Source organism: Acinonyx jubatus, chromosome C2, assembly GCF_027475565.1.
Source record: "Acinonyx jubatus isolate Ajub_Pintada_27869175 chromosome C2, VMU_Ajub_asm_v1.0, whole genome shotgun sequence".
Classification (NCBI taxonomy): Eukaryota; Metazoa; Chordata; class Mammalia; order Carnivora; family Felidae; genus Acinonyx; species Acinonyx jubatus.
Window position 1 is genome coordinate 84830226 of NC_069384.1, and position 72089 is coordinate 84902314.

Consider the following 72089-nt stretch of genomic DNA (forward strand, 5'->3'; position numbering starts at 1 on the left):
ATTTCCTAGAATGTGGTTATTCTGAACAACTGCTTGTACAATACCCACTTTCTAAGATGGTTTTAGGTTACTTTCTCAGTGAAACAATTTTTATGGCAGAAGAATCTTAGTGAATCTACTCTACATGGAAGAAAATGAAAAATCATTTTTTTCTTTACACCGTATTTACCACTTTGGGGATTAATGAAAATTCTCTTAACTTGTAATTAATCTGTAACCCTGTTACTCTAGACAAGAATTAAAAAGCCAACAGTTTTACTTCTTTCTTTTGATGGTTAAAAAAGACATCTGTGGGTTAAGTTTTTTTTAAAACTCAGGATATGATTTGATACTGTTATTCAAAATCCAAGGATTGCACTATTCATACCACACCTTACTTATAAATTCTATTATTAGGATTTTAGGGAAATGCAGTTAATGCCATCACATGTTAACCTCAGTGATAATAAACGTGAGGTCTAGGGTTATATGTACACTGATCTGACAATTATTACATTTTTAGCAATACCTTGAAATGTCTTTCAGCCATTATAAATTAACTAAAACCACTTAACAGTTTTATGCACATAACAAATTAACACAAATTATGCACATAAAAAACACTTTCAAACATCAAGTGACAGAAAGGGCTGTCTTTCTTGCTCAGTGGTCTATATATACTATAGAAAAAAATCCTCCAGTAAATCCACAATTATCTGATATGACCTCACAATTTTATCTGCATAATTATATTATTACTCTTTGAAACACTTTATGTGAAGTCTTCATCTTCCTAAAATTAAGTAATGTGGCTAAAATATATACAAAAAATACAATCATTAGTTTGACAATCTTCAAAATTATTTCCTTGAGAATCAAAAACCAAGCTCATGGTCTACTTCTTAAAAACTGCTCACCATTCTGATTTATAAAAATATTTTTTAGTAAATTATCAAAGGCCAAAGTAAAATTCTGCATTTTATCCCACTGCCTTCCAAAAGTTGCCTTTGAGTAGATTATAAAACTTTTCCTAATTATTAAATGTATGACCAATTCCCTAAGCCAATCTATTCTAACAGACTAAATTTTAAGCTTTCAGAGGTTTCATTACAAAATAATTAACTCATCAATTAATATTTTTATACTATTTATGAGCAAGTAATGCTTTTTTAAAAGCAATTAGGATAACTATTCTAGGCCTATTACTAGTTCCAACTACTATGCTATAAAAAGTATACTGGTATAAAAAGTAGAAAGTTAAAAATCAGCAAATGGAAGATCAAAGTTTATTTACTACCTGCATACAAAAACATATTGCACATCAAACAACCAAAATCAAAAAAAAAAAAAAAAAAAAAGAAAAAGAAAAAAGAAAAAAAGGAAAAGAAAAAAAGGAAAAGATACTCTATTGAAGACTAACATGTACTTTTATACAGAATAAACCTGGAAATTGATCTTTTCAGTAGTTCAGGTTATCTCTGAAATGGACATGACTAATTCAGCTTAGTGTTTTAACTAAAGCTATGTTTGATTTTTAAATACTGTACACTTTAATAAATAAACCAAACAAAGCCTCAATGTAGAACAGTCACTGCCAATATCACCCAGTGTCCCTGCAGATGAGAGTTTAACAAATGTATTCCAGTGGTCTGCAGATTTTCCTCAACATACAGCATTTAAAAAACACATTAAAACAGACCAGTTTCCAGACTACACTAATGAAGAATTACAATTCAGTGCAAAATATTTTAGACTGCATTTCATTCTAGTTTTCCTCAGGTGAAGAAGTGGTTGCATATTATTAAAAATGTAACAAAAGCAGCTAATGCTTTCATAAAGAATATTACGTTAGGGATCCCACCCCACCCTCCTCCCCCCATCTCTGCCATATTTTGAAAACAAAATAACATTTCCTATAGCCAGCAACTTTTTTTAATGTTACATATACTATTCTCAAGGCACATCTGATGATATATTTTATAACACAGTAGGTGTCAAAGTATGTTTAACATATGATTTCTTCAGGATCCCTCCCCTTTCTGAATTCCAAATGGAGGAACTGAAAGTGCGATGTAAAGACTGGCGATCCATATTCTATCTTTGGCAAGCTTGTACAAGCACTATTGTAAAATGTAATGTAAAAGAACTGTAAACTAGGAACTTCTTCAGTTTATGAAACACCATTCAGGACTGCTGCTTCTTGAGTGTTTTCTTCTTTTAAGGTATTAATCTTTTCTTCTCCTGGAGTACGCTGTAGCTTAGAAATTTCATCGCCAGAAGCACTAGTTGGGCCATTTATTGCCTTTTCTGAAGGACCATGCTCTTCAATCACATCTTTTGCCTGCCAAAGGGAGACAACTTTTTCAACTTCTTTATAAATGAAATCTATAGCTGAGGAGGAAAACAGCTATATAAACATTAGCTAATAAATCATTTCAGTTTCACATACGACATTGGATCAAAGAATTAAAATGTTCTTAAAAGTTTCAAAGCATATACCAATGTATTCCACCTCTACTGGTCTTTCAACTCTATCTTTAGTACCTAGCAGTCCTTAACAACAGGAAGAATCTGAACTTGTTTACTGAAAACTTGAACCTAATTTAATTTTAACCACTGGAAAGCTCACCATGTAAAAGATATAAGGTTAATACCCTAAGCAAATAATGCCTATTTTACTCACCTTTACATTTCACATCTGTTAAAGCATTTAAAAGACTTGACACTTAAAGAGGTCTATAGCTATCACTGAGAAGAGATATATATAGCCTACTGCTCCCCAAATTAAGCCAATAGTCTCTGTCCAATATCTTTGGATAGACTGAATTTTACAAATGCTATTTGGAATTCTAAATGAAAAGTATTCCAGGCTCAAGCATGCATATCTTCAGTTACCTGGGGCCAAGAACAAAACAAAGAGTAGTCTTTAAAATATTATTTGTCTAGTTGGGGAAACAAGTGATCATACAATAAGATAAGAAGTAAACATAAAGCTAAACCATACCAACAAAAATAATAAAAAAATAAAATAATAAAAAACAAAAACAAAAAAAAAAAACAGAAACGAAAACCAAACCAACAAAACCTACAGGTTAAATTCTCCTTACCATTTCTTTCTTGTTTTTAGCCAAAGTTTCCCTTGGGATGTTTCTTTGTCTGCTCTGAGACTCAGCTCTAGAAATATAATCTGCAACTGTGACTGTTGAAGATGAGAAAAAAATTACAGGTGTTGAAAAAATATTTCTAAAGTTTATTTATGGATAAAGAGTAATTTTACTTTTAAAATAAACTGACGGTGGGTAACCCAATTTCAAAATTTTAAGCTGGGTACCACCTCCAACCAAAAACAAAGCTTGAAAAATGTGCCTGTGATTTAGTGCTGACAATAGAAAATTCCAAGCTGGAGATCAAGGAAGCCTAGATTTAAGTCAGCTTTCTTAAGAATCCAGCCATTGCTTCTGGTTGACTCCACGGTTGGGATAAAATTTGATATAGAAATCCACAACCAAGAATAGGAAATGCAGCATTCTCAGCCCAGTGTTTGCAATTCTCAGTGGGGAAAAAATGGGGCACATTTGGTGCAAATCACGGTGTGCTATACTTCACCAGAGATATAAAAGATGTACTCATATATTAGTTGTTTTTGTTTGTTTTTTTTTAAGTACAAGATATCCAAGTGTGGTATTTTACAGTCCTTCTTTTAACATTTCACACTAGAAACCATTGTGAGTGATCTAAAATAAATAACTACAAGCAAACTAAAGATGGCAGACCATCACCCTAAAAACGTGGACATTAATTCTGGTGGGGAAAAGGGCCACCATTAATTCTGTAACAATCCCTTCCCTGCTTCAATAATCTTTCAAGGGACTAACTGAAGTGTTATGTGTGTTTTGCAAGAAGTGGATGGCAATAGTGACAAAAGAAAAAGACTAACACAAGCTAACACCCTTCTGCCAACCCAAGTGGAAAAAAATGATCTCTGTTCTACAGGTACTCTGGCCTCACTTTACACCTCAATCCTTTCTCTTTAGGACTTTATAGCTTAGAATTTACTGATTTGAAGAAATGTCAAAATGATTGCTCTCTTTCAAAGAATTATTTTCTCCCAGAAACTGGTGAAGAAAATCTCTGATTATGTGAAATACAAGGTATTTTAAATTACAGGATGAGAGCAGGTTTATGTAAAGAATGAAAACTTCAAGTAAATTTTAAATTATTTATTTAAAGTCACTAGGGGAGAAATGGTCAGTCCATTAGTTTCAAATTATATGAAAATAAATCATTTTGATAAAATAAGAAAGCTGGATGGTATTTACAAATCACTTTTTTGTGATCACAAATTAACATAATCCTTTTATAAGATCCAAGAATGTTCTGAAACTACTGATCTTTTTAAATCTCAAAAAACCACTTAATTCAGAATGCAAATCATTTATTAGAAACAGCACTAAATAAAAGATGTTTCCTGTCTAAAACTGCCTCTTGTCTTCCAAATTGTAAGAAACTCACTGTGCTCATTTTGAAGCTTTTAAAATCATTTAAATCCACTGTTAATTTATAAAAACATTTAGTAATAGTTTCCACAATTAAGAAGAGGAATACTATCAAGTCCATTTCATTATTATGTACACATATATGGTGGCAAAAACATTCTAGAAATGATTCTAGTTTGTGTAACACCTTCATGAATTCATTCTGTTTCCATAGTTCAACCCTTAGTGACACCCAGAAGAATTCAGTTACTTGGAAACCCTTCTGCATAGACAGACATATTGCTAACTTTGAGTATGTGACAATTGTTAGAACCCTTCATCCACTATGCACACACACAGAATAATATACTTTTTTGATATGGGTATCAACATTAGAGGCACATAGCTGGAAAGGTAAAAACTTACCAGTGCCCCTCCCCCATAAAGGGAGGTACAACTAAAAACAAACTCAATTGACTCAAAACCTGTTTATAGCTAGTCCTTACAATACTAGCCACTTAAAAGGTCAATGAAGATTAATTAATAATTAGAAAAAAAGATAAGCAATTTGTGCAGCATAATTTGGACTGTAGAATTTCCTAAGTGGTCTAAGTAAACCAACTTGACACAAGTGTTATAATCACATTCTTATTAGTAAGGAATATTCACTGCTTAATTTATACTAAAAACAAGAAATCTTGAGCAAATGAGAATAAATTAAATTATATAAGGGAATGTTGACATTTTAGGAGGCTACTTTCCTAGAAGCACTGCCAGGGGCAAGGAGAAAATGATGTGCCTGTTCCATTAATCCTATCTTGGGGGGCTGGAGAGGGGGCTTTTAACAGGTTTTTAGGGGGAGGCGGTGGAAAGGCAGGCTAGGGAACAAGAATTTCTAGGAAAAGTGGCAATCCAAAGATCAGAGTAAAATAGGAATAAATGCACTATAGAACACAAACCATATTACTGGACACCCCAAACTACTCAATTTTCAATTAATATCACACAGAAAAATCTGCCTCTTCTTTAACACCACTATGTTTTTGACGTCCACTGACTTAATAAACCACCATCTAGTTAAAAAATTATGTTATATGTTAAACCCACAATGTAGCTTGAATTTTCTTATTTATAAACTATGGCCAGAAAGTACTGTATTCACCACTGTGCCAACTTTAAAGAACCAAATAAATATGATCGCTTGATCTAAAGAATATTTCTAACACTACAGAGAGAAGAAGAGAAAGGAAAACAATAAAAAAAACTTGGTGGAAACTTTCTATTTTTGACAATATTAAATTCCTTTTAAATTTACAACTACCTTTAAAACACGGACTTTTCTTCAAGAATGGAACTAACACCTTTAAAACCAGTTTTCCCAAATGTCTCTGCAACCACTAAACCTAAAATATTAAAGATACTTGAATTTACATTCTGTATTTGGGGAATACACACCCAAAAATTTGCTTTTGTAAAGAATGCAGAAAATGATTAGTTCAAAAGGGGTTTATTTTTGGTGCACACATTTTCTTCATTGTGAATATACACGTGATTCTCTGTACACAGGAAACGGAATTATGTTCAAAATAATATAGACACAGCAAACAAGTTTCTTTGAAGTTACTAAAAATTATGTCTACTTAAATTAACATTCTAAAACGAAGTAAGTACTATTAATTTGAATAGTTAGTAGGTGTAAGGGAAAAGGCATCACACTACAGTAAACAAAACATAACATGCATTCCTATTAGAAAAAAGACACTTTCAAGTATTTTTCTCATTTATGCTTTTTTTTTTAACTGTGGGTATTTACAATTCCCACAAAAATGAGGTGCTGAATCCAGATATAGTGAGCAGCACCATGCAAAAGTTGCCCAGTTTTGCCAATCAACCTCAACCACAATCTACAACATAGTCCCTGGGATGGCAGGCCCCAATTCAAGTATGAAGAATCTGCCACGTGGACAAAATAATGGTCTTCTCAAAGTATTTCCATGTAAAAAAATTAAAACACAACATTAGTTCAATTAGACAGGTTACTAAACATTTACGAAGTGAAGGAAGAATGCATTTTAGTAGTCTTATTAGTTGAGAAAACAATTTATGTAATGCACATCTTGAATGTATATGCACACATGTGTACATGTAAGTATAATATATTTAGAAAGCAGACACATGACATTTTTTTCATGCTTGGGACCTGGTGTTGTCAACAGGTCCACTCAAAAGTTACCTGGCTGTCTATCTTCTGCCTGACCCCTGAAACGACGCCTGCGGCTACGATTGCGTCGCTGGGGTTTTTTTTCACTATCATCTGTAATTGCAAAGTTTACCATGAACTATTCTGACAAAAACAAAAAACAAAATAAAAAAAAACTTCTTTCCTTCAAAGATTTAAGAAATGCGAGAGAGAACCTTTTAATTAAACAGGGAAGATAAAACGACATACATTACTGACAGGAAAATAATTTTGTAGTTTTAACCATTTCAAATAGATTAAAAATGGAATTACCATCTGGAAAGTAAGAGGGTTTTAACTCTTAATTGAACAAACTGAAAGACTTAATTTAAATTACCATGATTCAGGAATAAAGTCTTCCTTTCCAATACAATTTAGTTTTTAGCAAAGTTAATAACATTTTAGCCCTTTGAAAGTTAATGCCTACTCAATATACATACCTTCACTAATGTCATCATAATAATTTCTAAAGAAGCAAGCTGAAAGCCCAATTTTGGTTTATGAACAGTAGGAGTATTAAGTGCCTTGCAGTTTGAATATTTATACTGATTTAATGGCATCAAAGGGCACTTTTAATAAACACTTTCAAGTTTCAAATAATTTGGTTATATAAATCCGAAAACCAGACATTTCAGACAGATACAAAGCTATCTACCTTGTTTGAATTGAAGTAAACACTAAGAAAACTTCAGTATGTGAATTGCATTAAGTTTGGGTTTTGTTTTGTTTTTGTCTTTTGAAAAAAGCATCATACATTAACAATAGACAATAATATATCTTTTCCCTAAGTGCTTACATACCTAGCCCATTTTCGTTAACTGAAGCTGTATCAGATTCAGTCATCCCATCCATCAGAACAGCATCTTCATCAGTCCTTCGTCTACGAGACCGCCTACGACGGTTAGTACTGTGATGAGATTCGCTGGCATCAGTGTCTGCAGTCTGATCAGATTCTGTATTATCAAGTAAGCTGTATGGATTGCTGTCTGGATCTTTGAGCACTATATGCATGTCAGAGGCAAGAAATATTCGTTTAAGAGAGCTGCAGTCATTAGAAATGCTTTGATCTATATTGAACTACATCTACAATTCTCCCCCTCTATTCCATATTCAAAAAAAATGTTTCCTGTATGACTATTTTTCCTGGAAAGTAATATGAAGAACTTTAAATGGCAATGAAAAAGCAGAAGATGAGCAAACACCCTCACCTTCCTACCACTTCTCTTTGACTTGTTTTGAACATGTATTAGAAAACAGTATATTATTACTTGCTATTTTTGACATTCACATCCTTAGCTAGTCCTACCCAGAAGCTAGAGAAATGAAAAGTGGAGAGACATAAATACACAATTTTGTCCCCTTTACCAAGTTCAAGGTGTCAGCTGCTTCTTTGTGCTAATGTTAATGTGCTATACCCAAGTAAATCACAACACCTGCATTCCATGGCATAATAGAAATGTTACTAAACTGAAGCAATCAAAACAAGTCTATACAAAAAAAAAATCAAACTAAGAAGGTTCAAATTCTAACTGGTTATTGGAAAATATAAAGTTGACTAGTACTCCCATCTCCAGAAACAAAGAATGAAGGTGGGGTAAAGTAGGGTGAGGGTGAGAAAGGGAAAGTTTTAAGATATAATCATAAGGAAAAAAATACCCATCTTACCTATGTGCATTTATTGCCTCCACCAATCAAATTATAGAAGAAATTCACCTAATCACGATTTTTCCTTTCTAAGTTTCCGTAACAGCTAGCAAGCTAGCATCTTTGCAAAAGACACTAAGTTTATCCATTAATCATAAGCACTAGGTAAAGTACATTTATTGTGCAATTCAGCATACTACAATTTTACAAACCTTGGTAATAGTGAGCAATGTAGTAAAATATAAAAGTATTTCCCTAAAAGCCTGTAAAATAAACTTAGGGCTCAAAGAAGATCACTGGAACCAGAGTACCTTTTAAAAATTGTGTGATTTGTTCCAGTTTTTTGTAGTTTGTAAGCAAGTCTGGTATATATTTAATTATATATACGTATGTTCTATAACATTTAAAATACCGTATAAACTTTCACGAGGTATATATATACATTAAGAAAACATGGTTTTCTTAAAGTGGTATACAATAAAGATACGTTAAGGCTGTATCTATGACATAATCTAGTTCACACATCTCTAATGATTCTGTCCCCCAGCCCATTAAACTAAGCAAAAACATTCTCACAACTCCTACCAAAAAAAAAAAAAAAGGGAAGGAAGAAAAAGACAAAGTTGCTCATGCATCTCAGTTCTCAGTCTTCTATACAGCTCAATTCCTCAAACAACACAAAAATTTTTAAATTTCACAATTCTTCCCTGTTCCCAAAATCGTACATAGTACAGCAAAAGTTCTCAGTTGATTTTCAACATTAAGAATATTTAGTATTACATAACTTAGATCTCTCTTTGCATTAGAATTTTCTGGGTCTGGCAAACAGAAATATAGAACCCAAAAATTCTAGCGGGAAAAAAAAACATTCTAATTAATTATGTAAGCCCCCCAAAACTAGAGAAATCTTTGACCACTGAAACAGAATCAGCCAACCAAAATTTCTGACTGGAAAATTCTAGCTAAACCTTCACTGAGAAACACTCTCCAAGGTTTCTCCTTATCATATGCTCCACTACCTTCCTCAGCGAGAAGACACTTGGGGAATGAATTAACTTGTACAAGGTTATACTGTTTACAAAATAAGGATGCTGACATAGTATATAAAAGACTACCAGAACTGATGGAGGATTTGCCACCACGTGGTCCACCACGACCTCGACCCCCTGAAACACTTCTCCCTCTTCCTCCTGGGCGTCTCCTACTGTCACGCTGATGTCGGCTCTCTCGATCGTCTTCTCCTGCCAATGACCAATCACTCAGCTCGTCTTTACGCTCAGATTCTGTTTCAGAGGGGTTAGACAGCTCAGAGTTTGTACCTTGGGAAAGAGAACATAAGCCAATTAGATTCTTGATTTTTTTAAAAAAGGGAAAATAAGGAGTGAAACTTTCCAAAATTATTTCCTACAAATTATTTTAATCACCCTATTAATCACCCTATTAATTGGCTGATTCAAAGGAAGCTAAATTAAAATTAATGTGAAATTTACTAAGTAATAATCAAATATAATATTGTACTAATAATATAGGATCTACTAGTGGGAGATTAAAAATTGGTTTAGATATACTATAACTTGGTAATTATACTTAGCAGAGATTTGTTTCCATGAATACAGAAAATAAATATTAAAACAAGCAAAAAAAAAAAAAAAAAAAACTGGTTTAGATGTGCAGAAATACAGCCAATATAGTATTACAGCAAAGACACAAAACATTACATAGATAATGCAAATGCAGTTAGTATCTGGAAATAGTCAAAAAAAAAAAAAAAACTTGCTCACTTTTAGGTTTTAGTATAATGAAATAACCGCTATTATATTTTAAAGCAAATTTAATCATATTCAGAAAAACAAATAGTTTAATTGTACAGTGTATTCTATCATTATTTTATTGATTCTGGGAAGCACACTATTTCACACTTTAACATCTCTGAAATCACAGTGTTTCTCATAATTGATAGTGTCTTATAAATTGTGAGTGTATCTTTAGTGGTTGTACATAAAACAATTACATTTTACGAACAGTGGCTTAAATTAGAATACACTATTTGAAATTACAGAATAAATTTTAAGAATGTTACTGAGAAGATGACTTTAACCTGACAAAAATTTATCATGACTCTAAGAGTTTACAGACCATTTCTAAGGTTCCAGTGACCTATTTTAATAGTAATCTTTTAAAAATTTAAACATTGCAAAGATTCTATAAAAGCCTGCAATATCATTATCATTATATCACAATTATGTGTTAGATTTAGATGACTCAATCACTACAATACGCATTTCCACTTCTATTCTTTGTTAATTCTGGGATGCCACTTTTATCCCTCCCTTTTATATCAAATATCCAAATAGATCTCTCCTTGAGAGCCCAGTTCAATTTGTAGTTTCAGACCAATTTAACTGAAAAGACTCCTCCCCTCCTCTTATTTCCTTAAAAGTAACATGTATCTATCATGCAATGCTGTCATGTGTAGTTTTCTATTTTTTTCCCTTTGGATTTACATCTCCCTTGGCCTATGGTAGAGCTTTCTTCTACCTCTAAATGCCCCCCCACACCTAACAATGTGCACAACAATTCTCTGTTAAAGCAATCTGCTGCATGACTTTGATATTCATTTGCTCATCTCCCAAATAAAAGTGATTCCATGATAAACCACAAGTTCCCTAGAGTTAAACCCCAGTCATTTGATGATGGAAGTAAAACGTAAGAATTCTTCAGATGCACAACAGTAAGGTACCCACAATAAAACTTAACAAATGAAGAGGCCTAACAATTTCCTTTCTCCTTTAAAGAAAATTCTTCAACATTCATCTCTTTTTCTCCACTTGACATTAAATATGGATGTAACCAGTCAATGATATAAGAATGACTTAGTTGGAACTTTTATAAAAAATACAGCAAGTTTCTAGTATTTACACTCAAGTGTGTTTATTAGGAACGAGAATCTCACAAAAGAGAATGTCTCTCCCAAACACTTATTTATCCAAATGACAAAAAAGAATTTATTAACTGATGTCACGGTTTTGTTGGAGTAAGGGCAATTTATCATTTCATGAGTAGTGAAAACATCCTTTGGAATGTATCTGAATTTATTGACAAACCTATGCACTGCCTGAAAACATTACCAAAATCTGAAGATAAGTAATCTCATTTTTTAAATTTTTACAAAGTCCCTATTGAATTCTCTCTAAAAATACAGTGTATTTAACTCAATGTCACAAGCAAAAGTTTAACCTAAATCTAATATTCACAGGAGTGCTGATACATAGGGGCACATGTATCCCAATGTTTACAGCAGCACTTTCAACAATAGCTAAATTATGGAAGGAGCCTAAATGTCCATCAACTGATGAATGGATAAAGAAGATGTAGTTTATATATACAATGGAATACTACTTGGAAATGAGAAAGAATGAAATCTGGCCATTTGCAGCAACATGGATAGAACTGGAGGGTATTATGCTAAGTGAAACAAGTCAGAGGACAGATACATGTTTTCACTTATATACGGATCTTGAGAAACTTAACAGAAGTCCATGGGGAGAGGGAAGGGGGGAAAATAGTTACAGAGAGGGAGGGCAGCAAACCACAAGAGACTCTTAAATACAGAGAACTGAAGGTGGATGGGGGTGGGGGGGTGGGGAAGAGGGGAAAAAGAGTGCTGGGCACTGAGGAGGGCACTTGTTAGGATGAGCACTGGGTGTTGTATAAAAGCCAATTTGACAATAAATTATATTAATAAAAAATATAGTATTCAAAAGACTTAAGGGGGAGTGGTCTAAATCATAAATACATTTCAGTAGATAAGACAGATACTGAAGTCAAAAACAAAAATGACTAATGAATTGGCTAGTGCTTTTGCTTTATTCATATTAAATAAAGCTTAAACGTTTCTGGGATGGCAAAAAGAACTTTGCAGATGTGATAAGGTTAAGGATACTGAGGTGGGGAGATTATCCAGGTGAGGCCAAACTAATCGAGTGGATCTCAGCTACAGAGAACCAGAGACAGAGCAGCAGAACTCTACAGTCACTGGCTTTACAAAACAGACAAAGAGGGGGTCAGAAGCTGGAAATATCAAGGGAACAGATTCTAACCTGGAGCCTCAAGAAAGGACGAACATACAGTCCTGCTGACAATTTTAGCCCACTGAGATTCATGTCTGACTTCTGACCTAGAAAACTCTTAATACATCAGTGTTAAAGCCTTTAAATTTGAAATGTGTTAAAGCATCAACAGAAAACTGCAACCATTGTTTTAATTTTGTAAAATAGAAGTTAATGAATCAAAAAAAAATGATTTACACTGGGCTTTAAAAATGATTCAAAGTAATCCATTTTTTCATGACTCCAAATACTTATTTTTAACAGAACTTTACATTGTATTTTCCCCTCTCCAAAACTTCTAAAAGCTCTTATGAAGATGCTTTACATCCTTTTCAATGATCATGACTGCTTAACAGCAAAAGTACCATGTTTTATCAACTCCAATATGCCATCCATTCACTGAAAGACATATTTTGTGTGCCACTAAAGAAAATGTTTCCAATTGCATTTTTAAAACATCATCCATTCTAAGGTATATACCAACTTCAGTGCTACTAGAAAAAGTTTCTTACATGACTCACACACACACACACACACACACACACACACACACACACGTATATGTGTGTGTATATATATTATCACCTAAAAATCCTGGTATTAAGTAGACAAGAGAACATCTATAACCAAATTCAAATGGTTTTCTCTCAAGCCCACTAAAATTCAATAGCTATTTCAACAAACGCAATGATACTACTAGTCTGCAAAGTCTCAGAGGTAAGAGTGCCATCTACTGAACAACTTGCATAACTTTCTTCAATACAGAGGATATTCCCTCTACCACTCATAAAAACTTATTATCTAATCATAAAAACTTATTATCACTTTCAACAAAGGTATTTTGCAAAAGACTGGCCTCAGTAAGTTGACTTCCCAAGGGCTTATAAAAGTCTTCAATGAATTCACCATCCTCATCATCCAAAAAAAAGCCAAATCTAATTATCTGTACTAGTAATTTGTGGCTCTAGAATCATTCAATATACTTATTTTCTCTTTAATCACTCATTATCTGTCTTCTGTATTAAATGTATTTTCAAGAATACAGTAGTACTTCACAATTCTCAGATCTTCACATGCTAAAACATGTTCCTGGAATTTTGGTTTTCAGCTCTCAATACAGAGTTAACTTTAAATAATAAAAAATATCAAGAAATTAGAACATGGAAATATATGAAAGGAAAGGGATAATTAACCTTTCAAGTCTACAACAAATCAAAGTACAGATTTAATATAATGTTGGCATTAGAGGAGTCTTCAAACATGAAATCAGATGTGGAATCTGCACACTGTAAGCTTTTATGTATTCCCACTTTCTCTAAATGCCTTCTATTTTGGAAAAGGCTTATGAAATATTTTCCTAAAGCAGTTAGGATGAACAGAGGAATGGAGAAAAGAGAAGGAAAAGAGAAAGGGAAGAAAACAAGGGAAGACAAATCAGGTCACTGCTAAGATCCAAGTCCAAATGCAGAAAAATGGAACTCCGAAGCTGAAGAAGAATAAGTGAAAATTTAGGATTAGAAAATTGTTGACCACCACCATCCACTGGCCCCTTCATACATCGGTTAGGGCCCCATCCTCACAATGAAATACATTTTAGAAAAATGTTCATCTATAAAGTATTGATTTGGTTCTGGCTTTTAAAAAGCCCTCATTTTAGTGAAATGTTCTTTGGACAAAATATTGGCAGATGTGAGAGATTTATATTCAAAACTGCCAACAGAGCTATTAAGTATATTTTAAAAAGCTAGTACAGATGTGCTACATACAACCTTAGCACACTAATTAGCATAGTATTTCATTTTTACTTCTCCTGGAGGGTAGGCAAAAGAGGATTAAAAAAAAAAAAAAAAATGATTCCTAGCAGTATCATCACCATTAGTAGGTTTGATATGTTTACATTCTATATATAAATATGTGTACAACAATTCCATATATATTTAGAATAAACATGATCATGAACTGCCAACCTAACAAAAAACATGTTTGATCTCATTACATAGCTCCTTGAATATCATATACCTTTTACAGTCATTACTATAAAGACATATGACTTGGAACACTCTCCTGCCCTCCATGCCAAAACAGAGTGAAGAACTAACTAAATCAAAAAGTTTAAAAAAAAAAAAAAATTGTTTTTTTTACCATAACCGGAGGTGTAATTAGGGCCCCGACGACCTCTGCCTCTTCCACTATAAGACCTAGAACCTTGTACAGAAGAGACGGTACTTTCATCAGTGGCATATCCTTTTTCCTTTTCAGGCCCTCTGGTGGAAGAAGGTCTGAAACCCATACCAATCTGTCGTAGCTGTTCATCAATCTGTAGGCGTTCCATTCTTAGCTGTTCTACTTCCTATGAGTAAAGCAAAAAAGGTAAATATTCTTCTATGTTGTATCATTTTTACCATCTTAAAAAAAAAAAAAATGAAGCTATACTACTCCCTACCAATGAAAGAAACTATGGTCGTGACCAATTATTTGGTAAAATACAACTGTGTACTTAATAAATACAATTCACAAGGTCATTTGCTGACTCAATTCATTAAACATTTATTAAATACCTTACTGAGCACCAACTACGCTAAGTGTTACAGGCATACAATATTAAAAAAGACAACGGACAAGCATTAAACTATTTGTTGGTGGTTACAAGGCAGAATAAATGTTTCTTATGCTAGGGCAGTATTCTCACTGGGAGTTTTAGTTCCTGTATGTAATAATGTATGTATGCATAAACTGTTAAATAGCTAATAATTACACCATATTACCAGACTCACCCCTCAAGAAATTAAAACTCTGCTAAGTGGGATATAGGTGCCATGTATAAGAGGGACTATTAACCTACTTTTCCATCAAAACAATGACACCCAAGTTGTGGCCTAGAGGTACCAGGAGACTTGGTCATTCAGAAACTAAGATGTGAAGGTAAGGTAACTTGACAAAGCTCTTGACTAAAAGGTAGTAGAGTACTAGAAGATAAAGCATGAACATAAAATGCCAGACTGAACTAAGATTTCTAGAGATGAGTTTCAAAAGAATGGTATCAGATGTGCTTTCAAAATATTAACATAGCAGCAATGATATGAGTGACTAAAAGAAAAACCCACTACTAGAGACAGAGCTGTTGAAGGTTTTACAAGAGAAACTTAGTAATAAAAGTAAAAAAAAAAAACAATTGTAACTTTTAGTAACTTATGGGGCATTTTCCTAAAACCCTTGCTATTTATCAACTCAAATAGATTATATTAGAAACAATGTTTAAGATCAAATGAGGTCTACAGGGTAGTGCATCTGATTCAGAGAACACCAAAGTTACCAAAAAAGCACACTTTCACTCCCAGTTCTCTGCCCTATTTGCACCTAAAACATCAAGGTAAAATAAAATGGTTTCAGTATAGCACAGGTAGATACATAAAGTGATGACAGTCACATTATAGGAACACAAGCATGATCATTTCCTAAAGAGTAAGGAAAAAAATATAACAGTTCAGAAAAAAGAGAAACAACGTGCATAAAGTCCATCATTTTATTATGGGACTTTAAATTTTTAAAATTTTTTAAGGACTTTTTACTTTTAAATTCTCATGTAGAAAAACAGGGTAAATCTGAAGCTTGATTAAATTATTTTAAAATAAAGAATTGAAATTTAACATGAATATAAAATTGATGTAACCTTTAGTTTAACATGTGAAGCAACAATGACATGAATGTGAAACAGCATACAAACCTTTAGATAAGCAATATGGTACTCTAAAAGAACTTGCACATTTCCGATGCTTTCTTTAGTGCCAACAAATACAAATGGAACCATGCCCTGTAAGAAAACACAATGTCTTCAGTATTTAATATTTTAACAAAGTTCTAGTATAAATGTGACATACCAATGTATAATTTGGAAAACTTTTCTAAAACAGCGATTTAAAAATTTTAAATTTTTACTTTTAAAATACCAGTTTATATCAGATTTTCTAATTTCTAATTCAATCTTTCTCTGTATACAAACCACCTTTTAAAGACATTTTCCTTGAACTGGTATGAATTTACAGACTAGATATCTCACCTTGGTGGTGATGGCTTTAAAATGGTAAAGTACATCACCTAGATTATCCCTGACAAGGGCACATAACAAAACCGTTAACGTCTGTGTATTGGAGGGAGTGCTTCCTGACCATTAACACAAGTGTCACCTAAGGAATACAAACATTTACACAATATAAAGGAATTACTAATATGAGCATTTAGTCACCACTATTAAAGCAAATCACAGGATTAACTTTGCTGAATTTATGAAGTAGTACACTTCCAGCTTCTTAATGGCTAAGGAAAATAAGTAAAGCCTAAATACACTCACCCAATCAGTTTCAGTGCCTTGCCTTATTTTGATTCTACAAATTAGTTCCTAACAGCTATTTAAACAGATTGGCTTAGAGAGCCTGAAAAAAAGGGAATATAACAAGCTTAGGAAGTACGGAAGTCTTGACCCTGTCCTCTGGAATTCACAAGCAGATATAAGAGAGTGCAAAGTGAATTAATAAGGGGGGGGGGGGCAGGGGGAGGGGTGGACTCTAAAACATTTTAAGCACATACTATATTTCTGGGAGTATATTATTTATTCTACATCTGTATCTTAATATTCATTAAAAAGTAACTTTAATACTCCAATTAAAAAAAATAGTCCACTTTTACAGTTGAGAAAGCAATTTGCCCGAAGTCATGTAATTAGCAAATCAGTCAGCCAATTTCATATCCGGTCACCTAACTCCAAATAACAACTACATGTTACTTGCCAGAATCTACACTAAGGAAAATGGACAAATAAAACAAAGTCCCTATTCTAAAGGCAATCACAATCTCAGAAAAGATACTAAACATTTCTGCAATAATCTTATTATGTAATATTAGTGATATCAATAAAAAACACAAGAATATTAAAGTAGAATATGGACTATGCCACCACCCCAGATATGGAAACTTTGGGAATTCCTAAGATATTATTAAAGTAAATGTTAAAAACAAATAGAATTTACCAAGTAAGTAAAGAAGAGAAAGTCATTCCAGACAGATGATCTGGAAGGAATTAAGAGAAATACAATGCCTTGACCCTGAAGATGAGATGCTATCACCAGTTAGCTACCTCCAAAGAACAGGCAGAAACACAACCTTAAAGGCACATATACTACAAAATATTTTAATGACTACTATAAAGCCACAATAAAAAATCTGAAGAGTAAATGATTATTACTAAATACACAGATTTCTAAGAGTTTTTTCAGTGAAATTTCTTGATTTTTTAAAAATACTAGTAACTGATCACTTATATTTAATAGATGGCACTGAGACTACCAACTAGCACATGGGAAAAATAAAGCAGGATCCCTGTTCCTAATACACACACACACACACACACACACACACACACACACACACACAAATCCACTGGAGTGAAAAATTTACATACTTAAAAAAACCCCGCAAATGAAATACAAATGAATTTCTGAATTACCTACATGTAGGAAAGACCTTGCCAAGCATGGCAAAATCAAATGTCTTAAGTCATAAAACAAAAGTCTTAAAAAATCCCAACAGCATAAAAAATTTATGGGGGGGGGGGGGCATATCAAGGAGAAAGAAAGAATATTTACTACAAATATGAAAAGACAAAAGACTAGCTTCCTTAAAACACAAAAGCTCTAGGGGTGCCTGGGTGTCTCAGCGGACTCTTGGGCTCCACGCTGAGCTTGGAGACCACATTTATAAAACAAACAAACAAACAAACTGGTGGCAAGTATGTGGAAAATAGACATAATTCCTACACTGGTAGAAGGAATGTGTGGTGTGTGGGAAACTAAGAAGATCTAAAAATTTAAATATCTTTTACCCTTTGATCTAAGAAATCCACTTCCAGGAATTTACTCTCCAGTTGTAAAGGATGTTTGCTGCAGCACTGTTTTTAGTAGCAAAACAAAGACATAAAAAAGGCAACCAACAACCATCTAAAATCTATTAGACACAATGGAGAGAGGAGAGATATGGACAGAACATAGACACTCATTTGTTTTTCACACTATACCCTCTGTGCTAGTCTAACTTGTATATAAATATTATTTATTTTTCAGTGAAAAACTCAAATCCACCAACATGGGGCTTCAACTCAGGACCCTGAGATCAAGAGTCACATGCTCTACTGACTGAGCCAGCCAGGCACCCCTCAAACCCAATGTTAAAAATTGATATAAAATATTTATCAAGCACCTAACCCTATACAATTCATTGGGCTAGAGTAGAGAATATGAGAATTCAGATTTCATTTCTTGATTCAGAGTCCATAATGTGGCTTGGTGAGGTTAAGATAATAAACAGAAGATTGAGAGAAAAACCATTAAATACTCAATTATACAGATAATAATTGCTATGATAGAGATAGAAAAAGACCCTCTAAGGCTAAAGGTGGGTCACCAAGGACTTCAGAGTAAACAAGCTATAAACAGAGTTGGCCACGGGATTTAGCTTATGAAATGGTAGCCCCAAGTAAGTGAATGCCAACATTCAGATTTGACTTAAAATGCGATGTTTTGAAAATTTTTAAATTTTACACATTATAGGTTTCTAGCTTCTCTTAATACCAAAGATATAGCAACACATAACACATACATTCCCACATGGCAACCAGATAAAAGCTAAGCAGCATCTGTTTCTTCTATAGAAATGGACCGTGTACTCCCCTATCCCTGGTCTTGTATAACCCAACCTGCTTCATCATTTAATAATCTGCTTGGTTTCTGTAAGCATATAAGTTTCTTAACCCTGGCACAGAAATAGGGGTGACACTGACCAAAACTACAAACAGTATATAGTACGGTGAAGTTCTTATTTATGAAGAAAGACCTAAAAGAGTCAGCCTGCAACAAGATTTGTCTTTTTTTTTTTTTTTTTTTTTTTAAGTAGGCTCCACACCCAACATGCGGCTTGGACTCTTGACCCTGAGATTAAGAGTTGCTTGATGTATCGACTGAGCCAGTCAGGTGCCCCACAAGAAAATGTTAAATACTAGAAAGCAACTAGAGGTAAGTCAAGCTAAGAGAAGAACAGATAAGTAAGTAGATAAAACTAAGAAATTTACACTGGAGTCCTATAATGGCCCTAACCAATACACATCTTGATAGTCAAACCAATTTTTAGGCAGTGGTTGTATGCCAAATGGATTATTTTATACATTAAATATAAAGGGGAAAAGTGCAAATTCCAATACTATGACACCTTGATTTTAATCCCCCTCGCAAAGGCAATGGGAGGTAGGGTTGCTTAAAAAGTAAAATTTACTTGAAATTTAAAGCAAGTTTGGAAGCAGTGTAGGCATGAAACCAATTTGAGCCACCAACTACTCATTTCTCTAAGTCATGTGTTTTTCTTTTTCTTTTTTTTTGCCTCTACATTCTAATTAAAGGGAATAAAGGAAATGGCTCTTCAGTAGGCATCTTTACAACATCCAACACATAAGGACTCCTTTGACTACAGTTGTTTTTGTTTTTTTAAAGAGGTGGTTTTTCCCAACAGGCTAACAAACTCTTCAAGCAATAATCTATTCTGCAAAACTAAAGCTGCTTTCTAGGAGATAATTTGGAAGAAAATGCTTGCCTTATATTCACAAGCATACAAAGTTTAAGACACTGGAGCCACCCAGTTAAGAGATCCTTAAAGGGATGGATGAGAAGTAAGGAAGTGCAGTACAGACAAAACATTAACATGTGAGAAGGGACTGAACAAGAAATTTCAGAAAGTTGTTGTCAGAATAGCAACACAGGGGCACCTGGGTGGCTAAATTGATTGAGCATCTGACTTCAGCTCAGGTCATGATCTCAGGGTTCGTGGATTTGAGCCCCATGTCAGGCTCTTTGCTAACAGCTCAGAGCCTGAAGCCTGCTTCAGAGTCTGTTTCTCCCTCTCTGTCTCTGCCCCTCCTCCACTCATACTCTGTCTCTGTCTCAAAAATAAACATTAAAAAATAAAAAAAATTTTTTTTGAAAAGAATAGCAACATAAAACCTTAAAGATTTCAATTAAGAAATAATCAGGGCTTTCAGATTCCAAAAAGGGTCAAGTACACAGTTATTTACTAAGAATTCCTTTAAAACAAACTTTTGTCAGAGTATCAAATTTTACAGCTCTATCCTCTTGTTAAGTACAAAAAATAACTGTTGAAATTATCAAATTGAAGTCTTTTTATCAAAAATGGGTTTTTTTACTGAAGTACTAAGAAACCAAATGAGATCCCAAAGCCCACGTTGAAAGATGACTTATTTTCTAAGTATGTAAAGCAATACAGTAAGGGACAAAAATTTTTTAAAAGAAAAAAACCCACTGTTATCAGAGTGGAAGTACATCACTACATACAACTCACCAAAATGATTTCCAAAATATAAAATAACATCGTAAGTTAGCCAAGAACAGAACATGGTGAAAGAAACAAGAAAGGAAAGAAGGGGGGGGGGAGGGAGGGAGAGAGAAAGGAAAGAAAGAAAGGAAAGAAAGAAAGAAAGAAAGAAAAACAGGCAAAGCTCAAACCAAATTACATTTTGAATACTTACATCTTCTCTAGGTAGTTTATTTTCATTGTCTCCTTCAATTCTCACCCGAACCACACCAGATTTGTCCACTATTTCCTGAATAACTTTGCCATTTTTTCCAATTACTTTTCCTTTAATAAGACAAAAAAGATAGCAATAAGTTAAAAATCAGTACTGCTATCCTTCCAACACTATCTCCCAAATAATTTGACTTGCTATCAAATTTTTAAAAACCAAGCATAGTTCCATCTTCTTAATCTCAATATATTCATCCTGAAAACTACTGAGAAATTTTTATCCTTGGTCTGAAACTTCCCTTCTCTTTAGAATTCCTAAGGCTATAGTTAACTAGGATTGACAATACTGCTCACATGTTAAGATATTTTCAAAGACTAAACATGTTCTATGTCATTTTTCAATATTTTTAAAATATCAATGCAACCCATTCCAAAAGCTTAGATATACAAATAAAGGCAAAAGAAACACTTTTATTTTGGCATTAATCATAACAATTTGTTTATTATATATTATTTTTAACAAATTCAATCTTGCTTTCATATTCAAGTTGCTACTCATCCAAAACACGCCTATAATTTGAACATACTTTTAAAATGAATATTCTCTTCAATGAAATGTCTGTAACATTTTTCACCAAGTTTTTAAGTATTTCACAGCTATACAAATACACATAGCATGTACATGGTATGCTATCTTCCTAGGTATGAAATACTGTATACAGACACAAATTCCAAATTATTTACCTTCTCCACACTTAACATGTAATGTGTCAAACAGCAGTTATTGAGTATCCAATAACGAAAACAGAAACTAAAAAGGGGGGAAGGAAGATTCTCTTCCCCTTAGGAAATTGCTAGTTACAAAGACAGCAAAGTCAAAATACCAAAGCAATACTGGACAGTGTTACCTGGTAACAGAAGTAAATATTCAGGTAACCTTCCCTGTATGAAACAGATGTGTACACTCCTTATAAAAGTTACTAAGTCCAAATCCCCCCAGTTTTTTTTTTTTTTAACTAAATCAAGCAATCTATTTCTACAATAAATTCATTTTGGTTGAAAAGAGTTAAAATAGAAAATTTTCCTATTGCATGCTTGAGAACAGTTTCCATTAAAGAATAAATGGGAACAGCAACAGTAAGTGGGTCAATACAGCAAAGACACCATTACAGGATTTTTCTATCCCTATTCTCAACCCTCCTTCCCCATTAATAACCCTAAATTTAAAAGCAGCAGCAACTGAACAGGTAAAAAAGAAAAAAATACAGTAGGACAAGGGATTCACATGATGTAGATCTTCTCTGAGCAGCCCTAGCAGCAGTATATAAAAGCAACCTTCATTGTTAACACAGTGAAGCTCAAGCAGCAACTCCATCCTTGACCCTGCTAAAAATAAGCAAATGTCTTTTCGAAAAAACAAAAATCAGATTGATATATCATAATCCCTCCCCCAGAATCATTCATTGCCCCTTCCTTCTATGAACTATACCACTGGTGAGTGTACATCCATCACCCTTCTGGGGTCTGTGGCAGGGACCTACCTGCAAGTTTTATTTAGTCCCACCAGAGACCGTCAATATTTTAACTGATCATTTCCATAGTTTAAATTCCAAAGCATATTGACAAACTGAAGCAGACCTGTAGTATAAATTGAGCACTGAGCATAAATGCTGAAGGGACAGAGTAAAGAAGTGATTAAGGAAGGCTTCCAGGAGGCGAAAGGTTTCAATTCACTTTAAATCAATGACCACATAGTATTTTTCTTTTTGACTTAGGAGGGGTGGGAATGATCAGGGTCTAGAATTCTTGGAACCTGAATATATAAGGAAATTCTCTTGAACTTACCCACCAAGAAGTCCTCATTCCCTTCTACTCCTCAGTCCACTTTTTCTTTTTCACTTTGACTAAGAATTTACTATTTTTCAAAAGACTGCTTCACCCATAAAACATTTTGAAGCAAAACGTAGCATTATTATACACAACCAAAAAATCTTTACACTGAGTATTTCACTAATGTAACAGTTCACTAATGTAACAGTTGCTGCTAATATATATTTTCTGAAGAGTCCCAAATAATCCAAATCACCAAAGCCAACCAAGACAGAGTAAAAAAAGAGACATGACACATACTCATATCATTGCACAGATAAATGAATAAACAAAAGAACCAGAGAACTACAAATATATCCAATTTTGTTATTTCTGAAATATCAGGAATTTTTACTCAAAATTAACACTACCACAAATTCTACAAGACCAAGGCTATCTTCTACATACTTGTTGGGTTGGAAAAAACCCTGATTCCCATGCACACTCATAGCCAAATCATTTTTACAAGTGAAGAAACCAAAGTTAAATTATGTTCTGTGAAGCAGCAACCACAATGTTAGTGCTGATGGATGTCAATAATTGTGATTTAAACAAAACAGGGAATCATTTTCAAAAGCAGCTTTTTGAAGGTGATTTCATTTGACAATAAACATCTGATTATATTTTGTGTATTGTTTATTAGAATTATATAAAACCCTTCAAGCTTAGACTCAATTTTAACATCTAAACTCATCTTTTCAGTTCAATCTACAGTGAATAAAAACAAACAAAATGGAATTAACTTAATCAGCAGTATGTCATACCTATCCAAATGCTTAGGCAGAGCTAGAAGCAAACAGATAGTTGAAAACAAAGAAAACTGCCCAAGTTATTGTGCTGTAGACTTTTGTCCCAGGGTATATTAACTTGTTACTGGTCAAAACATCTTTTTAAATATTTTCTCCAGCTAATTTTTTTTTTTAACAGTATTTGAAAAATAGAACACCTATAGCAAGAAATCATTTCCTAAAGGCATAACAGGCCTAATTAAATATAAATGAAGCCCAAGGGGCTCTGTTTCAGTAACATCAAGAAACCACAACAGTGGACAAAAACTCAAGCCCCTCCTCTAAACATCTCTGCTTTCTGTGAATGCTTATTTTTGTATTAAACGTTTAGGATAATCACTATTTAATACAGGACAAAAATTTCCCCATTTGTCCTAAATAGCATTTAAAAAGGACAGTTAGCACAGATGTAGAGGATTTAATACCAAAGCTATTAAACAACTCATCCCAAACTATAAAGCTCCTTTACAGCTTCAAACTCAAAATTTGGGGGCGAGGGAGGAATCTCAAAGTTTTGTCACTATCTTAATAAGCCATGGGTACAATAATTTTCATTAATGGTGTCAGAAACTTAGTAGTGAAAACTCCCCTCCTATCACAATCACCATCCTTTTCTCCTGCCCATGACTTCTTACCTTATTCTATGCCTTTGCAACAACCAATTATTATTTATTCAGGGCCTACTGTGTAGAAGTTTATTACCCTATTGTTAGTCCACTCTTACTTTTTCCTCTGCACTAAACAAAAGAAGTATCACAAACACCTTCTCAAAAATTACGATGACAACTTTGATGGACATATGAATGATAAAAAGGCATTAAGTGAATAAGAAGATAAAACCCAAGGGATGAAACGGCTTTTAAAAAACTTAATGACAAACTGTTGTAAAAATCATGGATCTTATCAGTGAGTCACTCTGTACAGAAGAAAACTCCTTTACTTTTTTAATAAGATAATGAGATACAAGACACACACAATGTTACTAAAAAATGAAAAGTACCCCTATCAAATGTTCCCGTAACTATAAAATATGGTTATCAGAAACATTAAATCTCCATTAAATCACTGTATATAATTACTAACATTTAACTTATTTAATAGTTAGTAGAAGTACCTACCAACAAGATTCCTAGGAACCTGAATAAAATCCTCCACAAATTCCAAGAAACCTCTAGCCTTTTTTACAGCATCAGCACTCTGCAGAACGAGGAAAAAATAAACATAAAAAAGAATCCTGAAGAAAACCCCAACCCAAAATAAAAACAAAGAAATGAGAAGTTCTGAATTATTATGCTCTAGTACAAGATTCTGCTCAGCCCATCAATGTGACATTTTAAGTCAAGAAATTCATGAAGTACTTAAGAAAAAAAAAGAATTATAAAAAGCCTAGGAAAAAGTATACTATTAGAACATCTCTTTAAAAAAAAAAAAAATCTCTTCTAAGCCCTTTTAAACTCCTAATAAAACAGCAAGAGTTAAACTTATCATGTTAGCCAAATTTTAACCTTATCCTAAATGTATTTGTTCTACACTCGCATATTCAATTTCTTCAGGTGAATGCTAAAAACAAATTGTTCATGGGGCAGCACCTGGGTGGCTCAGTGGGTTAAGCACCCAACTCCTGATTTCAGCTCAGGTCATCATCTCATACTTCGTGAGATCGAGCCCATTACTGGGCTCTGCACTGACAGCATGGAGACTGCCAGGGATTCTCTCAACCTCTCTCTCTGCTCCCCCACCCGTCTCACACTCATACGCTCTCATAACAAATGAAGTTTAAAATAACCAAATTGTTCACACTGTCTATACTGTCTGTGCAGTTTTTTCATTCTCAACATAAGAAATTATTTAAAAAGCTATTTTTGTGCAGACATATTTTTTAAAAAGCACCTACTGATTATGATCATTAAAATTCCTGGGGCACCTGGGTGGCTCAGTCAGTTAAGCATCTGACTTGGGCTCAGGTCATGATCTTGCAGTTTGTGGGTTCAAGCACTGCATCGGGCTCTGTGCTGACAGCTCAGAGCCTGGAGCCTGCTTCAGATTCTGTCTCTCCCTCTCTCTCTGCCCCTCCCTCGTTTGCACTCTCTCTCTCCCAAAAATAAACACTAAAAAAATTTTAAAAAAAGAAAAAGAAAAAGGCTCCTCTACTACATGCTATTTATAAATACCAGCGCCTGACATGTAGGAAGCCCTCAAAACAAAGTGCATTATTTATAATGCACATAAATCGGGAGTTAAAATCAGAAGCAGTTGGGTTAAGAAACTTCAGAAAACAGTACATATTAAATACTCAGTAAATCTCTCATTGCCCCATATAATACAATATCCTCTTTAACCCACCTCCATGCATGTAATGATTACTTGGGCTGACTGATTTTTAAGTATTTTATCACTGGGAAACTGAAATTCCAGAGAAAATACAATCAAACAATAGTTATGCTCTAAGTTACCCAAGGTGGGGTCAGACAATAGCTTACCTCTCCATAGATTCTGAATGTGCCAGTATCTTCATCTAGCTCAATAGCTGTAACTCCAGGAACCTTCCTAGCTTGCTGTATGTTACTACCATGTGTTCCTATTGCCAGGCCCATTAGATCTTCTCTCACAACAAATTCCTCATGAAAAGCTGCCGCAAGTTGTTTTGTGCACTAGTAAAAGAGGTATGTTAGAACTTATTACAAAAGATTAAAAATAAAGTTTTTTACACATCGGTTTGCAGCATTACTCATAACAGTCAAGAAGTAGAAGTAAACCAAATGTCAACTGAATGAACAGATAAACAAAATGATATATGCATACAAAATGATTCGGTCTTCAAATGGAAATTCTAGGAGTGCCTGGGTGGTTCAGTTGGTTAAGCGTCCCAACTTCGGCTAAGGTCATGATCTCACAATTTGTGAGTTCAAGCCCCACATCAGGCTCTGTGCTGACAGCTCAGAGCCTGGAGCCTGCTTCAGATTCTCTGTCTCCCTCTCTCTGCCCCTCCCCTGCTCATGCTCTCTCTCTGTCTCTCAAAGAAAAAAAAGAAAAAAAAAGAGAAGGAAATTCTAACACATGCTACAATGTGGACTGAGAACATTGTGCTAAATGACATGAGCCAGTTAACAAAAAAACTAATACTGTATGATTCCAGTTACATGGTTTCTAGAGTAGTTAAATTTATAGCAACAAAAAGTAGAATGGTGGTTGCCTGAGGTTGGGAGGAAGGGGATACGGAAGTTGTTTAACGGGTATAGTTTCAGTTCTGCAAAATGAGAAGTTCTGGAAACTGGTTGATTAACAATGTGAACATACTTCACACTCCTGAACTGCACACTTAAAAATGGTTAAAATGAGGGGTGCCTGGGTGGCTCAGTCAGTTGGTTGAGCATCCAACTCTTGATTTCAGCTCAGGTCATGATCTCATGGTTTGTGGGTTCAAGATCCTAGGGATTCTCTCTCTCCCTCTGGTGCTACCCCTCCTCCACTCAGGCTCTCTCTCAAAATAAATAAACTGAAAAAAATAAAAATGGCTAAGATGGTAAATTTTATGTTGGATCTTACCATAATTAAAAAAAGAACTAAGAAAAAATATATAAAGGATACTCATTTGGCATCATGTAATAGGAGGAAAAAGAGTTTGATCAGCCTATTTAGTCATGATCACAGAAAAGAGTTAATTCTAAAACAATGTTCTGGAATTACTGATACAACGAGTTCCCCAATTCAGAGGATTCATTTTTCACAACACAATCACATATCCCTTATTTCGAACTTTTAAATTAATAAGGGTATGCACAAATTTGTCCTAAACAAACGTCAATTCCTAAAAGATTTGAATGTATGTTGGGTTCTCCTAACAGTGGGCCAGTGAAGAGTAGGTGAAAAGAGAGGAGTACCTTAGGATAGGATAGAAAAGCCAACAACAGGCTCTTTTTAAAACTACATGCTATGTGTCCTCCTCTCCTCTTACGTAAGAGTTATTAAACTGAACTACTTACTAATGGAAGTGTGTTATGACTGACAGCTGACAGGTCACTAAAAAACAGTAAGGACAGAATAAAGAAAAACTAGCAATACAGTTTTCTACTGGACATCCCTAATGTGTTTCTAAGTTCTTTTAGCACCTGTTATCTCAGTCGTAACAAAAAACTCAACAGGCATTTAGCAAACAGAAGGCTATATTTGGGGAAAGTAACAAAAAACAATTGTTCTATAGACACAATGACTCCTGGTATTAGCCACAGAACAGGTCCCAAGTTGTCTTACCTAACAGTCAAGTAGTTTGAGCCAGGGAACTCAATATACTTATGAATAATATACTTATGAAACTAAGTGGGACACACAAAAAATCTTTTAAGTAAACCCACTTACTTCTAAATGCTTAGTGGCCTCTTCATTTCTGGACATAAGCATCAACTTCGTACGAATACTTCGCAAATGCATGTCACTTAAAATGTTTACTCTCTTCACAGTTGCTTCACTGGCAGACTATTAACAAACAAATTAATCACTCAAAAAATCTTATTTTTCAAGATAATACAAAGGGCTTCCACATAAAGCCTCCCTTGATTCTCAACTACTACACTTCTCTCCTCACCCACCATACCCTCTTCCACGAGTAATCTTACTCTTTTCTGAATTCCCATATTATTTAGTTCTGCTATTCAAATTATGATTGGTGGAGACAGAAGGATCCAGGATCCCACACGTTAATAATTTCATGTTGTTAAGAATGTCGTATTTTTTCCTAATTCCACAGAAGAATTTAACATTTTATAGCTGTAAAAATTTTTCTCCCACATGGATTAATAAATTCACTATTGTACCAAGTTAGCTTTTATCTTTTGAAATACTTAATTATAAAATCCAGAAAATATCCATTGACTACCTTAAAATATGGAATTATCTTACCAGTATCATTAGCTGTGTGGTTTCTGGATGGTAAAAAATTCTGCATGCTCCTACTGCTTTCTTAAAATCTTTATGTGCATTTTCATTAGCACACCTAGAGAGGAATTCATATTTAAGACTTAAATAATAGATTAAGTTCAGAAGGCAATTATAACACAGACTAAGTTTTTCATTTCGACACTACCCATTAAAACTTTTGTTTATTAAAAAGATTTTCTATCAGAAGTTTCTGATTGGGTATTTGGGAAAAAAAGATTTTTGTAGCACTAAAAAATCCTCTTAATTCACAAAGCAATTCAGTAGTAAACAAAACTACTCACGCCTCTCTCAAATCCTCAGGAACATCCACTGTGCATTTAAAGAAGGTATTTTTTTTGACAGTTTTATTTTGATTGACAGGCCGAAGTCGTTCAAATGTGACTATTTCATTGTAAGTGGCATCACAAGCAGCATATTCAATGACATAAAACTAAAAGACATCAAAATACTTTTAAAATCCCATCTGAACAAAAATAATGAGCTTTAAATGAAATTCTAATTGCCTTGCTCAGCTTAACCAGTAGACCCTCCCCCTTGTGGCACAAATACTAAGTACAGCTTAGTTACGTCAATCTGATTTGCCTTAAAACTAGATTATATGTTCTTACAAGCATGAACCTTGGTGTCCTCACATGTTTGAAGTGCACCCCTGGAGAGCAGCTTTGATGTTTGCAAGTTCAGAAAACAAATAAAAATTAATGGTCTGATGAACTTTTTAAATGTATGATGAACTATTTATAAAGTAGGCATTTAGAAACAAAACTAAGAGTTGAAGTAGCATTTACAGAAACCAAAAGTTGAGGTTATTTCCCTAGAAACTAGTCACAATGCAAGCGTTAACATTACTTACCTCTCCTTTCATCATTCGAACTTTAGCCAACCACCATCCACATGGTTCTTGGTCATTTGCTCTTGAATACACCTAAGAAGAGGGGGAAAAAAAGGTCCGTATCTTTTTTGAATGAAGAATCCTTCATTCTGAAAGACTTCAACATTATAAACAATGACTTATTTTAAATGCGAAATCCCATGAAACTCCAGAATCAAAAATGTCACTGTACTGAAACTAGTGTGCTACAAATAATTTAATAAGAGTCATGTACTGTTAAATTTTACTACTGAAAAACAAAAATAAACCCTTTTTTGGGCCATTTGGCTCCTTGGAAATCTAATTCCAAATTTGTGAGTTTCCTAAACATAAGTATTTTAAAGAATTCTTCTTACAAGACAGTTTAACACAGTGTGAAACAGAGTTCTTTCAGTTTCTGTCAATACTGTTCATCTGTAAGCACTGTGTTGTGGTGATGCAAGTATCAGACACAAGGATAAGCTAGAACTTATTAAAGATGTATTTGAAATCTGATAACTATTTTTAAAATGTTGAAATCAGGGGCGCCTGGGTGTCTCAGTCGGTTGGGCATCTGACTTCAGCTCATGTCATGATCTCACAGTCTGTGAGTTTGAGCCCTGCGTCAGGCTCTGTGCTCACAGCTCAGAGCCTGGAGGCTGCTTTGGATTCTGTGTCTCCCTCTCTCTCTGCCCCTCCCTCACTCACACTCTATCTCAAAAATAAATAAAAACATTTAAAAAAAAATTTTTAATGTTGAAATCAAGAGCTGTTTTCAAAATGAAACCCAATTTTAAAATTCCTTCAAGGATACGGTATTTAGATTCCTTGCTGAAGAACCTGAATCAAATGCACAAATGGTTCACCTGAACAATAAATGAATTCTAAATTTAGTACCTCTAGCAGGGTACATAAGTATCTTACAAGCATCCTATGCAACAACAACAACAACAAAATCACCTTATATGCTCTGTATGTGTAATTATCAAGTAGTTTGTTAACATAACACATTAGAGAAGTTTCCATCAGGGATTAGAGTTATTATGATACAGCATCTTGTTTGATATATCATTTTCAATACGTGGAAATCAGGGGGTGGAGGGGGGAGGCTGGAGGAACAGATGACCAAGAAGTACCCCACAAAAGTCTTGATTATATGAACTAAGGATGCCTCTGCAGAGAAAACCTACCAATGATAACACCCATATGTGGGTTAAATGCAAACTATTAAACATGCAAATACTGTTGGAAAGCCTGAAGCTTCACTGAGGTGATCTAAGAGTAATCTTGAAGTGGGGGAATACTGAGAATGTAAATAAGTCAAAACCTCATGATCAACTTCACAGTGCACCATGATCAGAAAAAAGGAAGACCTATATACCAATCAGGCTCCAGTGGACTTAACTTTACCTGTACATTTTTTATGAGCAAATCTACTTCATCACAACTTTTATCCTTTCTTATAGGTCTCCAAAAAATAAATTTTACTTTCTTTAGAGTAAAACAAAACTCATTCTATCTTGCAATTATTGTATGTATCCAATGGAACCTCTCTGGGGAAATCTAGTGATCCTGTTTCTTCTGGATCTTGAAACACTTTACTACTTCACCATCATTCATCAGTTATTTCCAATTGTGCTTTAAAAAAGTCTAAAGAAAAGAATGATGGTATCACCTGAAAGAACACAACAGTGAAATATAGTGTTACTACTGCTTCACCCTGTAGTTTTACTGCATAGTCTTTCAAGAATAAAGTATAAAAAGACTGGAGACACCATTCTTGCAGTCTGCCTTTGGTTTTCACTGAACAGTTAAGAATTCAGAATTTTTAATTTCCCACCCATAACTGTAAAGACAAAATTTACAGAGGAAGAACTTTCATAACTTCAGAGGAATCAGGACTGATGCAGATAGCACCCTAGATTCAAATGATGAATGTGAAATTACAAGCAGAATCTCCCCAATATGAAGCCCTTAGATGACAACAACCTAGATAAATATTCTCAAACAATACACTTCTAAGGAGAAGAAGGAAATTTAGTATTCTCATCCAGTTAATCATTCAAATTGGACTTCATCATACAAAATCCTGAGACAAGACTGGGGACCGTTCTGTTTTTCTAAAAGGACATGTGACCATATTCCATATTCTTTCATCTTTTGTTTGCACACCAAAACGTACACCATACAATTCATAAATGGACAAATGCCAAAACAGCTGTGCATGCAAAGATAACTAGAAAGAAACAGATGATGAAGACATGAAAAAATTCAATGGATTAGTCAATGCAATCGGTTAAATATGAAAATGGTATAACTGTAGCACAAAGATGACTATGGTCTGTTCAATAAAATTAGAAGCTACTAAAAGTTCCAAAATATTCTTAGGGTATTGGATTCTGATAATTACAATTATATAATTATAATTATAATTCAAGTATAAGATGAACTAGAATGAAATGATAAACCAGAACTTACTAGATGTGTTTTAAATTTGACATTAGTATCTGTAAGATGAATTTATTCTGGGTTTATATGCATGAGCTGATGAGCAATAGGGACCTGTTCTCACTTTAGGTAGGTGTATTATCAAAACAAAAAAATACGAAATAAAAAGCTGAATTTGCTGGGGTGCGTGGATGGCTCAGTTGGATGAGTGTCTTCTGACTTCAGCTCAGGGCATGATCTCACTGCTCCTGAATTCAAGCCCTGCATCGGGTTCTGTGCTGACTGCTCAGAGCCTGGAGACTCCTTCAGATTCTGTGTCTCTATAGTTCTGCCTCCCCCCGCCCCCCCGCCTCTCCCCCGCGCGCTCTCTCGTGCTCTCTCTCTCAAGTAAATAAACATCAAAAAAAAGTTGAATTTGCTATCTTTTAAATGCTCATTAAAATCCTTAATGTTGACTTTCAGCATCCTTTTATTATTAACTTCTGTGAAATTATATGTGAAATGACTTAAAAAAAAATTGTCTTAATGGCCCACTGGACCCAAATGGAAGTGATGACCATTTTCCCCAAAACGCTGCAGATTACAAGAAAACCCTAAGAACCAGAGGGAAAGGGTCCATGCCAAGTACTATCTCGGAAAGGCAGTTCAGCTAAGCAGACTGGAGTATCTCTTGGTGATCTAGTGAATGGGTGCCTCAAAAGTTTGCTGACAAAAATAGGTCTTTAATCTACCTAATCCCCTTGTTCTAATTCTGTTTTCACCAAAACACAATCTTCTAGGAATCTAGCTTCCTATTTGAGTTTACCTCCAAAAGAGAGAATAAACCATTGTGAACTGCCTTGAGGCTTTATCTCTCATGAACATTAAAATGCTGGATTCCATTCTATACTTAACATCTACCTCTGTAAGCTTCTTTAGTAAGTTTACCGCTGAAAGACAAAGCCACTCAACTCACATAAACCCAACTAAATCCAAGTCCCTGAAGCTTGAATCAAACAGTATGAATTTGGCTCCACCTGAGTGCAGTGGGTCAAATCACATTCTTTATAAAATGAAGAGTGTATTCCATACAATAAAAAAAATCACTTTATTGACCCAGCATTGTTATTGTGACCTACTATACTATGTCTCAGATGTTGACTACTATATTTATGACTACATCATTGGAGTAGAAGCACCTCATAGAAATTCCCTTTATTCAGACTTTAAATTTCCAAACTATTCCAAGGGAGCAAATCACACTCTCAAGCGATGGCCCTCATTGTTTTTAATATTCTCTTTCTTCAAATCCAAGGAAGATCTTTAAAAAAAAAAAAGGCAGATCAAAAAGCACCTGTGACAGACCTAAACACACAACAGTACTCAAGCTGAAAAAGTCCAGTTTCATGTAGTGGAGGATAGAATATGAAGACTCAAATTCCAAAAATCTATTTCAGGGTTCTTGCTACCAAACAACTCCAAGTCAAATCTTATTACAAAATGGTCTCCAAATTCTAGCACACTACCAAACTATTACTTAAGTGGAATTCAGTCTGGATCCTAACGTAATCAACTGTTCATTCAAGATACCAACGTTCAACTGTCCCTTTCAAAGTCACAACCAAATAAAAATATGAACACCAGAAATAAAGAATGTTTATTAATTTCACCGAATTATAAAGAAAATTTCTAAATAATATTAACCATTAAACTGAATATTTAATCACAGCAGCTGGTTTTATAACTGAGATGTATCTGTTGAGTACTATTCCTCTGTATCTGCTATCTCATTACAATCATAATCTATTATGAAAAAATGGAATATGTACATTAGAAAAACAAGCTTAACATCTAGAACACACTAATGTGACTTATCTACCTATACAATAGTATTTTCTCATCTGTGTATGTTGCTAATACTTTTAACAAATGAGTTTCTTAAGTCTTGGAAAATATCCATTTCCCACATAATAAAGATGAGTATGTTCACCTCTTCTTTAAGAAGCACATTTAAGAACACTTCCCAAGCACTAAGACTAACAACAGACTTGGTATTATAAGAAAGACTACAAATAGGTAAAATTTTCAGACTGGTTCCAAGAATCAAACGGAGACATTTTTTAAAGGTACAACAGAGGGGTGCCTGGATGGCTCAGTCAGTTAACCTTCCGTTAAGTCAGTCCAACTTCGGCTCAGATCATGATCTCACTGTTCATGGGATCAAGCCCCATGCTGGGCTCTGTGCTGACAGCCCAGAGCCTGGAGCCTGCTTCAGATTCTGTGTCTGTCTGTCTGTCTCTCTCTCTCTCTGTCCCTCCCTGGCTCTTGCTCTCTCTCCCAAAAATAAACATTAAAAAAATATTGTTTTAAATAAAGGTACAATGGAAACTACACATATCTTGCATCTTTTGTATAAGTCAAATACTTATTTTTTTAAATTGTTTTACAATTTTATTTATCTTTGAGAGGGAGAGAGAGAGAGAACATGCACACATGCAAGAAAGGGGGGGGCAGAGAGAGAGGGAGAATCTGGAGCAGGCTCCACACTGTCAGAACAGAGCTTGATACAGGGCTTAAGCTCACAAACTGTGAGATCATGGCCTGAGCTGAAATCAAGAGTCAGATGCTTAACCAATTGAGACACATAGGCACCCCTAAAATACTGAATTTAAAAAATTTTAAGGTAAGGGAGTGTCCTATTTCAAAGTATTCTTATTACCTTTACCTACTTTCTCTCAAGGCCTCTATTCCAACATTTATTAAAGTATTAACAAAGCCTGACAATCTGCCATAAAATGAGAGAAAAGTCCTATGCTGCAAGAACAAAAATGTGCGAATTCTTATCTCAAACAAAAAGCATCACAATTAGAAAGAAAGAAAGAAAGAAAGAAAGAAAGAAAGAAAGAAAGAAAGAAAGAAAGAAAGAGAAACAAAGGTTTTTTTAATCAAATATGTTAAACCCAAGAAGAAAACTTTAAAAACCTTGTAAAATGATACACTAGCCTCAGATGTCAGACTTTCTATGTAATGTATTTGTGTGAGCTCACGTATTAACTTACTGAACAAGGCAGGTATCTATAATAAAGACAAAACTTCACATGTAAAATCACCAGGGGAAAAACATTTTCTACTGCACTTCCAATATCTCACATTATATAGCCATCTTAAGAAATTCTAAAAAAAAAAAAATCTTTGTTTTCTCATTACCTCCAACTTCACAAGCTGAGCATTTTCTTAGCAATCTTAAGTTAGCAAAATCAAACAAGCAAACAATCACTTAATGAAAAATTTAATTGTATTAAATGCTGTAAGGATTTTAAAACCTATGTCACCGCTTCTTAAAAGTCAAAAAAGAAAGTGACAAAGAGGGCTTAAAAATAAAGCTTGGAATTGTAGACCTCTCAAAATCATCTTTCTATTATAAATCATATAGTGTTTTCTTGACAACACTGGACCAATGACATTAATTTACGTTCTCTAATTCCACGTCAGCCTCAGGTTGACTGGAAAGGTAAATCCTCAAGTAGCCTAACATTTCTGTAACAGAAATATTTTAGAGTAAATCATATGAAATTGTCAATATTCAGCCATTCCTGACTGACAAGAATGAAAATTTCAGATGGCTGAACTTTAAACAAATGCCTGAAAAGCTCCACAAAAAGCTCTCTCCTGGATCATTTTTGTTCTAATTCATTACTGACAGCCAAATCAAAGTGATCTTTCCCTTCTGCAAAAAGGAAAGGTTCCCAAAGGTGCAAAAGAACAGGAGTTGCAAGTCTGGCACACAACTGACAACACCCTGTGAATACAGCATAATTAATATATTAGAGAATAACACTTAAGACAAAAACTGAAACTGGTTCTCAGCTTCCCAACCTTCAGGCTATACGACCCAGGGAAGATTTAATAAAGTATTCACAGCATTTAGAAGAGGCCCTAAAGAGACTGTTATGTCAAACTGAGATAATCTGTTTAAAAAACCAATTATTCATATATTACACATGTTAGTGCTATACAAGCATCAGCTATTATTACTGCTTTATGATATGTGACTAGCAAACAGTGGCTGATGATTTAAATATATCAATATACTAAAATATACTGTGTACTAAGTTAGAGAAGTTAGATTAAAAACCTAAACACTCCTTAATAAAAAAAAAGAACAGACCATACCTGTAGAAATACTAAAAAATACTAAAAGTATCTTGAAGGCCACACCAAAAAAAATTGGCAGATTGGAATAAATTATAACTTTGTGGCAAAAGGCATTAAATACACTTTTTAACTGACTGGGAGAAAGTACAATATATAACACAAAAATGGGGGTATAGCTCAGGGGTAGAGCATTTGACTGCACATATACCACAAAAACCTACATAAAATGCAAAAATGTTCTATTATCAAAATCTACGTGGACAAAAAAACTCACACAATTCACAGAACAAAGGGCTAAAAGCCAATAAACTAATTTAAAAGAAGCTCCATATCACTAGTGATCAAAGAAATGAACACTCAAAAGACATCTCCTTCCTGTTATCAGGTTTATAAAACTTTACAATTAATAACAACCCAGCCGGCCAATCTATGAGGAAACAAACACCTTTATGTGTTAGCCAATGTGTAAGTGGTAAATCAAAAATGCATTTTGATTTTTTTTTTTTCAACGTTTATTTATTTTTGGGACAGAGAGAGACAGAGCATGAACGGGGAGGGGCAGAGAGAGAGGGAGATACAGAATTAGAAGCAGGCTCCAGATTCTGAGCCATCAGCCCAGAGCCCGACGCGGGGCTCGAACTCACGGACCGCAAAATCGTGACCTGGCTGAAGTTGGACGCTTAACCGACTGCGCCACCCAGGCGCCCCCAAAAATGCATTTTGGAAGACAAAATTGGTACATTTTGGTACCATCAAAATTTGAAGTATACATGCCTCCAATTTAGCAATTTCAGTGTCTTCTAATTATGATACACCTATCTTAATAAATATGATGGGGTTCTTATAAAGAATGAGGTAAATCTGTATATGCAGACATGAAAAGGTCCAATTATATCCTAACTGAACACAGAAATCACAAATATACCGTATTCCCAATTTCTGTAACTTAAAAGAAAACATTATTTATAAATGCAAATGAAAAAGCTGAAGAGAAACACAACTCTGGTAAATGATAATTAAGATATGGTGAACAGACAAGCACACCCACACTAAGAGGGAAGGTCTGCTTTTCACTTTATATAATTCTGTATCATTTCATTTCTTATATTACACTTTACTTAAATTTAAATTAAAAATAGAACTATCTTACAACCTACTAATCACACCACTGGGTATTTACCTAAAAAATACAAAAACACCAATTTGAAGGGATACATGCACCCTTATGTTGACTGCAGCATTATTTACAATAGTCAAACTATGGAAGCATCAAAATGTACATCAAACCAAATGTGCATCAACTGATGAATAAAGAAGACGTAGTACACACACACAGAACATATACAATGGAATACAATTCAGCCACAAAAAGAATGAAATCTTGCCATTTACAGTGACATGGACGAAGGTAAAGGGTATAACATTAAGCAAAATAAGCCAGTCAGAGAAAGACAAATGCCATATCATTTCACTCATATGTGGAATAAAACAAAAGAAAGAAAAAAAAAAGGAGGATAAACCAAAATACAAATTATTATAGAGAACAGATGGTTACCAGAGGGGATGGGTGAAATAGGTGAAAGGAATAAAGAGTACACTCATCTTGATGAGCACCAAGTAATACATGGAACTATTCAATCACTATATTGTACACCTAAACTAATGTAACACTGTATGTTAACTACACTAAAATCAAAATTTTTTTAATTAAAAATTAAAAAAAAAAACAGTGGAGTTTTCAAAAAATTGGTTCAAAATATAAAGTACCAATAACCACAATTCCTAAACATTCCAGGTCATGTAGACAGATTCCTAACTAATGATAGCAAAAAAAAAGGCGGGGGGGGGGGGGACCAACAAATCCATGGGTAGAATATCAATTTTAACTTTACATAAATTTTCGAATTTTTCAAAAGTGGAAAAAATGACAAGAACATCTTAATTTCAGATAATGAGTCTCACAATTTAAGGAGCAAATTTCACCAACTGAACCATAAAACACAATGTGAAATAAAATACTCTGCAATCATCAATTTCCAATTCATTCCATCTCTTACACCAGTATTTTGTATACTGCTGGGGAGGCAAGCCAAAAAGACGTCCAGGAACTGGATAGGAACTTTTAAGTCTGAGACGGGAAAGCGCAATGTAACATTGTGAGCACACCACCAAGTTTTTCCTTAAATCTGAGCCTTTACACTATCAATGAGTATCTGACCAACAATTTAAAACGTATGAAAAGCACTAATCTCAGAATCAACCACCACACATTCCTAATTCTAGAACATTTCGAAAAATGAAGTCATTCCTTGCTTTTCCTAATTACCAGAATTCCAGAAGGAAGAACTTCTAAAACAGAAATAAAATTTGAAAACTGAAAATAAATCAAGCTCTTTTACCTTCCCTAATTAGGGATGGATAATTAGGAAAGGATACAGTATTGAGAAAAACATTTTTTCACTGAAGTCCAAGCGAACAGGTACAGTAGTAATTAGCAGCATCACCACTACCAGTTCATAGTACTACCCACCAGTAACCTACTTCACATTCCTTAATTTTTAGCAATCACTTTGCCACTTTGTTTCCCTGTGTCTTCCCATACCATCTATGACATTTCCCTAAAGGACACAAATACACACACCAAGACTATAGTTACAGATCTCCTTATAAAAAAGTTCTTAGTACCCACTTTTGGTGGAAGTGAACTATAAAAGAAAAAAGTGAGTAAAGGGAAACCTATACCATTATACCATCAGGGAGCAGGCTCATGGTGCCCAGACACAATTAAGTTACAACATGCCTTGATTTACCAAAAACAAGAGTGCCCCCACAAACTTAGAGCAAGTAATTAAAATCTAGGCTGAATATTAGAATGGAAATGCTTTCAGGCTGTCAGGAGTGCCATAATTCTTTGGTTTCCCGGTATATAACACCTACAGTTAATGGGAACTCAAAATTTACCATTAAAAATTACAGGAAAAAAAGGCAAATAACTAAATGAATTCATGTGCAAAGTGCTCAGACCATTGTCTGGCACAGAGTAGGTACTGGTAAGTGCTTATAGAAACATTTAGACAGCTATTTCATCTGTATAGGTTCTCCTATACCTCTGGTTTCCCCACCCCCGCCCTACATAAACTAGATACAAAGGAAACCTGAAAATTCTTTCAGTATTATCAAACGAACTCCCTGTGAGAAATATATTCAGCGTATTAGAGCACTTGAAGGAATTATGTCAATTTCTTGAAAATCACAAATTTCTATCTCCAACAAACTCATAACACCTCTATTTGACAAGTATTTCCAAGTTTCATTTTACATAACATCAGGCATATTAACCAACACTAACATACTTAAGACAGACATCTAAAATCTACTAAGTGTAAAAAAAAAAAAAAAAGGTATATACAAAGAAGCAATACTATATGATCCCACTTTTATTTTTAAGAATAGGTGAGAACGAGCCTGGGAATGACAAAAATGGTTAACAGCAGTTTTGTTCTCTCAGCAGCAATTCCTGTTTAGTCCTTTGTGTTTTTCTGTACTTTTAAAATTTTCTGGACATTTCTAAAATATTCAACAAGGCAATATGCTAAATACAAAATTTCACAGTTACGTATCAACGATATTAACGTTCACCATATTAAAGGATACCTATTACAAAGACACTAAAAAAAAGCACAAGAGAATTTTCAAGTAATTAGCAAAAAGAAGGAAAACAGCAACCAACACCACACAGTTGTGTCAGATTTTATACAAACCAATACAAATGTACTACCATGTTTAATTCCCAAATTATTTTCATTTTAGTGGTAAAAAAAAAATTAATCAAGGCCACAAAGGTAAAAATGGTAAAGCTGAGACAATGAATCCCTGTTCTGGTTCCAAAACTCAAGCACTACTATATTACACAGCCAATTAACAATACAAAGAATAGAGAAGAGGAATTATATTTATTCTCTATCAGCTAAAGAGACTTTCCTACAAGGATATTTAAAACAAAACAAAAAAAAAGCACAAGAAAATAAAACTTAAAATACATACCTCTACTTCGTCTCCTTCACTAATTTCTTTTTTTATATCAGGCGGTGGTGGTAATCTAACTTCATTAAATGGAACCTGGCGTTCTGGCTGCCAGCTGAAGGATCAGAAAAATAATTAACAATTTTAGAATAGATTATTCTATAAGCCCCTAATATGGAAACTATACAGTCTATGCTTAGAGGTGTATATTTTTCAAGTTAATCATTTAGCTTTCCCTAAGGAAAAACAAGCTTCGTTCATATTATTTTTCCAAATAATGAGTTTGTTGAGGTAAAACAGACTTTGCAAGACTGTTGATGAAGTTTCTAAATTAACATTAATAGTAATTACGTATCACCATCCAAATTACTCATCCTAAGGGAATACATACGTTATCCTAAAAATGGAATAGGCTAAGTTCATAGTAGTAATTTAGACTCAAAATAATGTCACATCTACACTGCTGCCAATAAAAGGCAGTGCAATCAATTTCTCTCAATTTTACAAGTAAATGATCTATCAAGGAACAGAATTTCAGAGATTATAAAATATTAGCTACATAATGTGTACATGTTCACAGAAACACAGAAAATTACTCAATTATTTGTCATGCCTGAATTATAAAAGATTTTCTTACACAGAATTTATGTTTTCTGCAGTGAATTCATACAACAATCTTAAAACCTGGGAAAAGTTTACTTTCAATCTTTGTAGCAAATACTGTATTAGAACAAATTTAGGAGGTGCCTGGGTGGCTCAATCCGTTAAGTGTCTGAGTCTTGATTTGGGCTCAGGTCATGATCTCACAGTTCATTAGATCAACCTCCAGGCTGAGGGAGTGGAGCCTGCTTGGGATTCTCACTTTCCCCCCTCTCTCTGCCCCTCTGACTTGCACACACGCACGTGTGCTCTCTCAAACTAAAAATTTAGCTGTTGCTTAACTCACATTTTTTGTGCGGATATTCCTACTCTAAGTTCTAATATGTCATTCATATGCCTGGGAGGTACATCAGCACATGAATTCCTATAGCTTCCAGGTGCAAATGCTGTGCAAAACATCAGGAGATAAGGAATATTTTTGAGTGCTTTCTTTTCACCATTACAGTCTAAATGGCAGCTGCTAAAGGCAGAAATCATTCCAACACTTGTTTCTACATGACAACAGCTGCTGGGCAGCTACCTTTTAAAAAGTGGAAGTTGAAGATTTCTTTTCTGACCTTTAATTATACAATGCTCCTTTATAGCTCTTCCTAACCAAGTTTTAAAACTTCATGACCTAGATCTTACAACAGTTATAAAACTGATTATTACTCCTTATTAATATCCAGCTTAAATTAAAAGCAGCCCAATACTCAACTCTGACTACCAGTAGCCATGTGAAAGGCCTTCTACATCATTTCAACATTCTTGGATTTTAAGAATTAAGCATTGCATAATCCCATTTGTGCCACCTATTTTTACAAAAAATACGGATTCCTGTTCACCTGTTTTGGAAAAAAAAAGAAAGTCATGAAAAAGTGACAAGTACATTGTGGGCAGAAAAATGGTGAAAAGTCACCAAAACTAGAATTACTTGAACTGATAAGATGATCAAACAACCAAAGATCCCCACCCAAGAGCAAAATCACTTTCACTGGCAACAGGAATATCCAAAAGCAAACACCAGTTTAGCACAACCAATCGTTAAAATCAAAGTCTGTATCGATTTAAAAAAAATAACTTACTTGTTCTCAAAAACAACTGTGAGGGAGTCTTCATGAACATCTTTGATAAATCCCTGTGAAAAACAAAAACATTATCAAAAGCATATCAATATTCAATCAAAGGTTATACTGGGGTGCCTTGCTGGCTCTGTCAGTAGAGCATGTGACTCTTGATCTCAGGGTCATGAGTTCAAGCCCCATTTGGGGCACAGAATGGAATTATGAGAATTTAAAACATTTAATAGTCACCATAGTACTTGGTGAAATTATGATTATAAATATTAAATTATAATCATCTGTTAGTAAAAAGCATGACTTCATTCTGAATATTAATCTCCCATTAATTTAATCTCATTTTTTCCTAACTTCCCATCTTCCTTCACTTAAAAAAAAACGGGGGGCTACAGTAAATACATTGTCGCAAAACCATTTTGGGATGAATATAAAGATTCTCAATAAAAATCAGGGGTCATTTTCTAGTTGAGTATTTTTAATCTATCGTCATCTGACTGACGCAACTGAAAGAAACTGTCCGAGGACATTCAAGAAAGCAAAGGACTTAGGTGTAGAATAATGGTTCAAGCGCTTGCTCCACGACTGTACACCTTGGGAAAGCAGTCCTTGGCACTTGTATGATTACAACTGACATTAAATGATACTTTATATTACTGTCACACAGAACTGCAAAGTTCTCAGCCTTAGTCAAATGCTTACACACACACTTTGAACCACAAGATATTCAGTAAATAATTTTCTAAAACATTTTTATCACACTAAACTCCATAATGTCCACTAAAAACTAGCTAAATAAAGAACACACTTGCAGTACCTGCTTAAAACAAAGCAGGAATGAACATATCCTGTTGACCTCATCTTCCTCCCAAAGTCCATTAAATAGTACTAAAGGAATTTTAAGGCGTAAACTGACACAAGAATAAAGACAATAAAGAGAAGACATTACGACAAAACTTTAGAAATTTACAAAACAGAAGAGGAAATGTCAGTTATTTAAAATCAAACCAACAATTACTAACATTGAATACTTACTACATCAGACATAATTCTAAGCAAATTAGCAAACCCAACACTGAAACAAACTGGCAGTGGAAAAACCGAAACGCAAGAAGATCAGTACTACAGAAAACTTTTGGAACTACAGACAGAAATTCTTAAAAAAGGAGAGAGTAACAGATGTGGCTTAATACAAAAACATTTTCCTTAATAATGCAGACTCACCAATCACAGAATGTAGGTAACTAATAAATCTAAGATCAGTGCACTCTTCTCACGTTTGCTACTCAATTAACTGCATCATTTTGTATTTGGCCCTGATTCTCACTCCAGCTTCAAACGTCTATTACCTGCTTTGTTTGTGTACTTTGGGACATTTCAATGCAAATATCCTCATATGAGGCCTAAAATTCAGAATACATTCCTTTTAAGAGTGTTATAGAAGCTCCAGCCATGCAATTCTGGAGATCTTTTTATTCCTTTCTTCCTCAAAGTTAAAAATTAAGAGCTAGGGGCGCCTGGGTGGCTCAGTCGATTAAGCGTCGACTTTGGCTCAGGTCACGATCTCACAGTCTGAGTTCAAGCCCCACATCGGGTTCTGTGATGACAACTCAGAGCCTGGAGCCTGCTTCAGATTCTGTCTCCCCCTCTCTCTGCCCCTCCCCTGCTCATGCTCTGTCTCTCTCTCTCTCTCAAAATATACATACATACATACATAAATATTAAGAGCTAACATTCCACTTCTGATTATCTGACCATGCTATAATGACAGCCTAGCCAGTTTCTTTATTTCTAGTAGGTTCAGCCACACATCCACTTTCAGCAATAATTTTGGTCATCACTTTCATAGTTACATCACCAACAAATCTCTTTATTAATACCCATAACATCTGTAAGGAATACTTCAGAAACTGAAAATTTCCAAGTTCACGAATATGACAATAAAACACATCTTGCCATCAGAAATGAGTCATATTTCCAACTTTCACTAGTTTTCTAGTCCTTCACAAACCACTTTCAGAGTCTAGAATGTTTCACTAAGTAACCCTTAAGATTTCTGTATAGTTTACACAGTGAATTCGTTCAAATAAGAACTTCAAGCCACTGGGGAAATTCTACCCTTCGTTACAGTAAAAATCTTTTTTTATCCTATCTAAAATTCAATGCTTATTCATCTCTTTCCAGCCCCATCCCCTTTACTTCCATCATCAACACCAGCTTTATTTGGATGCACATTTTCCACAAACTTTAAGAGAAAATACAACTCTAGACACCTATTCTAATTACTTATACCCCTCAATCATGAGATTAAGCAGATTAAGAATTGGACACCCAGGAGGTACCTGGGTGGCTCAGTCAGTTACATCCTACTCTGGATTTCAGTTCAGGTCACTGATCGGCTCAGGTCACTGATCTCCTGTTTATGAGATTGAGCCCCGAGTCTGGCAAGGAGCCTGCTTGGGATTCTCTGTCTCCCTCTTTCTGTCCCTCCCCTACTGGCTCTCTTTCACTCAAAATAAACCGGTTAAAAAAAAAAAAAAATTTAAAACCCGGTTCTTAAAATGTATTTGGGCTGTGATGAACAGTTAGGAAACATGTTCTAATCCCTAAACTCTAGATTCTAAGGATAAGGTACCTCTAATGGCCAGATCTCTATGAAACTTTGTCCATTTAATTCAGGACTCAGTCCACACTCCTGAAATTATTTCTGTACATTCAAAGTCACCAGAATGATGATGCTAGGTCCCTATACACTCAAGACCCAAAATGGCAGGGTTGGGTCTTTGCCAAAATCTTGGGAGTCAGGGGACACTGAATTACAAAGGTCACATTTCTCTGCACAAAGCAGTAGGGGGCTTTATGACTAAGTCTTCACAACTTCTGTCCACCTTGTATTCTAGTCCAAACTTTGGGGATTTGTTTCTCTCTTCCTGTTCACTATTCATCTGGCCCAGGACCCATATTTCTCAGAACAAAACCTTTGAGATTTCTTTCTTTTCTTCCCATAGATATGCAAACATGGAAGATTCATCATTACAAAATGGTCTCTTTATATGATTATATGTAACACTATTAACTGTAATTTAAAATAGCATTAATAAGCAACAAGGCAGTATACCACATCTAAAATGTGATGAAGTATCTTTAGGGGCACTTGGGTGGCTCAGTCGGTTAACCATCCAACTCTTGATTTCAGCTCAGGTCATGATCTGTTTTTGAATTCGAAGCCTATTTCAGGACACTGTCAGCGCAGAGCCTGCCTGGGATTCTCTCTGCCCTTCCCTTGTTCATGCTTGCTCACTCTCTCACTCTCAAAATAAACTTAAAAAAAAAAAAAAGAAACTTAAAAAAATTAAAAACATATATGTATCTTTAAAATGCTATCCCCAACAAAACAACAAATAGAACATTACATAGTAAAACAACAAATAGAACATTACATAGTAAAAACCTAAGAATGTCATGAACCATGTATAAAATTGAGATAAGGGACACGATGAACAGCAAGAATCCCTGAGCTATAGAACTGCCTGAAGTGATTTTTCAAAAGTATTTTCAAAAGTATTTTTCAAAAATAAATTTTTCTTTAAATTTCAACAATTCAAGCATTAGATAAAGCAAAAAGCAGCTGGAAAATAAAACAGACAAAAAAAATTCTAATAGCAGTAGCAATGAAAAAATATAATCTTAGGTATGCCTCCACAGTTAAAACAACATAAATGTACAGGACCTATGTACAGAAATTTGAAATTCAACTAATGAACATAACTAGAATACTCAGGAAAATGTAAATCCTATCACATTCTTTGATAGGAGATCTTGATATTGTAAAATTTTCAATATGCCCTTCTATGAGACCCCACTAAAATACTGAGAGTGATGATTCCATTGGGGGAAAAGGGGCTAATATTAATAAAATTACACCAAAGTCTGTTTAAAAAAAAGAAAGAAAGGAAACACTCAAAAAGGAAACTTAAGTGGGAGTAGGAAGTAAAGATAACACACTATCCCAATCAAATATTTTAAGTAATCACTACACCCAACGTGGGGCTCAAACTCACGACCAAGATCAAAAGTCAGATGTTCTGTGGACTCAGCCAGCCAGGCACCCCTATGCCTACCAAATAGTAAAGCTTATTTTAAAGCTACAATAACCAAGACAAAAGAAAACACATTTTAAAGGAAAACAGATTCCAGAAACAGGTCCAAGTCACTTAGGAAATTACAAATAGAGGGAGGAATGGATTGTTTTTAAATGGTACTGGGACACCTGGATAATTATTGGAAAAAAAATGAAATTGATGTTTTCACCAAAAATAGAATTAATGGATGAAAGACTCAAAGTGTTTTAAATCAATAAAGATCCCAAACCACAAGTTACTTTTAACTTCAGAGTAAGGAAGGCCTTTCTAACCAAATGAACAAAACCCAAAAGCCACAAAAAGTTTGACAAGTTTACAATACCTAAAAGCTAAAATAGGTAAACAATCATCACATGAAAAGAGTAGAAGAGGATGGAACACAGCAGAGTTAAATTCCTAATTTATAAGTGTCAAGTGAGCTAAAAGCTGAACAAAGCTAATAAGCAAAAGTAACAATGGGTATGAACTATATGAAGGGGTAATCACAGAAAAAGTTGTAATTTCAATAATATACAAATCCTCTTTAAAATCTTATGTTTACTGTCAATTCCTATGAACTTCCCTTTTCTCCTTTCTATCTTGCAGATCCTTCCTTATCAGAATATAAACAGTAACCTCATTTTTTTTAATATTTGCATAATCTATTTAGCAATTTTGAGGCGAGAGCTTAAATTGTCTGCAGAAAGAACAAGGTGCACAGAATTATCTACCTAAAAGGCAGAAAACACTACAGCTGAAAAACAGTTTTCAACTTGATGAAGGTAGTCATGGGAGGGTGTAGGGGGTGAATCCTGATTAAACAGAAAAAAACATGGTATGAATTACTTCAGGAATGGGAAGAATGAGATTATAAATATAGTCAAATATCAGGACAGATGAATCAGGGACCCTGTCTGTGGAAAAGTTAACTAATAATCCTGAAGATAAAATTTCTACCAGGGCGCCTAACTGGCTCAGTAGTAGAGCACACCTGGACCTTGGAACCTTGAGTTCAAGCCACACGTTGGGCGTAAAGTTTACCTAAAAAAAAAAATGTATTTTTCTTTTATATAGCCCTTCCAGATCCTTCATTTTTGCAAAAGGGAAGCTGAAACCACATGCACACAGCCCCCAAATTCACTCCATAGGAGGCTGTAAATGCTGAATTTAAAAACTCATCTTCTAGGGGCAACTGGATGGCTCCACATCAGGTTCGTTACTGTCAGTCTGTTAGCACAGAGCCCGCTTTAGATCCTCTGGCTCCTGTCTCTGTGCCCGCCCCCCCCCCCAAACTGGGGCTCTCCCAAAATTAAAAAAAAATTTTTTTAATTCTATATTTCTGGATGCCTTTTCCAATGTGTTAAAACATCACAGCTGATGGTTTAATTATAAGCAAATTTGTGACAAAATACTGTATATTTCTAAAAATTAAGTGGATTAAAAAATTATATATTAAAGGCACTGGGCTCAGTTTCTTAGATCCTTTGTTTCCTCTGTGCTAACTCTCCATTTCCCCAGCTACATCAGTAAAAGTTACTGCTGTGCATAAATAGGATTATGAAAACAAAACCCATGAGAAAGGAAAAGTTGACAACATATAAAAATTCACCTCAGGTCTTCCTCTGCCACCACCACCCCCAAAAACTACCCCCATGGATTTGATGATCACTTGTTATCCCTCGATCAATTACCTACTTATTTACTGATTGTCTGGCCCCAGTCTACCTTCCTAGCTCTTCACTTCTAATTTAATCTCTCTGGAATCAGGATACATCTTAAAATTGATGGCATCTTAAGAGAACAGCAGATAGCCACATGGCAGCCAGGATATAAATGTCACTGAACACCCTCAAACTCAGTTTGCCTGCAATTTTCTGTGGCACTTGACTGCAACCTCTTGGCATTTCATTCAGCAAACCAACAAAAGCAAGGATAAAGGTTTCTTACCAGAAGGTAGTTCTGTTGACACCTTCTGATAAAATCAAGAAAACACCAGCACCAAAACTTACAGAGTGGACGAAAATTCTTGCAAGAAAATCCTGGAATTAATACAGGAGAGTTCTTTTTAAAGTATGCTTGCAACATCAATGCTCTCTTTGGCACTGAGGAAGATACTGTAAGTAGAAACACAACCACCTGAATGTGAAGATACTTTAACCAATTTAATTTGCTTACTCCTTCCATTTTATGCATTCAAACGTTGAAGAAACTCTTCAGGAGCCCCTGGCCCACTCAGTCTTGAGCATGCAACTCTTTCGGGGTTGTAAGTTTGAGCTCCACGTTGAGTGCAGAGATTACTTAAAAAATAAAATACTGAAAAATAAATAAAGGGGTGCCTGGTGGCTCAGTTAAGTGTCCCCAACTCTTGATTTTGGCTCAGTTCATGATCTCACGCTTCATGAGTTCAAGCCATGCACAGGGCTCTACACTGACAGCGCAGAGCCTGCTTGGAATTCTCTGCCTCTCCCCCACTCTCTCAAAATAAATAAACTTTAATAAATAATCTTTCAATAAACATCAACATCCACTAAGATTAACTGGCAATATTTCTTAATGCCACTTAGAACTGATACCACTTTAGACACAATTGTACATATCTCCCACGAACTTACCAAATCTGTGTACAGAAAAGTAACCTATTCCTTGGACTCTAAACCCCAATTTCAACTGTACAGGTCATCTCTGCTGCTAGCTCACTCTCCTACCTCAAACCAACATGTCAACAATCAGAATCATCTCTTGTCCTGCTCTGCACTCTACATGTTATGATCCGTTTTACAAGGGTAAAAATAAGGCAACTGAATATAGCACACAGTATTTCTCAACCAGGGTATTAAGAGAATACATACAATCCATTCACTAAGCATTACCATGTGTGATGAACTTCTCTCCCATGCATCTAGAATGGTACAAGCTATGCACTAACCTCGGAAAAATTAAAGAAAATAGTGCTTCTATATAATTCAGATGAGAAACTCTATCAGATTATAACTGACTTAGATAATAGGTTCCCAAATACAGGTCATCATCATTGCCTAAGTAATTTTTTATGTCTCAATTTGTAAGCTGAAGGAATCAAAGCTTCTTAAATCAAGGTATTCCCATGCACACAAAGGTGTGCCAGAAGTACTTAAAACTACTCCTCTCCCTAAAAAAATACCATCTAAAAACCTTCCTCCCAGTGCTTTTATGTCAAGTAATATAATAGTTCACATTTAAACATTTTATGTTTCTGGACTATATATTCAGGTAACAGATATAAAAAGACCTCATTAAGGAAGGGGGAAAACATTCTTGCTAAAAAGACTAGAGTGCAATGGTTTCACTGTTTTGGGTTTGTTTTTTTAAGATTTTTTTATTTCTAAGTAATCTCTACACCCAACATGGGACTTGAACTCACGACCCTGAGACCAAGAGTCCTATGCTCTTCCAACTGAGCCAGCCAGGTGCCCCCAGTGCTTTCGCTGTTAAAGACTGGGTCGCAGATACACTACTTACTATGTGATTGGTAAAACAAGAGGGCCCAGGGCAGTAAGGTAAGGATAAGACTCCTAGGTGGCTGCATTTTTGCCAAAAACATGTCACACATCCTCCTTCAAGGACTCTTTACGGTCTTCCCAGAGCACTCCAGAAGACTTTCTGCAGTAATTCTCAGGATGTTCTATCAACCCTGAATGAGACCCAGCTCTCCTGGATGCTGGACATCTTCCTCATAATTCCCACACATGCAAAAACAAAACAAAAAACCTTGAAAACAACAGATGATTTTTTAATACATGGTACTAACACATTTGCCTATGAATATTCAAACATAAGTCTTATAGTTAAGATAAAATAAATGAAAACACCACAAAAGAATTTAGGAAATTATATGTATAAACATGACACAGGCTGTGTTTAGCCAGGACTAGAAACTCTGGTTTCTGTCGAGGAAAAAAATAGTTCAGTATGTAAAACATAAAACTTCTCTACAACCCAGAGATACCAAAAAGTCAACAAGAATTAAATGAGAAGGGGACACTCTTAACAATAAATGAATCCTAAGAGATCTCAAAAAGTGACAAAAGGCACAACAGGAATATGGGCAAACATCGAACAATTTACAGAAAAGCAGATCCAAATGGCCAACAAAACATTAAAATTCTCACACAGAAATCTGCAAATCAAAGTTCCGATATGATAATCCTTTAGGTCCAACAGAGACTGGCCAAAATTAAAGATTATAGAACCAATTTTCTGGCAAGGATGTAATGAAAAGCATTTACATTTACTGACGGAGGAAATACAAAGGGTCAAGCCCTGTGGCAAGTAATGTTAACATTTAGTAAAGTTAAAAAAAGCTCTCTTCCACCAAGCTATCCCATTCTTTGAAACTTATCCAGTGGGAACATGTGGAGTAGCAAAAATGTGAGAACAAAGTGAGTGTCTATTAACTGGGGAATGGCTGGATTTCATAATTCTTGCCATGGAACATTATATGACCATTTAAAAATAAATTACACTCCAAGTGAAAACAGCCAAAATAGATTATCATACTTACATAGAGCAATACTAAAAAAAAAAAAAAAAAAAAAAAACCCTACATTCGTGTATGGATATTTATCTATGCACCATTATAGGAGTAGAGAAAAATCTAGTACGATACACTCCGGTTATGCTACCTAAAATGGAGTGTGAATGAGAGGAGATTAAGTGGCAAATGGAAGCAAGGAAAAAAACTTAAAGCAAGTTCATGAATACTTAATGCATGGGTGTATAATTATACATATGTATATGTACATGTATACATATGTATAAATATTCTTTAAAGAGTTGAAACATATCTTAAAACACTTTGTCAACCAGCACTTTTTCCATACAGCACATTTATACACCTTTTTAATTTATCCATCTCTAGAGATCTCAATTCTGCATTCTAATTAACAAACTAGTTTGATGCTTACAACACCTAAAAGATCTGAATTGTAATTTGATTCCAGTTATCAGGCACAACCATTCAAGACTGATACTGCAATCAAATTTAACTTCAAACAGTATTTTTTTGAAGGGGCGCCGGGGTGACTCATTTGGTAAGTGCCCGACTTCAACTCAGGTCATAACCTCACAGTTCGAGGGTTCAAGCCCCACATCAGGCTCTGTGCTGACAGCTGAGAGCCTGGAGCCTGCTTCAGATTCTGTGTCTCCCTCTCTCTCTGCCCCTCCCCCGTTCATGCTCTCTCTCTGTCTCAAAAATAAATAAACGTTAAAAAAAAAAAAAAAAAGTTTGATATTCAAGTAATCTCTACACCCAACATGGGGCTTTAACTCAAGACCCTGATATCAAGAATTGCATGCTCTTCAAAGCTAACCAGATGCCTCCCCCCAAAAAAATTTTAAGTTGAATGAATCAAAATCAGAAATGATGAAGTCAATTTTGTGTATATGCTATTATATTGCCTAAGTTTAAAAACAAATCAAAGAATGTCTTGAAGCCAAGAATGACTGAATCACTTGTTCATTCAACAAACACATAAGGAAGGTCTACTATGTACTAAATACACATTCTCAAGTCACTGAAAAATTTAAGACTTGAAAATATCCTACCACCTGAAAAACTATAAAAGCAAAAGGTTACAAAACGGGAAAGAAAGAAGAAAAGTTTTACTATTATTAATTAGCTAATGTTAAGAAAGGTGGAGATACAGAAGCCTGAGAGAAATTCTTGACCCTGAAGAGATCACAAGGAATGCATGTGCTTCTGCCAACAATAACTACAAACTTCATAAATTATTACTGGGGGAGACTGCTACTCATTCTCCCAAAAAGGCTAAGCAAAAAATGCTGGGGCTTAAAGGAGACAAGTTAAAACAACTGATAATTAACTGAGATTTAATGTTGGCCAAATTTTGCCACAGCTTTCAGCATCTTTTAATATAAGGACAAATAAAATAATTCTACATTTTTAAAATTTTTTTTTAATGTTTATTTATTTTTGAGACAGAGAGAGAGAGTGCAAGCAGGGGAGGGACAGAGAAGGAGGGAGACAAAGAATCTGAAGCAGGCTCCAGGTTCTGAGCTATCAGCACAGAGCCAGAGGTGGGGCTTGAACCCACGAACCATGAGTTCATGACCTGAGCTGAAGTTGGAGGCTTAACCTACTGAGCCACCCAGGCGCCCCAAAGAATGGTACATTTAATAAATATACACATTCAGACCCCTAAGAATTGTACATTTAAATATACACATTCAGATCAACAAAGCAACCCTTTGTGTTGCTTCATTTTGTTTTGCTCAAGGTATTTAAGACTTGGTACTAGGAAATTTAACAGGGCTATCAAAAATCTCTTATTATTGTCTAAACATCCACCAAAGAATGTTCTAAAGCCTTTTAATATTCAACACTATGTGGCCAGATTACCCAGAGGTGCCACGTCATAAGAAAATTTGAATGTGAATAAGAAAATGTGAATAGTAAGTTTCATGCAGTTGGCCCTTGAACAACCAAGAGATAGGGGTACCCACCATGTGTATTATCTGATTCCCCCAAACTTAATACTAATAGACTACTATTGACCAGAAGCCTTACCAATTAGTCTATTAACACGTTTTATATGTTATATATACTCTTGTTACAGTAAAGCTAGAGAAAAATGTTAAGAAAATCACAACAAAAATATTTACATATGTAAGTGGACACACATAGTTCAAACCCATGTTGTTAAAAGGTCAACTTTATATGCATATAGGAAGCATTTCAAATATTTCCCAAGATACTTCATACAAGGAATAATGTAAAGCCAGGAGAGGAAAGTATATTTAAATCATAACTGTCTAGCATAAATTATAATCTGAGGCAAATATCTAAAGATTCTAGTAACCATACTAAAGTTTAAAAAAAAAAAAAGGGGCAAAATTAACTTCCAATTTACCCCAATATATCCAAAATACTATTTTAACATGTAATCAAGATTCTAAAATTGTGATGTCCTACCTTTTTTTCATACTAACTCTTTGAAATTCAATATAGATTTTACAATTAAAGCACATCTCAATTCGCACTAACATACTTCAGCCCTGTGGCTTATGGCTATCATATTGGAAAGAAATTTTTGTAATGTGAAGGCACAGATCAAATCATTTCTCCAGGAATCCTCTCAATTAGTTCCGGACTCCAACTGTATTAATATGTATTAATAGCTTGTTAGTAACTGTATCTAATTAATGATAGTTTCTTAAGCTATATATTTGTACTTTTAAAAAAATCACACTTTGAGGCAGAAAAGAAAGGCCCTGGCAGGCCAACAGGCTCAAAGAAGATGAAGAGGAAGAAAATGAAGATGAAGAGGAAAAAAAAAGAAGAATAACTGGCTATCCTGTAATGATGTGTGTAGAGTGGGTGTGTACTCAGCCGACTGTTCTAAGAATGTGAACTCAAGTGCAGCTCAATAAAAGCTGTACAGATTGTTATACAGCTGATAACATTCTTTGTAGAGAAAATATTTTTTAAAATGCAGGTTGTAGCTTTTTGAAGGGCTACTACAGTTAGATTTTTAAAGCTCCTGATGGTGAATGTTTCTAATTTATTAACTTGTGTACGTAGCACAGCAAACTTGTAGAAATTAGCATCCATAGTAAATTCTGGGTTTTTTTTTTAATGTTACATTTTGGGTTTTTTTAATGTGTGATAAAATTATGTGTATTTTTAAAAATCACACTTTAATGAAGTCTGAAAGACCAGTGGGAACCATGAATCAGTCTATTAATTTTATGGACCTGGATTCACTTGGTCTCATTTCCTCAGGTGTTGATAACATTATCTCCCCTTCACTGTGATTGAGAAGACTAAATGAAATAAGTTCATGAAAAGTACCTGTGCAGTCTGATGGATAGCCTGAGTGCCAATAAACAGTAGCTTTGTTAGGAGCTAAATGAGACCTAAATGAACCTAGCAGAGACCACTTGATAAACTCTTAAATCTAACTGCCTAATATGCAGATGAAAGAAAGAAAAAAGGTCTTACAACCACCTAGTACAAGAAGTGGAGTCACTCATGGAACAAATATTGCTCTTCTCACTATTTAAAAAAAGAGGGCAGCTCCTGGGTGGCTCAGTAGGTTAAGCATCCAACTCTTGATTTAGGCTCAGGTCATAAGCTCCCGGTTGGTGAAGAGATCTAGCCCCACACTGAGCTCTGCACTGGCAGTGTGGAGGCTGCTTGAGGTTCTTTCTACCCCCCCCTTCCCCCACTGGAGTTCTTTCTCTCAAAATAAACATACATTTAAAAAATGGGGGGGGGCCCACACCTGGGTGGTCTCTGACTTCAGCCCAGGTCACTATCTCAAGGTTTGTGAGTTCAAGCTCATCAGGCTCCACACTAACAGTGTGGAGCCTACTTGGGATTCTCTCTCAATCCCCCTGCCCCTCCCTCACTCGTGTGCTAGCACACTCTGACATCTCAAGATAAACTTAAAAAAAAAAAAAAAAAAGCTAGTTTGGGACACCTGGCTGGCTCCATCAGAAGAGCATGGTGATCTCAGGGTCAGGAGTTTGAGCCCAACAATAGGTGTAAAGATTGCTTAAAAAAAATAGTAAAATTTTTTTAAAATGAGCCACATGGGTGGCTCAGTTGGTTGAATATCTGACTCTTGATTTGGGCTCAGATCTTATGTCCTGGGGTCGTGGGATCAAACTCCACGTGGGGCTCCAAGCTGAGCATGGAGCCTGCTTGGGATGTTCTCTCTCCCTTTCTGCCCCCTCCCCCCCCACCCATGCACACACACTCTAAAATAAAAAACGTAAAAATTTTAAAAAGCTAGTTTGCTACATCCTTAACACTGTGGCAAAAACCTCACTTCTCGAATTATCAAGTGTCTGCCTTGTCTAATTAAAATACATTATAAGCTCACTACCCTGAGATTTCCTTTGAAGATCCTCTAATATCACACTAAACTAGGCACCAGAAGTGAGAAGCCCTAGATTTAAATCTCTTTTCGGCTACAGTGTAGTCTTGGACAAAGTTATGGGTTATTGTCAGTTTCCTAATATATAAAATGGGAATAAAAACACATGCCTCATGGAGCCTATGAGACAAAAAAAAGAAAAATCAGAAAATACCTATAAGCTTCATAGACTATCCAGCAAATAACAGGCACTTATAATAAACTATTTAAAATAACCCACACAAGAATCTGATGTTACAGAAAATGTACAGGTGCATGAAAACATGGAAAAGAATATGTTTTCTCTTAATACATAAAGCCAAGGCCTTGATGATTTATCTCTAGGTAGATAAAATTTTTTCATTTTTTGCTTTTCTGTTTTCAGGTTTTTTATACTTACATGCTACTTTTTTTATGTTTATTTTTGAGAGAGAGAGAGAGAGAGAGAGAGGGAGGGAGGGAGAGACACACAGGAAGAGAGAGAAAGAGAAAGAATCAAGCCGACTCTGCGCTGTCCAAGCAGAGCTCCACTCAGGGCTCAAACTCACAACAGGGAGATCATGACCTGAGCTGAAATCAAGAGTCAGCCAGTTAACCAGCTGAGCCACCAAGGCACCCCTACATACTGCTTTTATCAAAACTTTACAGACAGCATTTAAGTTTAATTTTTAAAAATTAAGTGGCCTTTCCAGTTAAATCTTAGTTCTTTTACGTTTTAATAAAAAGACATTTTTTTTAACGTTTATCTATGAGACAGGGAGAGACAGAGCATGAATGGGGGAGGGTCAGAGAGCGAGGGAGACACAGAATCTGAAACAGGCTCCAGGCTCTGAGCTGTCAGCACAGAGCCCAATGCGGGGCTCGAACCCACAGACCGTAAGATCATGACCTGAGCCGAAGTCGGACACTTAAACCAACTGAGCCACCCAGGCGCCCCTAAAAAGACATTTGAAACATTGAAAACAACTAGGACAATCTTTGGAATTTCCACATCTGTGTAGATACCCCATTTGTACATGTATTAAATTTAATAATTAAAAAAAGGTACAACTAAAAATCTTTAAAATATCTGGAAATGTAGGGTTTTAATTTAACACAGTTTCCCTAATATTAATCAGCCACCAGGTAGCCTGAGTGGCTCAGTGGGTTAGCATGTGACTCTTGATTGACTTCAACTCAAGTCATGATCTCAGTTTGTGAGACTGAGCCCCAAACTGGGCTCTGTGCTGTCAGCACAGAGCTTGCTTGGGATGCGCTCTCTCCCCCTCTCCCTCAAATATAAATGAACTTCAAAAAAAAAAAAAAAAGAAAAAAAGAAAAAAAAAGTAGCCACCATCTTTTCCCAAATTATTAATCTGCACAAAGAAATCAATATGCTAAACTAACTTTGAAAGACCAGTACACTCCCAGAAAACTCCTTTACTAAAGTTCTATAGGTTTTACAACATTTATTAATGTTAATAAACCTATTGCCTAATTTACTCTCTCAAACTTCATTTTAATATTAAGGTAAAGTAATGGGAAATTTTGGAAACACTGCATTGCTTTGAAATTTGTAGTCAAGGAATCCCTGGATGGCTCAGTCCGTTGAGCGACTGACTCTTGGTTTTGGCTCAGGACATATCTCGAGGATCAGGAGTTCGGGCCCTGCATCAGGCTCAGTGCTGACAGTGGGGAGCCTGCTTGGGATTCTCTCTCTCCCTCTCTTCTGCCCCTCCCCACCGCTCTCAAATAAACTTACAATTAAAAAACAAAATGAAATTTGGAGTCAATTAGTAAAAGCAGAAATCGTAGAGCTCTGAAAGTAATTCTTTTACAAAGAAGGCCTGAAATTTCATTCAGCCATCTTAGAGATTACATATTTGCTTGGAACACCATGGAAACTTTCCTTTACATCAGCTAGGAATTGAGGGGTTACTTTCAACTTCCATTTAAATGATATTCTGCCCATGGCTATGCAAGTTGCAATGCAATTACAAAGCCCATTTATATAATAAATCAGTTAAAAAGCATTTTAATGACTCCAAATGGGCATAAGGTTTTTTTTTTTTTGGATGGTAATGGAAATGTTCTAAAGTAAGGTTGTGATAAGGTTTACACAACTCTATAAATACGCTAACAATCATAAAATGTAAATTCTATCTTAAATATTTTTTTTAGAAAAGCTCCTTAAATGGCCAGTAGTATAAACCCTAAGATGTCTCACTCTAGGTAGAAAAGGCTATAAACACAAATTTTTATATAAAATTATATCCCCTATCAGGTACTTAATTAACATATCTCCCATTAATGTATCAAGATTTTTATCTCTTTAACAACTATAGATCCACTTGTTTAAAAAAAAAAAAGGCAAGATGCAAAACATATTACGTGTTTTGTTTTTTGGGGTTTTTACTGAAGAAAAAAACGATCCTAATTTTAGGTCACATCTTCAGCTTTTCACTGATTCCAATTAACTTGTAAAATGCAGTTTCAGTTCCACCAGAAAATTTTTAATAAAGGTCTACAGAACACTGCCTCAAGGAATGGTGACACTGGCTACAAAACCCAGGACTCTGAAATTCTTCTACTGAGATTTACAACATTTACAGCTGTGTGTGTATATGGGGGCAAGGGAAAAAAAGGAGGAAAATCAGAATCACCTGCACATTGAAAAAGAAAAAAAAACAACACTACGAAACAATAAACTAAAATGTTAACAGTTGTTATCCCAAGGCAACTTTTGTTTTCAAAATGCCCTCACTGACCACTATTATTGTTTAAATTAAGAAATTTTACTTAAAATTAAACTGCTGCTATGCTAAATATAAGAAACCAGACTCAAAATATTAATCAGCATAGTGTATGAATCTATCTATAGGACGTTCTGGAAAAGGCAAAACTATGAGGACAGGAAAACCCCCCTTGGATCTGAGGGTGAGAAGACAGGATGATTACAAAGAGGCATAAGGAAGACTGGGGGGCACAGTGGAACTCTTCTTTCTCTTCAATGTTGATGGTGGTTACACAACATTTTACCAAAGCTCATGTAATTGTGTACCAGAATAGGTGAATTTTACCACATGCAAATTAACCTAAAAACTCATATACTTAAAAATACTAAATTGCTTGTGCCATAAATCAATTTTTCCCCAAGTAGGCAATTCTGTGGATTAAAAAAATTGGGAATCTGAACTACTTCAGACCCTTCATTTTACACAAAAGAAAACGGACTCAAGATTTATTCAAGAGTCCACTGGCAGATAATGGTAAACTGAAGTAAAGACCTAGAATTCCCATCTATTTAACTTCAAATCCAGGGCTCCTTCCACTTCACCATTCCCACTCTTTTCAGAGTTCTAAAGATCTCAGTTTCCACAAAGTACAAGTGGATTATGACAGGACATAAAATTCTGTATGTTCAAGTGCAATTATTTTGGTACAATGTGGCTAGGATCTTTCCCAACCTCTGCAAAAGAACCACCTTTATTTATGAAATAAAAATAAGTAATGGACTCAAAGTCTAAGTAGAATCAAGTAGACTTGTAGAGTATGAGTAAGAATCCACAATACTTTAGAGTTCCAAAATGGGAATATTGTGAATTTAATTTTTAAAAAACTATGAAAAACTCAAGACTGTAAAAAACAATCTTTAAAGTTTTAGTAAACTGATGACCTTACATAATGAATCTTACAAAATAAAAATAAGAAATGAAAAACAGCTTATTTAGCAACCAACACAATACTTTGGCTAAACAAGAAATGTTCTACCATCTACATGCTGCAAAATGATTTCAGACAAAAAATCTTTTTTCTATTTTTCAATTTGCCAAGAGGAAAGAAAAGTATACCTCCATTACACAATTGTATCACCAAAGAGTAGGAATCTGAAACTTTCCCGGGCGGGGGGGGGGGGGGCAAAAAACGATGAACCTTACCTACCCTTAACAGAAGTATGGCAAGCCCATTCTTTGTGCACTGTGTCACAACTGTATTGTATTTAGGGTCTGAGAAGGCAACCACTAGATTTCAATAACAGAAGTCAATGAAATATCTACTCAAATTTCACTTGGGTCTTGTCTGACACCAAGTTTTAAATCTTAACTGCTAATACATCTAGTCAAGCAAAAAGACTCCTTTCCACCAGGCAGTCAGTTTCCACTTCATGTTGACCACCTAAGGCTACTTAAACTTGTAAAAAGCTTAGGGAGATCCTTTAGACGCCAACTGCGATTCCCCACCATGCTATTACCACGTGACAGTTAAACCAAATCCACACAGCTTATCAGTAAACTACAAAAGGAAAACAACGCTGAAATAGGAAATTACGACCATCAAGTAAAACATAATCCTGTGGGATGAAAGGTACGCCGAAATGAAACCCTGGGAGAATGCATTCTGCGTACGCACAATACTCCTGTTTTAGGAGAAGGCCCTTCATAAAAATAGCCAGGACTCTCAAACATTTGAGATCCTGGCTTAGTGAGATTGACTGACAGACAACAGCTGGGGAGATTTTGTATTGATCTCGAAACATTGTGGTGGTATACTTTGGGAGAAAGAATCGGGACAAGGGACCTTTATATTGGCAAAACTAAATTGTAAGGATTTCATTTTCAATTATGTGACCCCTGCACTGGAAGCCCCCACTAAATTCCTCTACTCTCGAATTCCTCTTCTGTTTTCCAGCCCGATCCCGTAATAATGCATCTCCCAGTGCAAACAAACAAAAAACCTCGTGGGGAAGAAAAAAAAAATCAACACTTCTTTCCAAAAACACTGGGCAATATAAAGAAACTAGTCACCTCCCCACCCTTCTCCCTTATCGATTTCATTTTTTAAATCTTGCTTTAAAGCCTATAACTCTAACCTTTTCTTCCGTAATAGAGGGGCTAAGGCGTCGCCCAAATTCCCAGGCCGCAAAAATATTTCAACCCGCCACATTAAAAGGTTTTCCTGTTTTCCCTTCGATCCTAACCCTCAATTCGGTACCCGCTTCCCAATCAGACACTAAAGTTTATTAGCCCAAAACCCTAAAACAAAGGTGAATTCTTAAGATTCCGCGACGCACCCCCCCCCCCTCAAAGGGGTGGGGAGGGGTCGGAGCAGCGGGCCGACGCGCTCCCGCTCGGCTCAGTCCGAGGGGCGGGGGAGCTGCTGTGACCACACAATCCCACCACCTCCTTTCACGACTCCCCAACCTCCCGGCGCTCAGGCCTACTCCCGGGAAGCTCCCCGCCGCCGAGCAGCGACTGGGCTTCTCTTCACCGGCCCGCCAAGGACTGCACTGGCATCCAAGAAGAAGGTCCATAAGTAGAAAAACACAAGAGGTGTCCGACGTGTTGTTTCAAAACATAACGGAGCCCGGGCCCCCGAGACCGTTAAACCGCGGGTGGAGGGGGGAGAAGCGAGGAAACCAGGAGCCTCGGGCTTCGGCCTGGCCGTCCTTTTCGACCCCAAAGCTCACTCTCCAGGACCACCAGCATTCTCCCAAACCTGACTTAACCCCCACAACACCCGACAAAGCGGCAAAAGGGTCGGTACCTTGTAGAAAGCCCCGTTGGAGCCACGAACCTCCACCGTCAGCTCCGCCATGTTGGAACCGCAAAGGCCGCTGGGAAGAGATTCTAGAAACTTTCCAACCAGAGGGGAGGAGGGGGGAGGGGCGTAAAGGAGGCGGGGGGAGGGGCGGGGAAAACACGGCGGGGACTGGGATCCCCCGCCCCACACCCCTGGGGTCTCACAGCAACGACCCCGACTCTCCCAGTAAGATCCCTCGCTTTCTTACATCACTCGTCCTGGGCTCCGCCCGCCGCCGCCCACGCCCCCGTTCGCCTCCCGACACAATCGCCCGACCTTTGCTGACCCGCCCCTATGTCCCCGCCCTCCAGTGCCCGCGGCTTGCCCGCTCCGGCCAGTGGGTGCCTCCAGCTGCCCAGGCGTGAGCTTCCCTGACGCCGCCTGCCCCACGCATCTGCTTTCCTTGGGGCTCGGGCATTCTGCCCTAAACTTCTTGCAAGTGCTGGTAGCCCTGGAGTAGCTTCCTCACCTACGGAAGGGCAACTTTGGGGGCTCCAATTGTCCACTGGCACAACTTTTGGGCTGAGCAGGGAGCATAAAAATGTACCTATGTTCTCCGAATTCTTTCACCTCACTCGTTTTTATTTAAGTCGGATGGCCCTCCCTTGACTCAAATTCCGCAGTTCCACACCTCCTGACAGTTCGCCTGAATCCTCCCTCCACCTGTTAACGTTTCAAATGCTTAAATGTCAAGCTAAAGCTGTTAGTTTTGGGTCAGAAGTGTGTACAACCTGCAGCAGAGTTTAGGTTAGTACCCATTGTTATAAGTAGGCAGAGAAACTTAGTTCTGAGCGGGAGACCATGTTTTCCCCTTCCGCAAATCCTGCAAACTTCCACGAAAAGGATCAAAGCAGAATCATCTTGTATGGCTTTCTACCAAGCATTATGACGGAGATATTTTGAGTATCTATTTTAACCATACTAAAAAATTTTCCCCTAGCAAGGCCGTTGGAAAAAATACTAGAACTCTTTTATGTGTGTGTCTTATTAGCATTCTGACAGAAAAAATTCTTTAAAAAGGGTGCTTTGCTGACACTGTATTCTCAAAGAAACACCCATGGGCCCAGCCTTTCTAGGACAGGAGGTCTTAAATGTACATAACCTTTCATCGGCGCATCTACATCTCCAAATGTTCAGAAGGAAAACAATATATAAGTGTTCAGTATTGTTTGCACTGTACAAAATGACCTTTTTACAATGTTCATTATGGTGAGGACACTGTAATTAAACTGAATTCATCAATGGGTAATGGCCACCATTTATTAAGGGCTTCATCTGCCCAACACTTTTTAATATCATCCTATTATGATCCTTCAAATTACAATGCCCTAGTTTGCTTTTTATTCCAACAGCTTTACTGAGATATAATTCACATACCATACATTTCATCCATTTACAGTGTCCCATTCAATGGATTTTAGTACATTCACAGAGTTGTGCAATTATCACCACAATCCATTTTACAGCATTTTCATCCCTCCAAAAAGAATCTCTGTACCTGTAGGCAATCACCCCCCTATTTCACACAAGTCCCAGACACTATGCAATCTCTAACTTTCTGTCTATAGATTTTCTTAATCCAGACGTTTTGTATAAATGGAATCATATAGTACATGGTCTTTTATGACTGAGTTCTTTCAGTTAGCCTATATAGTGTTTTCAAGTTGCATCCATGTATCCATGTATCACTATTCATTCCTTTTTACTGTCAAGTATACCATTGTATGGATATACAACATCATTTTATTAATTCATCCATCCTTTGATAGACATTTGAGTTGTTTACATTGTTTTGTCTATTAGGAAAAAATGTTGCAATGAAGATTCCTGTACAAGTTATTGTATAGATGTATGTATTCATTAATATATGTAGAATTGAAATTGCTGATCATATTGATACCAGCAGGCCAGGTTGAAGGACCCCGAGGGGGTCCCACAGGACCAGCCAAAAGGGTCCTTGACTTGACATAGGATGGAAATCAAATGTAAGCCAGCAGGATGTGAGAGCAGTTTACTGAAGATATAGAGAGAGCAATTGACAGAGTGAGTACCCAGGAAACTCAGAAAGGAAAGGAGGGAGTCCCATCTTTGTTTGGGGAGAGAGTGCTGGAGGGGTTATTGAGAATGGAGTTCTGATCTACATGTCCTGTTGAGAATGGAGTTCTGATCTACATCTCCTCTCAGAGTAAGCAGGTGTCATTCCTTGGAGCCAGGGGGTCTTGGTGTTGAGATGTCTAGCTCTATGTGCATTATGGTAGCTTCTTCTGGTCATTCTCAGCTGGTCTTTAGATGTAATTTACTCTGGAGAACTATGCACTGTTTTCTTCTACTTCTCAGTGTGAATGACTTTGGGTAGGGCTGCAAAAATTCCATTTGGAGACAAACTAAAGCATTCCATACTATCTGAACTTTGAAGAATAAAAGTTGGTCCTCTTCAGGACTTGCATGCTAAAAACATGTGAGTTTGCCCCCACCCCCGACCCGTTGCCGCTAACACTTTACTACTCCTGCTAGGTAGACCTATGATTTCCATTAAGCAATTGAGATTCACAGCAAAGACATTTATCTAAGATCACACAAGTTCTAAGTAGCAGACGAGGATTGAAGTCCTCCCTTTTCCATTTCCAAATCCCCATCAGTGACCCTGTTTATTATATTCATAATGAAATATTACACAAAGTTTAGAATTTTGAATAGATCTATTTTCATCATCTTAGACGTTTGTCATGAAAAGGAAAGAATGTCAATTATATCTCAATAAAACTGGAAAAAAGTAAAAGTAAAAAAAAATCATTAAAGGAAAAGAAAGGCAACATACATAATCACATTTAAAATATTGTGTGTGTTTATTATTAGTGTATATTTCCACAGGGGAAACTTATGGTAGCCATAAATTTTATAATTGTTGTATTTTTTGCATATCTGGATCTTTTGGAATGAGCAAATCACTTGATTCTCACAAAAATATTTCCATTTTTCAAGCATTATACCATGGACTCCTCTGTGGCCATTAGAGATGAAGTTTTAGAGTAATATTTATTAATATGAGAAAATGTTTATAATATACTAATAAAAAGAAGATTGTTAAATATCATGTGGAATCAATTTTGTACAGAAAATTGTAAAGAAAATACATTGTAAAGACTTCTACCAAAATATTAACATTGGTTATCTTAAAGCAGTAGCATCATAAATGATCAATTTTCTTCCTGTTTTCTGTTTTCCAAAGTCTCTACATTGGCAAGTAGTACCATTTCTAATTTTAAAAATTATAAATTAATATGGAACTGCAAAAGCCCCAAATAGTCAAAACAATCCTGAAAGAGAAAAAAAACAAACTGGAGGCACCACAATTCTGGATTTCAAGCTATATTACAAAGCTGTAGTAATTAAGACAGTATGGTATAGGCACAAAAACAGACATATAGATCAATGGAACAGAATAGAAAACCCAGAAATGGACCCACAACTATATGGTCAACTAATCTTTGACAAGGCAGGAAAGAATATCCCATGGAAAAAACACAGTCTCTTCAACAAATGCTGTTGGGTAAACTGGGCAGCACCATGCAGAAGAATGAACCTGGACCACTTTCTTACACCATACACCAAAATAGATTCAATATGGATGAAAGACCTACATGTGAGATACGAAACCATCAAAATCCTAGAGAACACAGGCAGCAACCTACCCTGGCCATGCTCGCTCTCTCTCTCTCTCTCTCTCTCAAAAATAAACATTTTAAAAAATTAAAACCAAAAACTGTCTCCCTCTCTCTCTACCTCTCCTCCCCCTCAGAAATAAATAAACATAAAAAAAATAGAATTGGGGTGCCTGGGTGGCTCAGTTGGTTAAGCATTCAAATCCTGATTTCAACTCAGGTCATGATCTCATGGTTCGTGAGGTCAAGCCCTGGTCAGGCTCTGAGCTAACAGTATGGAGCCTGTTTGGGATTCTCTCCCTCTTCTTTCTCTGTCCCTCCCCTTGGCTCCCTCCACCCATTCTCATTCTCTCTCTCTCTCAAAATAAACAAGTAAACCATTAAAAAAAAAATTTTTTTTTTTAATGGTTTATTTATTTTGAGAGAGAGAACATGAGCTGGGAAGGGCCAAAGAAGAGGACAGAGGATCCAAAGTGGGCTCTGTGCTGACAGGCTAACAGCAGCAACCCCATCGCAGGGCTCAAACTCACAAACCATGAGATAACAACCTGAGCTGAAGTTGGACACTCAACTGACTGAGCCACCCAGGTGCCCCTAAATAACCATTTACAAAACAGAATTAAGTATGCACCCAATGAGACTTTGTATGTACACAGCTACTGAAACACTAAGAATTTAAGTTTTGATCAAGTTTTTGGCACTATATTTAGTTTGAGTTGTATTAATGAAATGTGTTATGGAAACATGCTATATTCATTTTAAATCTTCTCAAGGTACTGCACTGGAAAATAATTTTAACCCAACTAATTTGAGACTGTGAATTTTCCTTTCTCAAGAAAGGAAGAAAGAAACAAAGATTTAGAAACTGTGAAATACGGGTACCTGGATGGCTCAGCCAGAAGAGCAAGCAACTCATGATCTTAGGATCATGAGTTCAAGCCCCACGTTGGTGTAGAGATTACTAAAATAAATAAATAAATAAATAAATAAATAAATAGCTTTATTATTTTTTAAATGTTTATTTACTTTTTTTTGAGAAAGAGAGAGAGAGAGTTGGGGAGGGATGGAGAGAGAGAATCCCCAGCAGGCTCCATCCTGTCAGCTCAGAACCTGACTAGGGCTTGACCTCACAAACCATGAGATCATGACCTGAGCCAAAATCAAGAGTTAGATGCTCTGGAAATGCATGCTGGTGCATCCACTCTGGAAAACAGTATGGAGCTTCCTCAAAGAACTAAAAATAGAACTACCCTATGACTCAGCAATTGCACTACTAGGCATTTATCCAAGGGATACAGGTGTGCTGTTTCAATGGGACACATGCACCCCCATGTTTATAGCAGCACTATCAACAATAGCCGAAGTATGGAAGGAGCCCAAATGTCCACTGAAGGATGAATGGATAAAGAAGACGTGGTATATATATACAATGGAGTATTACTCGGCAATCAAAAAGAATGAAATCTTGTCATTTGCAACTATGTGGATGGAACTGGAGGGTATTATGCTAAGTGAAATTAGTCAGTGAAAGACAAAAATCATATGACTTCACTCATATGAGGACTTTAAGAGACAAAACAGATGAACATAAGGGAAGGGAAACAAAAATAATATAAAAACAGGGAGGGGGACAAAACATAAGAGACTCGTAAATACAGAGAATAAACTGAGGGTTACTGGAGGGGTTGTGGGAGGGGGGATTGGCTAAATGGGTAAGGGGCACTAAGGAATCTATTCCTGAAATCATTGTCACACTATATGCTAACTAATTTGGATGTAAGTTTAAAAAATTAAAAAATTAAAAAAAAAAAGAGTTGGATGCTCAACCAACTGGGCCACCCAGGAGCCCCCAAAAATAAATAAACTTAAAAAAAAAAAGACTGTGTGAAATAACTTTTAATATTTCAACCAATAGTTTCCAAGATAAATTGTGCCCTATATCATAAATAGCTAATGAAAGACTCAGGGGTCATAGTTTAAAATATTTTAGCTTTTGCTCCACAGGCATTTTTAATTTTTTAATCACAATATATGTTATCAGTCATTGAGTATAAGAACTAATATTAAAGAAAACTACATTAAACCTAACTATCGAGTTCAGTTGTCTTCATATTATAATGCCTCAATTTATTTATTATGATATTGGCAACTAGAGTGAAAGAAGAAAGGCACCATATAAGTTTTATTTTGCAAGTCAGAAATTGAATCTCATTCCTCTCCACGGCCCTAACCTAATGTAAAGTTGAATTTAAAGCAAAAAAGACTAGATTACAAATAATAAAATCAAGAGCATAGGCTCTGAATGTGGATTGCCCTTCTGAAGTTCAGCTCTGTCTTTTTTTTTTTTTTTTTTTTAATGTTTATTTAGTTTTGACAGAGACAGAGAGACAGAGCTTGAGCTGGGGAGGGGCAGAGAGAGAGAGAGAAACAGAATCTAAAAGCAGGCTCCAGGCTCTGAGCTGGCACAGAGCCCTACGCAGGGCTCAAACTCACAAATCATGAGATAATCTGAGCTGAAGTCAGATGCTTAACCAACTGGGCCACCCAGGTGCCCCAGCTCTGTCATTTTCTAGTTCAAATTATATGTGAGTGAGAAAGAAAATTTTATTAATGTTAAGACACAATGATACTAGACTACTAACATTTCTACTCTACTACTTCAAAATAAATTCCAGTTGAAACAAAAACTTAAGGGTAAAAATAACCATGGAATTATGGTAAATAACAGGTAAATATAGTAAATAGTTTAAAAACTATTGTTTGACTGATTCTGCCAAAACAAAATATCCAGAAGCCAATGGGGAAAGACTTGGAAATGTGAATACATGAACATTTAAAACTTCTCAATGGAAAGAAAATATTTGTCATAAACAAAGTCAAAATATAGCCTGAGGGGGAAAATAACTGAATTCCTTACTAAACAAAGATCTCTTGCAAATCATAAGGAAACAAATAAGCCCAAAGAAAAATGGATAAAGGACATGAACAATTGACATAAAACTAAATATAAATGGTCAATACATATTTAAACTCAAGTAAAACTCTCAACAAAAGAAATACATCTAGATACCACTTTTTTCCATCTCTGAAAAATAATGACTTATAAATAATATAACTCTCTAGAAATAATAAATATGTATACATATATAATAAAGTTTGATGAAACATTTTAGAAAAAATTTGGAAAAGAGTCATATTGGTACACAAATGTGTAAATTGGTTCAACTTCTTTGGAGACATTTTTCTTTTTTTTTTTAAGATTATTTATTTATTTTGAGAGAGAGAGAACACAAGTAGGGGGGCGGGGGAAGAGAGAGGGAGACACAGAATCCAAAGCCACCTCCAGGCTTAAGCTGTCAGCACAAAGCCCCACAAGGAACTTGAACTCGCGAACCACAAGATCATGACCTGAGCCAAAGTCGATTGCTTAACCGACTGAGCCAACCAGGCACCCCTGGAGACATTTTTCAATGGTCTCAATGTTTAAATTAATCATACTGTTTAAGCCAGCAATTCAATTTGTAGGAATTTATTCTACAGATCTACTCAATAAGGTTGCAAGATTGTTCATAAGGATTTTTATTGGTGGAAGGAACTTATAGTCACAATTAAGAAAAAAATAAATAAAAAAGGTTAGAAATAAAAATCAATGCTAAATTAACCCTTCATACAGCAATAATTACAGCAAACTTATCCATAAAATTAAGTAATATACACCCATTGAAAGGAATGGGATAAGACCTTTAGACTCAAAATTACCAGAACTTCTATTCTGCTGGCCTAGCTATAGATTTCAGACTCACCAGCCCTTACAGTTTTGTGAGGTAATTCTTTAATCAGTCTCTGTCTCTGTCTCTCTCTCCTCCTTAGAATCTCTTAAGTGATGGGAGTGTCTTTTGTTATTCACATGGAGCCTTTTTGAACACTCTTGAGTTTATGCTAATGTGTTTTAGCATGGAACCCCTTATCTGGCTCAGAATTGGGCTGGTCACCAAAAAGACTAAGAGATTAGAGCTGTTGGAACTTTCAGCCCCACCTCTGACCTCTGGGAAGGACAAGAGTGGAGTGGCTGGAAACTAAAGTAAAAACTCTTTTTTTTTTTTTTTAATGTTTATTTATTTTTTGAGGGAGAGACAAAGCAAGGGCACCAGCGGGGGAGGGACAGAGAGGGAGACAGAATCCAAAGCAGGCTCCAGGCTCTGAGTTGTCAGCACAGAGCACCATGTGCTCCAACTCATGAACTGCACGCAAGAGCATAATCTGAGCCAAAGTTGTATCCTTTACCAACTGAGCCACACAGCCGACCCTGTAAAAACTCTTGAATAAGGAGATTTGATGACACATCCACATACTGGAAGGGTGGTGCATCCTAGTTCCTCAGGGACAGAAGCTCCCATGCTCATGATCTTTCCTGACCTCACACTATGTACCTCTTCATCTGTATCCTTTATAATTTCCTTTATTATAAACTGGTAAACCTAAGTAAAGACTTCTGTGAACCACCCTAGCAAATTAATTGAACCCAAGGAGGAGGTCATAGAAAACTCTAATTCGTAGGTTGGTCGGAAGCACAGGACAGCCTGGACTTACTTAGCTATTGGCCTCTGCAGTGGGTGAAGTCTGGGGGTTGAGGTAGAGAATAGCCCCATAAATAAGCAATGACGATTCAACAGAACATACTGTGTTACAACTCTGCCCCTGTAAAGTGGATATTCCAAGGAGGAATGCAATTAAGTGGCACCTTGAAGACATGAGTTACCATGTAGTCAAAGAAGGATACATTCCAAACCCAAGAACAATGTGAAAAATGACCAAATGCATGAAATAGGAACATTCAGTCCAGTTAAAGATTTTTAGTTTGTTCACATAGAATATGGGAATATTTCTATGTCATTGTATTATGCCACTTAATTGAAACACATTGCACTCATATTATTTTCTACCAACCTGTAAGCTCTTTGAAGGAAGTGTTTGGTTTATACTCAACTGCACTTGGTATTTAATAAATATTTACTAAATAAAAATTTAGTAAACATTGGGACAAATACTGTAAGCCATGTTAAGAGGTTCGGAATTATTGTATTTCTGAAAGGCAGCTGTGTAATGTAATGTAAAGTAAAGTAAAAACACTAGAGTCAAACTGCTAGCTTGGCCACTAACTAGCTACAACCTTGGGCAAATTATTTAACCTCTCTGTGCCCTGGTTTTATCACTTGTAAAACTGGAATGAAAATGACTACTCCAAAAGAATTGATATAAGGATTCAATGAAATATACAAAGAACTTAGAAGAATGTCAGGTATATTTTAGATAGATGTTTGATAAATGGCGATGATGGAGTCAGATAATGAACAAGCCACCACAAGTTCAGAAATAGGGTGATCACTTAACTACGTTTGGGTTTTAAGAAAGAAAATTTATCAGTAGAGAGGAACATAGATTTAAAAATCACAGTAAAAACAGAAACCAGATAAAAGGCTATTGCAAGCTAGATAAGAGATAAATAAAACCCAAATAAAAGCAATAAGAGTGACGAAAAAGAGATAAAATTGAGATATTTAAAACGTTGAAGCAATGGGACCTAATAGCTAGATATATGATGAGAAATGAGAGACTCAAGGATAAATGTTAGCTTTTACCTGGGCAACTGGGCACATAATGATGCTATTAATTTAGAACATAAGAGGAGATTTGTGGAGGGAGATAAGTTCTGTTCAGGAAATACTGCATTTGAGATGTTTTCAAAACACTCTGTGAAGGTTTAGTAGAGGTGTAGGGTAGAGATTAAGTTTTGGGAGCCTATGGTGAATATTTAGCATTTAAGATTAGGAAAGCGGATGAGATTTCCTAGGAAAGCTTTTGAGGAGAAAGTAAAATAAGAGTGAATGGAATTTATAGATGGACCATCTATAAATGGATGGTCCTTGTTTTTAGGGAACTTTTCTTCTTAGAAGGTAAAAAGCAGGGGCGCCTGGGTGGCTCAGTCGGTTGAGCGTCCAACTTTAGCTCAGGTCATGATCTCGCGGTCTGTGAGTTCAAGCCCAGCGTCAGGCTCTGTCTCAGAGCCTGGAGCCTGCCTCAGATTCTGTGTCTCCCTCTCTGTCTGCCCCTCCCCTGCTCATGCTCTGTCTCTCTCTCAAAAATAAATAAACATTAAATAAAAATAAAAATAAATAAACTGCACAAAGAACCCCTAGTCTTTTCAAATAAATGAGTCTCACACTTAAATTAAAATACTGATTCTCCAGGCACCTGGCTGGTTCAGTTGGTTAAGTGTCTGACTCTTGATTTCGGTTCATATCATGAACTCACAATTCATGGGATAGAGCCCCGAGCAGTTAATCAAGAGCTGAAATCAAGAGTTGGATGCTTAACCGACTGAGCCACCCAGGTGCCCCAAAATAAATAAATATTTTTAAAAAATAAAATCAAATACTGATTCTAACAAAAATGGTAATTTTAATACTCTAATCAGCACTGATTCTAACAGTGCTTCTGGGGTTTAATAATAATAACTGAGCACTCATTACATGCCAGACACCATACTCAGCTCTTCTACATGTATTGCTTCACTTAATTTTCTCATTAGCCCTTAGAGGGGTGGCCATTATCATTCTTCATTTCACAGAAGAGAAAACCAAAGCTCAGAGATGTTAACCAATCAGCTTAGAATTCAAATTCAGTCTTTCTAACTCCAAAGTTCATGTTTTGAACTGCCAAATTATCATATCTTAGTACCATTAGCAAGCTAATTAAGGTGGAATGGGCACAAGGGTTAAATGATAAGAACTGCCTCAAAAGATGGTGGAGGAAGTCAGGTTAAGAGTGGACGAATGGGGCACCCAGCTGGCTCAGTTCTAGAGCTTGCAACTCTTGGTCTCAGAGTTGTGGATTTGAGCCTCATGTTGGATGTAGACTTAAAAATAAGATCTTGGGACACCTGGGTGGCTCAGTCAGTTAAGCATCCAACTTTGGCTCAGGTCATCATTTCACTGTTCCTGAGTTCAAGCCCCTCTTCTGGCTCTGCTGACAGCTCAGATCCTGGAGCCTGCTTCAGATTCTGTCTCCCTCCCTCTGCCCCTCCCCCACTCACACTCAGTCTCTCTCTCTCAAAAATAAATAAACATAAAAAATAAATAAATAAAATAAAATCTTAAAAAAAAAAAAAAAAGGAGTAGACAAAGGATTTGATAATGTAGCCAAGAACAGGAATCTGAATTTGAGAACCAGGTATTGTCTACTGACCTTCTGAACATCTACTTTTCTTATCTCACTGGTATTACCAGATCTCAGACTTTTCAGTCCTGGATTCTATGCAAAGCACATAGGATACACTTTCTTTCTTTTGAAAAATTATATATCTTCTCTTGTAAGTTTTTCTTTTTGTTGAAAGTTATATCTAATTTAAAGAATCAGTTCGTTCTCAATGAATTTTAGAAACTTCAGTGCCCCACTCTCATTTATAATCATTTCCCCTTTCCCAGAGATAACCACTTATAACTTATTAGCTATCTTCTGTATCTCAGATAATATGTGAGCATTAGCTATTGACTTCCCATTGTGGAAAAGGAGGCCTTAGGTCTTTTCTTTTTACTACCACCACAGCACATGCACACTTTCTATTGTTATCCTTTTACTTTAGTCTTATTGGAATTTAGGTTGGATCAGTATATTATATTATGTAATAATAGTATATGTTATACTTATATAATATATATTCATATACTCGGGGGTGAGCCATAAGATAAATAAGAGTTAGTTTTCTGGGATGACTTAAAATTTTTTTTTTAATGTTTATTTATTTTTGAGAGGAGGGGGAGGGGCAGTGAGAAAGGGGACACAGAATCCAAAGCAGGCTCCAGGCTCTGGGCTGTCAGCACAGAGCCTGACTTGGGGCTCAAACTCACAAACCATGAGATCATTACCTGAGCCCAAGTTGGTCACTTAATCGACTGAGCCACCCAGGCACCCCCGGGATGACTTTAAAATTTTCCTGGAGGGGCACCTGGGTGGCTCGGTCGGTTAAGCGTCTGACTTCGGCTCAGGT

The 72089-nt window shown here is 35.8% G+C and overlaps 1 protein-coding gene across 6 annotated transcripts; it reads right to left on the reverse strand.

Annotated features, from left to right (window-relative positions):
* Positions 1-1251: 1251 nt before the first annotated feature.
* On the reverse strand, positions 1252-60499 carry FXR1 (FMR1 autosomal homolog 1). 6 transcript variants are annotated; one of them, XM_015072884.3, is made up of 18 exons: positions 60345-60498; positions 41792-41844; positions 40089-40182; positions 29466-29537; positions 28897-29045; positions 28577-28670; positions 28037-28153; positions 26161-26331; positions 24799-24877; positions 21028-21137; positions 16171-16257; positions 14739-14796; positions 14589-14651; positions 9453-9656; positions 7494-7694; positions 6688-6768; positions 3087-3178; positions 1252-2320 (listed from the first exon to the last, which is right to left on the reverse strand). In XM_015072884.3, the coding sequence occupies exons 1-18, from the start codon at positions 60393-60395 to the stop codon at positions 2150-2152; spliced, it is 1947 nt and encodes a 648-aa protein (XP_014928370.2). In that variant the 5' UTR covers positions 60396-60498; the 3' UTR covers positions 1252-2149. The 6 variants fall into 6 exon arrangements, with proteins under 6 accessions (XP_014928370.2, XP_014928356.2, XP_014928381.2 ...); XM_015072870.3 differs by having other exon boundaries at positions 14589-14796; positions 60345-60499; XM_015072895.3 differs by lacking the exon at positions 6688-6768 and having other exon boundaries at positions 60345-60495.
* Between the last annotated feature and the right edge of the window lie 11590 nt (positions 60500-72089).

Bases quoted from the DNA above. Each gene is read 5' to 3' on its own strand.
- FXR1 (XM_015072870.3), bottom strand. From the start codon at position 60,395: ATGGCGGAGCTGACGGTGGAGGTTCGTGGCTCCAACGGGGCTTTCTAC. The intron at 41,845-60,344 runs GTACCGACCCTT...TGTTTTTCACAG, and splicing joins CCAACGGGGCTTTCTACAAG to GGATTTATCAAAGATGTTCA. The intron at 28,671-28,896 runs GTGAGTAGTTTT...ATTCCTCTCTAG, and splicing joins CCTGAGGATTTGAGAGAGGC to GTGTGCTAATGAAAATGCAC.